The sequence below is a fragment of the Medicago sativa genome, chromosome 5 (assembly GCF_051527215.1).
Source record: "Medicago sativa cultivar Bolivia chromosome 5, Bolivia_mono, whole genome shotgun sequence".
NCBI classification, from domain to species: domain Eukaryota; kingdom Viridiplantae; phylum Streptophyta; class Magnoliopsida; order Fabales; family Fabaceae; genus Medicago; species Medicago sativa.
The window spans coordinates 30,086,503-30,158,591 of NC_140753.1; the positions used below are offsets into that span (position 1 = coordinate 30,086,503).

The following is a 72,089-nucleotide window of genomic DNA, read 5'->3' on the forward strand; positions in this document are numbered from 1 at the left end:
TAATTTAGTTAAGTTAAACCCAAAAGAATAACACTTGGGTAAATTGGATTACCGCACCGCAACTTACTAGTATAGAAAGTACACCTCGCGGAGGCGAAACCTACACATTTCGATATTAGTCTTGAAGGGTGTTAAACTTTTGGAAAGCATTAAACTTAATATTTTGAATTGAAGGATTTTTATTAAGTTTGATCTCACCTCACCAAGGCTTATATATCATATATATTCGCACTCCAATCATTCAAGCATGCATAACAATTATACAAAATAAAAGTGACATGATTATGGCCTCCTAACGTTATGACTCTCTCAAGCCAATGAGAGAATCTAAACTAATCCTAGAAACGACCTTGCTTCTCCAAGCTGGACCTCCAGGACTATCCTAACGCCTTCAGCCCTATTACCTACTTGTATTCTATTTACATTACATAATAAGAAACTCGTTTTACATACGAGGGAGTGGATGAGAAGAGAATGTACAAATAGAATATGAGAGAGAGGCACGACACGCAGGCCGTATTTCAAAATCCAAACGAAATAAAATAAAAAGGACTAAGGCCATAATCATTCACACACATAATAATAACAAACACACTTTTATTATTATTAAGGTCTTATAATTAAAATAAATTAAATTAAAATTTGACATATGATCACACTACGCAGATTAGCTGGGGGTTTAATTGAGTACCAAAATATATTATATTGAGTACAAAAATATATTATATTAAGTACAAAAATATCTCATATTATGTACCAAAATATATTTTATTGAGTACCAAAATATATTATATTATGTACCAGAATATATTTCAGATCATGTACTAAAATATATTAGATTGCATACCAAAATATCTCAGATTGTGTTCCAAAATATTCTAGATTGCGTATTTCGCATCAACACTTGACACGTTTATGAACACCCAAATCGTTTCGGCAAATATTATGATCAAATCCAAAAGATCATATATGATATTGAAACTCTTTCAAATCATGATTCTTTTAAATTATAAACAAATCAAGTTAAAGTCATGCAAATCGATTAAATAATTTCAAAAGATCATATATGACATTGAAACTATTTCAAATCATGATCTTTTAAATTAACTATCAATTTAGGATCGTTTATTACCTTTCAAACAACTTTTGAAAAACAATCCAAAAGGTAGAATATTTTATTTACTTAATTATAGTAATATTGACACTCAATAATTATTATAATTAAATTTGCTTTATTTAGGCAATCAATTTGTTTCCAAAACAAATTACAAGACTAAAATTAAGCAAATATTTTATTACCAAATTCAAAAATCATATCTGATCTTTTAAATTTACTACCTTTCTTCAATTAAATAAATTAATTAAACATAAATATTTTCAAGGATTGTTTGTTCAGCATGAACAACCGGATCTATGATGCTTCACCAGATTCGGATATTGAAGCTCACTCTCACGAATTGTTCAAATTCACAACAATCTCTTTGAAAACAATTGATCGAATGATACAACCATAATAATACAACGCTTGTATAGTTAGGTATCCTAATACAACAATCAAACATCAATAGTTTTAACAATTGTTTGTTCAGTATGGACAACCGGATCTTTGATGCTTCACCAGAATCGGTATTCGAAGCTCAATCTCACGAGCTGACTACAAATTCACAATCAATTATATAAAACCTATTGAACGAATGATATCATCAATATATCACATATAATGATGTTGTATTAAAATCATATATCACATATATGATATTGATCAATCAATTTTAATTAATATTTAAATTTAAATAATAAAATATTAACACTTAATATTCTATTTTATTAACGGATTTGCATTCCAAATTAATTCCTTATAGAATATCAAAATATTAGCAAATCAAATATTTGCGAAAATATTATTATCTCTTAAAACAATTTTAAAAGATAATCTAATTTGATTTGTTTCCAATCATGTTCCCGTCGATATGTATAATCGATATGTCGATACTTCACCAGAAACGGTTTCTGAAACATCAAACAAATCGAAAAGCCATGCACAGAAAACATGATACGATGCCAATTCTAATTCTCTTTATTATTTAATTCCGATTCAAAATGTTTAATCATATTAAAACATAAAGCAGTAACAAAGCAATCCGATTCATGGTTTCGTAATTGGCTCTGATACCACTGAAGGAAAATCAAAAGATATCATACACAGCGGAAGAAGAAGAAGAAGAAGAAGAAGAAGAAGAAGAATTTCAATTTTCTTTCCTTGGATCATTACGAAATTCAAACATGAATCAGTGATTCGATTGTTACCTCGAAGTTTGGAATCTGAACGTTGGAAACTGGAAACTGGAATCTCGATCACAGCCAAGCAAGCAGCAAGCAGCAAAGCCTCTAGCAACTCCACACGAACAGTGCTCCTCCAAAACTCGGTGCTAGCCAATGAATGGGAAGTGCAGAGAAGAAGGGTTGCTCCAAAAACGTGTAACCAAAAACTTCAGCACTAGAGTTCTATTTATAGAACTTCTAGTGTGCTCTGCAAGTCAGAAGTCACTATTGGGCTTCAGTAAGCCCAACAACGAGTTTAGTAATTTTGCTAACTAATTAGCGTTATTTACTAAACGCACCCCTTATATAAGTCATACTTATATATTTCTCTTTTGACTGTTCTTTGTGTGTGACCCTTTAGGTTCTAGTCACGTTGGCAATAATATTAAATCTAACATTTAATATTATAAACAATGAGCGGTATCTATCAACACATCATTGCTACCCAAGTGACAAGAATGTCAAGTGATCTGACGAAACCTTTCCATGATAATACTCATGTGTACAATTACTCCTTTGTCTCGATATCTTTATTGATCCCAAGGCATAGATATTGTAACCCTTGTATAGATCAATATTTATATTTCTTGATTTTGAAATATACTGAATAACGAACAAGTCCAATATCTTATATTGACTTAGTTCGGCATGGCCATGCAGTTTTACAGTCATATTTCATCAAGAGGCCTAAAGATATATCTCTCGTTTATGAGGAGGGACAAATCTCATCTAGGACACTCATGTCCCTCAGCATGCTTCATCAAGTACCCATCAACCAACGTTATGGTTATCCTTTTACAGACAACGTTAGAATGGCAACAAAGCACTTGAGTCCACATCTAGGGATCATAGTGGTTTCAGGTCTAAGAGCGATATACACTATTATCACTGTGAGAATATCTTATGACAATTGCATAACTTATTATGTAGTATTCTCACGGTGGGTCAATCCAGTATAAATATTACTCCTAATATTTATACCTATGTATAGACTTAATATCTCATATCTATGACCCATGAGATGCGGTCATCAGTCTACATACATAATAGTCTCAACGCTTTATTATTATCCTTTATTCATATTAAAGCTTTGACTACGGATACATTTAAGAATAGCGTTCTTTATGATAATGTAATCTCATGATTAAGTCACACTTAATATTCCATTACATGAACTATCTATTCTAGGGACTTTATTATTTTGAAACATAACAAAATCAATAAAGAAATGCCTTATTATTATATATATTCACAATATATATTTATATCAATATCATGATACAAAGCCAAACCCAATCAATATTGATTGGATATTAGGGCTTACTCCAACAGTTTCTTGTACATCTTCTTCTAAGCAGTAGTGTGTTTCTTTCTATCAATAGCAGCTCCTTCTTCATCTAACACCAAATCACCAACACCATCTTCAAGGATATCTCGTAGCTCTTCATCTAAACCCATAATGTGACTATACAATTTGGTTTTCCACTAAGAGAAGGTATCAGGATCTCCATTGAACATTCGAGGCTTGTTTGAACCAGATGACTTATCTTCAGTACCATAATCATATGGTATGGCAACACCAGAACTTCCTTCAACAGTTGACATGTTTTTCTCAGATCTTTTTCTGTTACACTGTTAAGTGCAAAGACAACAGAACCAGACTCTGATACAACCTGAAGGTGAGAAAAACACAATAAGGGGGTTGAATTGTGTTAGCTTTTTCTTATTTTTAAACTAAGTCCAGAGTCTGATAGAGTTCAGATTCTATAGCAATGTTCAGAGTCTAATGCAGCGGATAATGTAATGATAGAGAGAGAGAGAGAGAGAGAGAGAGAGAGAGAGAGAAAGACACAAAGCAATTATACAGGTTCCTTCCATAATCCGGAAGTAGTCATGTCCCCCTTGCACTTCCAAGGAGAGTTCACTAAAATCAATATCTGATTACAAATGCTCAAGCACACAAGCAAGAGATTTCAAAATACTCAAGCACATAAGCAAGAGATTTCCTATGCTCAAGCACAAAAGCAAGAGACTTCTAAACAAACAAAATTACACATAAAGATGTTTGGGTTGAACACTTGATATACAATCAGTTGTGTTTACAATACAAATCAGAATCAGACTCTTAAGACTCTAGAATTTCTAAGATATGAAAGTTGTTAAGAAATTCTAAGTGAACTTGATGTTCAACAATTTCAGCAGGGTTTTGACACAATTAATTTGTTGTTGAGTCTATCTTCAATCTTCAAGTCTTCACTCCTTTATATAGAGGTGTGAAAGATACGTTGAGGATTGACAGCACATCAAAAGAGTCGTTGTTGAAGCTTGATCATCACCTATGATCTGTTGCTTGATTTGGTTAATGTCATAGGAGGGAATAATTTGAAATCCATTGTGAGCCACTTATGTATCACCTTGATGCTTGAGTTGGACTTGTAGATGAATTGTAAGTTGTGAATCACTCTTAAGCTTTTAAGCAAGAGTGAATTTTGTTTCTCGGAGTGTGTCTCCATTATTATTAGTGATTGAGGGGAAGTGAGAAGGGTCTCATATCTAGGAGTGCCTTAGATAGGAATTGCACGGGTGGTGATCAGGTGTGAAGCTAGTAGACCAGAGGTTGTTTTTATCCATGCTTCAAACTAATACTATTATAGTGGATTTTCTTCCTTGCGTGGAGCCCCCAGATGTTGGTGACATTGCATCGAACTGGGTTAAGAAATACCTTGTCTTATTTCCTTCCTGCACTTTACATTAAGTTATTTATTGTGTATTTTTATTTTTAAAGGAAGTTATTTATTGTTTATTTTTATTTGTGTTGTTACGATGTCTGGACATTGCATTTGACATTTCTGATATCTTGACATCGTATACGACATTTGTCCATTATGTGCCATAATTTCAGGACACTTGACCCTTAAGTGTGATGTTAATCAACTCATTCCTTTAGTGTGTAGTTAAATGAACTTAACCTATGTTTGATATTGTGGCAGGTCCCTATTGGTCTATACGTCCACAGGGAACTACTTAGTCATTTTTATAGTCGAACTTTAGACACTATCTTTAATAGAATTTGATCAATGCATTATTGCACATTGTTTATAGCTTTGCATTCTGACCTTTATAAAGTTTTTTTATGTTTAATATCATATATTTAGTATGTTTCTATATTTTGGGTCTAACTTGATTGCTAAGGTAATTCTTAGATTAATTTTTATATTTAATGTGTTCTTACTCATATTCAGTGAGCAAACCATAAGATTCATTGTGGTTATCGGCTTGAGGCGTGCAAATAAGAATTTGAAATCTAAGGAATAGAGATACAAGTTTTATATTTGACCCATAGCCCAGTTCAGATTTCTTACTTGTCAAAAATGTACATCTCTAAAGCCCTGAAGTTGATTACGATTTTGGGCCACCTAATATTCTGGGATGATATTTATAGCCCATGTCATGCTAAATCTATCTAGACCCAAATGATATTAGGTTTTTCTGTTTAGCCATATAAATAAGAATAATTGCTAGATCTAAAAACCATCTTTCAGTCAGCCGTTTTCATAATACATATTTTGTGCAAACCTATTATGGTGGAAACATAAAACCCAAGATCGATCCATAGGTGTAGGATCACTTCGTTTATCAATTCTTCAGGTGCGGATTTTAATGCTATTCAATTACTTGTTTTTTTTTCCTTTATCAATTTCATGTATCTTTATTTGTGTGCATGAACTCGATTCTATTGATGCTTATACAATTCATTTTAGTTTTTACCATTGAGATTATTTGAATTGATCTATTTCTTGTTTAATTTTGTTCGAATAGAAATTGATGCAGACTATGGTGCTTAGTTATGGTATTGATTGAATTATTTTGACATCAATCGTGTTCTTTATCACACTTGTTCACTGTCATGGTTAATCGAACACATTCTGGCACTTAATCAAATGGAATTCACATAAAACTAATTGATGATTGTTTAGTTAATTATATGATCAATAAGGCCTTCAAATTTGAAAGAATGTTAAGCATAATCTATGATAGATGGAATAAACAAAGTATACCTAAAGTCAGTGGTTGCTTGATTTTTATTTGAATTTCTCATTTATTGCACGATGTTATGCGAAACAAACAAAAAAACCCATTTTATATTTTTGTAAACCATTTTTCTTGTTCTTGAATTGGTTATTAATGAATTAGAGATCCTTGTGAAAACCACTGATGTTAATTACCTTGAACTATATTTTTATTCATTAAATTAATTTGATCGCGCATAACAACAATCAATTATAAACATAGTCCATTGTGAATAAATTTAACAGGATCATGTTAAGTATCACCTTGATATACACGTTCATGAAAACCACATAAGAAAAAGATATTGAGAAAATACACCGATAAATTAACTATATATTTAAATCCTTTGTCAAGAAAAACTTCATATTTAAATCAAATATAAATGTACACATGGCAATGAATAATTGGGGTAACTGACGTGTGAATTTCAAATTTCATTTGGGGAATATTCTTGACACATAACATAGCTAAATGAAGTTAACAACACTTATATACAATTTTATAGTTTCACTTTGTTACAAACATTTCTTAGAGATTCACTCTGTACATTAGAATTTCTTTCACAAAATTGGAGAATGTGAAGAGGTGCTTCTTGATTTAATATTTATGCATGTCTCTCATGATTATTTGCCTATATTTTGGATCTTCTAACTATCAAAGTAACCAAATTTGATTTTGTGATTCTTGGATTGATTTGGTTCAGGATTTTGAAGATTTTCATATCAAAATGGACAACAAAGATAATGATAAATGTCTTGGTAACAGAGGTAATTTATTTGTGATCCTTCAATATATAATATTTATGCATGATTCATCAAATTTTATTTAATTTCGACTGAATTCATGAATCACATTCTTTCTATTGTTTTCGATTAAACTGTGAATAGTTGTATAAAAAAATGATATTATTTTCGTTTCATTTGGTTTTATGTTGGGAGTATAGTAAGCAAAGCAGAGATCAACATATCATAAAAAATTTGTCCAAACAAAAAGTGGAATAAATGTGTGTGTGTGTGTGAGAGAGAGAGAGAGAGATCAAAAGAGCGACAAATAGATTATTAAAAAGTAATAATTTATATTAAACTGAAATTCAAGTTGGTTTGTTTGTTTGTTTTATTTTATATAAGGTAAGAGTCCAGTGACATAAAAAAGGAATAGAAAACAATCCAAATGTTGGAATGTCTTGCAATTCCAGTCTACGTCGAGTGCTCATATATATTATTAAAAAAAGGAAAAAATAAATACAAAAAAGAACTGAGGGGGGACATAAACCTAACTCAGTCAATCCACACAAAGTTTATGTCAACCCAATCTGGTGATACAAAAAAAAAACAACACCAGTGAATGTCTAACATGCGGTGTATGGACAAACCGACAACACGGAATGGATCCAAGAACTCCTTGCGAAAGCAACAAGTATAACGTCTCTTTCGAGCCAAATAGTCCAACATCAGGTAGACTGATGACGATTTTGAAACCTTCCCCAAGTTATATAGAGCCAAACTTCATGAAGGTGAGAGATTGTACCGCCAACACGAATACAGAACCCCACGCATACAATCCACTATGCTGCGACATAAAGCTTCACGTCCATTTCTAGCCAAATCCAATAGAAAGTAGCTCAAAACCAATTGAAGGCCAAATTGTAGGATGATCAATCAACGGGTCAGAGCACCACGAACACCGCCAACACGGTAACACCCGCATCCCAATCGCAGCAACAACGGACAAAAAGTACATGACCATTTCTAGCCTAAAAGACCTGTTATGAAACACATCCATATCTTGGAGGAGCAATACAACATTGAGGGTGCCAAACCACCGAAACAAACCCTATCGGATGATACACACCATAACAATACAAAAGTCGTATGGAACGCCCTTTTGAGAACCAACACATATCCAAGCTCAGACATAAGATCAAAAGAACCCACAACCGGCAAAGATACGCCAGACAAAGACATATCACAATTGAAACAAAAACAAACACGAAATCGGTCACCACACGTCGCCGTCGTGTTTGTGTGTGTAACAAAACAAAACCGGCGGAGAGGGAAAAACCAGATTAAACCAAAGCCACCGGATAGAAGACGGAAACCACCATCACATCCGAAATCGAACAAATCGACCCACCGTTGTGAGAACCGCTGGCAGATCTGGTTTGAAGGTGGTGCGGGTGGCTATCGCCGACCGTCGCAGCACTCACTGCCACCGTTACATCAGCCAAAGGGAGTTAGAAAGAGGACGACGTGGTTGTACTGAAGGAGTCAGGAGAGAGACAGATCGGGAGAGAGATTGAATCTTCCCCAAGTTGGTTTGTCAAAAGGAAGAAACGTTTCAAAGTAAGGGAAGGTCTTGGAGTGTATAACTAGTGCAATATCACAAGCACTGAACAACGTATAAATAGTGTTTTGTTGGTATGATTCTTAGGTTGACCATGTAAATAAGAGTTTGTTTTTCTTAGGGAATGTGAACAAGAGTTTGTTGTGAATTTTAATATATTAGAGTTAATCCAATTCGAGTCATTATTTGACACTAAAATCAATTTTATATATATATATATATATATATATATATAATGATTTTACATTTTTATTATTATTAATGTTAATGTTAATTTTTCTTTTACTTTTCTACATTTTTTTCATCGAGTTTCATCTTGGTTGAATGATTTAACAATGATCAATGAGATCTTAATGATTTGTTCCCAGATTCAATTTTCAAAACATAGATACAATTATATTAATAGTATAAAGTCACTTCATTTCAACAGAAATAATTTTTCCAATAAAAAATCTAAATACAGATAACAAAATATCATCATATCCTTCAAATTGTGCTATGATCAGCTTGGGAAATTGTTGGGGTTTTAGTCTTTTTTAATGATTATATTGTATATGTATGTATGAATCTTTGTGTGTGTTTGTGTGTGAGTTTGAACTAGAATAAGCATTATTTTATTATTACAATAAAATCATCTAATTTAAAACAAGAAGCTATTATCTCCTTGAAAGTATATCTATTAATGTTATTATTAGTGCATAGGGCTGGACCAGAGCATGGATGGGAGGGATGGCCACTCAAGGCACCATTTTCTAGGGACACTAAATTATTATTTTTACTTAGTACTTTGAAGTATATACACATATTTGTTTTTAACTCGCTTTGATTAACTCTATTGAAAATATATTTTTAGAGAACCTTATTTATGAATAAATCTTTTGCAACAAAAAATATGAGAAGAAAGGCATTTAAATAATAAAAAGGGCACAATATTTTTAATTTACCCATAGCACCTAAAGTCTTAGGATCTACCTTGTTGGTGCATCATATGCGTGCTCTCAATAATAATATGTATGTACGTGTAAACAATATACATGTGTGTCTATTACATATACAGATGTATTTATATTGTGTAAAATTCACTATTCTAATCTCTAAAAAGAATCATTTGTAGTTGAAGTTGGTTCATCTTCCGCTGGAGTTGTCAACAACATTATTTTTGAAACTTGTGGAAAAAAAGAGGTTAGGCTAAACTATACACAAATTTAATGTTCTTGCATGCTTTTGATGAAAACTAAATATAAAAAGTTCTCTTATTCAATGTTTTATATTTTTTTAGGGACAATGTTTTACATTTTTATTCTCACTTTTGTGCACAGGAAGCAAATGGAGTTCAACCAAGTGACAATCCTGAAAAAGATACGAATGTGCCAGAACCTAACAAAATAAAAGGTTGTGACATCTATAAGGAATTTGAAGGGGTTAAAGCTCTTGGGACTATCACTAAATACATACCCTCAGCGAATCTATTTGAAGTATGGGTTCCTTCATTTATATATAATTGATCCATTGTGACGCATGAACTAATTATTATACATTTTCCTTTAAGTTAATTTTTATATTATTCGCATATATGTTAACATTGTCAATTTTCACATTCTTATTATGATTCAATTCATATAAAATGTAGTAGTGGTGAAAGGATTTTATACATCGACAACAATCATAATAGTTTGTTTATTAAAAATTGTTGACTTTAAAAAAATTGACATAAATTCTTGAATTTAATTATGAGCAATGATATTTGAACAACCATTTGCTAACAACTTTTATGACAACCTTCTTTTTCTCTCTTTTCCTTGGTCAAAAACAATGGAGAGAGAAAAAGGAAGAGAGAGAGAGAGAGAGAGAGAGAGAGAGAGAGAGAGAGTAATAATATAATGTGAGTATGAGAGAGAAAGTTGTCTAAAAATTGTCAAAAAAGGTTGTACAAATATCATTTCTCTTTAATTATATCTACTTGAAAATTGTCTAAAGTTTTTGGTCCACTTACTACATGGTAAAATTATAGATGTGGTTGCCGATGTGATTGTGGTCACTTCCATTGCGGGAATTGCATAGTAAAATGTGGTGCAATATGGTTATGGTACCCACTATGTTATACTCACTGGGTGAAGTTTTCATCGTGATTTGCAGTTGGAATTAATTTGTGGCTTGAACTGATTGTGGGCATTGTTGCAACCGCAACATTTTGGACCCATCATGTGACACAATCCATAGTTTGAAACACAAAATGAAATTGTGTCAAAATTAAATTATTTCTATGATACTGGCTATTATTAATGATGCTAAGAAAATCATTCTTTCAAAATTTCTATAAATTGTTGATTTTACTTTAAACTTATTGTCAATTAACTTGTATGTTAACATTAGTTATTTAAATATTTAGGTTCTGTACCAAAATGATAACCGAATGGAGTATTTGACCTTTGATGAAATTATAAATAACTTGGCAAACAAGGAAGATATATGCAGGTTCCAACAAGTATCAACACCACCACCGAGGTACAATAAAGGAATACATGCAAATACTTATCTTATTGTTTCATTTCTAACAATTTATCTCTTATACTAACAATAATTTTGACCTTGTTTTATCTTTTATCAATATTTATATTATTTTGTGATTAAATATATATGAATGTTGTAGTAGTACAGATAAAGCTATTGAAAGTAAAATGAAAAAAGTTGTTGCAGCTGGAGAGACATCCACTTCAAAAAGGAGGAGGAGAAATTTTTCAAGTAAGAAAAAATTTGATTAATTATGAACCTAAAAATATTTTATAGGACAATGGGTTTTATGCAATTTCCTAACTTTACGCATTTCTAATAAATCATACATGATTCAAAAAATGCACATATAAATAGAAAAATATTGTGTTTTTGTCTGAAAATACACATTTGGAGAAATAAAAAAAAATAGAACTATTTTTTTTATGAGTACTTCATAAATTCTTCTGGTATGGAAATAAGTTTTCCTTGTCTTAATGGCCTTTAAGTCTCGACATAGTAGTTTACTAAATCATACAATGTTTTTTTCAAATAATCAAAAGTTACTTAACTTATGATTATAACATACATGAAATTGTTATCTTCTTGAAGTTGTGCACCAATTAGCTTTAATATCACAATATTAAAGATATCATGTTTTTATAGATGTAAGGTTAATGTTTATATGCATACATGCACATTTATATATATGTGTGCATGTCTATCATGATATATACACATTCATGTTTTGAGAAAATGGAAGATGTAATGTCAATGTACACTATTTTTATAAGGGTTAATAGGTGTTTAACACCTGCTATATAGGCGGATTTTGGTTTATCCTCCTGTTAAAAAAAAACTTAGAGATTCTCCCTTGTAAAATGTAGAAACTTGATTTTGGACCCTCGGGTTATATGACTGTGCAAACTTGCTTATGTGCCGCGGTGAATGCGTAATTGAAATTCTTTTTTCATTTTTTTACGGTACACATTGGTAATGCAATGATATGTCATTATTTTTATAAATAAAAAACAAGAAACAAACTAAAAAACATCATCATCATCATCGTGTTTTCCTCTCTCTCTCTCTCTCTCTCTCTCTCTCTCTACCATCTTCATCTTCATTTTTTTTAACCACAAATTTATCTTTAATTGAAACTCATTTTCCTTCAAATTTTCCATCTTCCAAACCCCTTCCTTCGAATCAAAAGTTAATTTTTTTTATTCTTCGATTCCTCTACAAATTCGTTTTTATTGTTTGATTCCTCTGCAATTCGAAACCATAATTCAGTTTTTATTCTTCAAATTCATTTTTGTTCTTGTTCATAATTCAGTTTTCTTTCCTCTACAATTCGAACCCCATATCTATGTTTTATTATTCGGTTCATCTACAAATTCATTTTTTTGGGGCTTTTTCTGGGTTTGTGTATATTGATGAATTCTAGAGAAAAACAATTTTTTGAATCTTTAATTTTCATACTCATATAGTGTTGACTCACGATTCATTGGGTTATGAAAATTTTGAGTGTTGATTTGTTTTTCTGGAAGGGTTTTGTGGATTTGTTCTTGTTGTTGTTGGATTAACATTTATTTGTTGTTGTTGTTGGATGGTGAAGTTGTTAAATTATGTGATGCAGTAGTTGCTAGATTTTTATGTGAAGTTGTTGATTTTCTCGGTAAAAATGAAAAAAGAAATAAAAGGGAAAGAAGAATTGTTCGGTTAAAGATAACTGAAGTGAAGAATTTGAAATTGATATGTGAGATTTTGATGTAAATGTGTTTTTAAAGTGTTTAAAGTGTGAGTTGTTGTTGTTGCTTCATTGTTGTTGTTGATTGGAGAGAATGGAGAACACTATTATATTGGATGTGTTTGATGGCGTTGCAAAGGATTAGTGAAGATTAACATTGGTGATGAACACCCTTAGCCCCTTATGATGGTGTTGCTGCATTTTAATATCTTTTTAATTATAAATAATGGTATGTAGGTGAGATACAATAAAAAATAATAATTATATAGTCAGTGCTCCACTTAATCAAAAAAATATGATTCAGTACGCCGCATAAGCAAGTTTACACAGTCATATTCCATGAGGATCCAAAATAACGAATCCACATTTTATAAGGAGGACTCTCCAAGTTTTCAATTTACAGTGGGTAAACCAAAATTCACCTATATGAAAGGGGGATAAACACCTATTAACCCTTTTTATAATGATGTTCAATATGAATTGAAACAATTGCATTTATTTTAAATTAATATCACAACATAGGTTTATGTGCCTATATGATCAATTCCTATGTATACAATGTAAATTTAATTCTACTGACTACTAAAGTGGTTTCACTTTTTTTAAGGTGGTGCTTATTCAAATAGAGTTGTCAAGGACATTGGACAAATTGAAGTAACCCCACCAGAGGAGAGCAAGAAGAAAAAAAAGTCAAAATCTACTCCAACATATGTATGTGCTTGAGTCATTTTTATTGAAATTAATCACTAAAATATATGTTCAATAACGAATGTTATACATTTTTTTTAATATTTGGTTTAACATAAAAATTAATAAGTTTTAATTTTGATGATGTTTGTTATATATATTTAGACAAAAACAGAAGTGAAAACAGAGGGCAAGCCGTGGTACTCGAAGAAATTAAATGCGACTAAAACTGAACCATATGAGCCTTATCAGTTTGTGGGACTCTATATCTGCAAGAAACGTAATGGAGTTAGATGTTTGGGAACGATTGAAGCATATAGTCCTGAAAAGAATAATATGCTCAGAGTATGGTTTTCCTTACTTACTAAGTCAGTCTCGTTATAATTGTCATTCTTTCAATGTTTGTTTGCTTTAATTTAATTATGTCTACGGATCTAGATAAACTGGTAACATTGCCAGAATTTCAAGGTTGGATATCATCACTGGGGTTCGAACCTCGGATCTTCTCGTTGTGTGTGTCTCTGTTTACAATGGTTATTGTTATTTCCTTTATCCACACACACAAAAATATCTATTTTTTATTTTGTCAAAAAAACAAAAGGTCGACTAGTTATAAATATGACGATATTATTGGGAAAAAAGCTAATGAGTATATTGTCCTTATATTCTAAAGTGACAAATAAGTTTAGATAAAAAAAAAATTTCAAAAATGACAATTATAATTTCACGGATTTTTTTTAGGGATTTGTAATGACACAATGAAGTGTCAACTTTGTGCATGACCAATCAATGTGTGTATTTCTCTTTAATTTTGATAAATTGATATTCGCTAAGACACACACACACACACATATATGTATATATAGCTTATAAATCTATTTGAAATGTTGAGTATACTATCCACATATAGATACAATTAGTTAGGTAAGTAATTGACTATTGTTTGGATGTAGGTTAAGTACAAAGTTGATGGTATGATAGAATATTTGACCCAAATTGAGGCTTTGTATGCTATGGCAAAGAGTGATGACTTTTTGACAGTTCAACGAACACCAAATGCAAGGTATGCATAAACTTTTTATCACAATAGACACTATAATAAAAAGTTAAATTATCGATAAAGATCAAAGACGAATGAGTTAGTCTCTAATTTTTTTGTTTTAATGTTTAGTAGTCGAATTGAATATCAATTTTATTTGTTGTCTACACTTTTTTTGGGTAATTCAACTTTTTTTAGCAGTAATATTGACAATCTAATAGATAAAGTTCTAAGTTTATTTTGAATATATTCTCATCTATCCATTAGATTACTAACAGTCTAATTGATCTTGTTTTCCTTGTATGAACTACATACAATTAAAGAACTGGTTCAAAGAAGCAAACTGGTAAGAAAAAGGCTGACATAGAAGAAGGATCAACTGGAGCAAAGAAAAAATGAACTACATCTGCATCTTGTGGTAAGTAGAAAGATCCTTAAGTTTTTTCTTTTATCTATAAAAGTTTCCAATAGGTAGTAGAAAAATTGTTAATGTGTTAAATAGATGTCCATGATATGTTTTTAAGAAGTAAATGATACTATTTAGAGAATTGAACCGAATCTAAAGATTGCATCAGTTGAGTTGCCAATAAATATTCTATATGGTTTGACTATTGAATAGTTTGATTGCAGTTTCGTTCTAGTTCAAAATGTTTAATCAATTAAACCAAAATATCTAGTTCAATTTTAAAAATGTTGTAATTACAATTTTGTCAGAAAAAAAAAGTGTAGATACAATTAACCTAACTTCTAAATTTATGATTTATTAGTTGACATAAAAAAAATATCTTATAGACTTGCCAAAACTCTTGTTTGACAATATTTTTTGTGATGTATATTTTAGGTCAAAAAATATGAAGGAAATAGCACATCAATGGAGAATAATTAGCTTAACAAAAGCTCTTGAACCTCAAACTATTTCATGATGTTTTCAAACTATTGTGTGTCATCTTTAACCTAAGTTTATGTTACTTTCCTTCATTTTGGTACTTTTCCCAGCTTACAAGTTTGTTAAACTTGTCCATGTTTTTTAATTCCTTAAAAGTGGATATTAAACTTGGATTGCTTTAAATACTTGCTCGTGGTATTTTTTTTATTATCAGGTTTTTAAATATTTGATATATATTAATAATAAAACTAGTGGGTGAAAATAACCAAATTTGGCCTTCTTTAAGTTGGCATGGGTTCCGTGTCAACAAAATTTAAAGTTAAGAAACTTGGCACAATATGACTTTCAATGTTTCATTTTTTTTATGGCGGAACTTTCTCCACTCCCAACTAGTTTTTTCAAACTAGATATTATTCTTCAAAAATAAGTTTTGTTACTAACCTACCGTAATTATGATTTTTACCCCTAGTTGACGCCCCAACCCTCAAGGTATCCCCACTGCTTAGGTCATTTGAACCCGACATGGGACTGATCCTCATTTTTTTTACCAAGGTTGGGTTACCTCACAAATGGACGACTCCAGGAATTAAACCAGTGGTTTTGTCTTTTATAACAGAGTCATGTTGTCAACCCTCCCAATACCATGTTAATAAAATCGCATATAATTCTATAACTATATTTTTAAACTACATTTTTTTGGAAAATGTACTTTTGGACGATCTTAAATTTTCATATCCAAAAAGCATGTTGGGATGTGTTGAAATTAGTTCACACTTTGATGATGAAGATTTGTCAAAAATCATAGCGTGATTGGTAGCAATAATGGCATGATTTAGATGTTGGAGATTGGTTTGGTTTGTAATAAATCGATTCGCGATTTAATACAATTAAGGCACAAATATGGATAAGACTGGAAACATTATTGTGTACAAGCTTCATAACGTGGCGCGATCTAGGAAAATTGGGGCGCAATTTTTGTTGGGTCTGGTTAAATATATAAGTCTTTATTCATCATTTTTTAGCAAGTGAAAGCCTTGAAAAGAGAGAGAGAGAGAGAGAGAGAGAGAGAGAGAGAGAGAGAGAGAGAGAGAGAGTCTTGTCAGAGGTATTCAGAGGCTTAAAGGCACTTTTAGAGAACTTAGAGGCTTAGGGTTGAGTGTCTTTGGGTGATATTTTTGGGTTAGGAAACACTTCACAAACACCTTCAAATGTAAGACTCCATTAGATGAATGAGTAAAATGCTTTCTCTCTTGTTCTTTGTGAGATTGCGATCTAATTTCTTATAACCTCTTTATATCACTCATTTCATAGAGGATTGGAGAGTTGATTTCTCCCCCCAGATGTAGAATAAATCTTTATGCACTGAGTAAATAGATATTGGTGTGTTGTATTTTCTCTACTATCTTACCATTGTTGTTTTCGTTCTGCTTGAGGTCGTTCTTCACACTTAGATATAGATATGTTGTTGTTTTAAGCTACTTTGATTTGTTTACTACTCTCTTTTGCTCTAGTCATCTAATTTTATGGGTGTGATTTCATGTTTGAATACACAACAATTGGCACCCACCATAAGGGAAGGGATAAATTTGTTAAGTGAGTATCATGAGTTCAAAGTGGGATATATATATATATATATATATATATATATATATATATATAGCTAAATTCATCATATTCGAGAATAAAGGTATAAAGGTGTTTGGAACAAGTGAGAAAAGCGAGTATGCTCTGCAGATAAAGCAGAACATGTTCGCAAAAGGAGAAACCATTGGAAGACTATGGAATATGCACAACATTTACAAGCTTTACTTCGAAGTCTTTCTCTCTCTGTTTGTGTTTATCTTAATTTCGTTGCAAACTCTGTTTTTTAGTTTAGACTATAATCATACTCTGTTTTCTTATCAGAACATGTTCTAGCTTTGATAAACACTTACAAAAATCTTAAGAAAAACCCAACAAAATTCAACCCTCCCTTGTGTTTTTCTCACCTTCAGTTCGAAGCATCTTCAATGGTTAGTTTGGATTGTTATAACTTGAAAGCAACAAACATTTAAATTTTTAGTTTTAATCAAAATTAAAATTTCATAAAAAAACATCGTTTATAATTTTCAAATGTTAGAGCAATAAAAAGAGTGGAAAGACGGGCACGTGAGTTCCCGTATTTTCGCTAGTTATAATAATATTAACATCAAAAATTTTGCTTTTGAAAATACTTTCTTTTAGATCATAGACAATGGTTTTCTTGTACAAAAATAAATAAGTAAGCATATCTTTTTTCCCGTGTCACTATCAGAGTGGTGCTTTTCCCCTAAATAACAGATGACATAAGATAAATCTTCATGGAAGGCATGTACTTGACTCGAAGACTCATAACCATAATCATATTTCAACTAACATTCCAATATCAATAGTCATCATATACATATGGCATACCAAAAATTCAATTCAACAACTTTCAAGTATACATTACATAACATCATATTTATATCAATCATTGAATAATTAATCAATCTAAATGATTGCGGCAAATCAAGCATGAGCACACACAAAATTTATCCATGACTTCAAATACCAAATATTCACATAATTTAAATCAAGCAACACCTTAATAATGTTTCTAATTCCTCTTTTAACCTCACACATCTAAATTTACACATTAATTAATTATTCTCTCAAAGGGCTATAATCGTCGCAACGAGCTGCGAATGAACTTTGGGAAATACGGCTTTCCCGTTCTTCTTAGTTAATTTATACTCATGATCTCGAACTCTTCTCTCTCACCACATACTTGGATTGAAGCTTTCACACTACTCAAGAGAATAAAGAGAACTCAACGGTGATAGTGAACTCGAACAACCGATTGATATGCATCTCATCTTCATCAATTACAAATACAAACAAAAAATATTCAATACAAAATAATTCATTTATTTATCATTGATATTATGGTTTAAAACCTATTTTATAATACAACCATTACCTACAGACCGATATAGATTTAGTCATTGTAACTTTAATTGGTTTCATGCCTATTTCACCAATTGCATAGTCTATTATTCATCATCAAACTTTTATTTAATTCTTCTCGTAGTAATTAGTGATCCAATATAAGTGTTGTAGCTCCTATCAAATTTATGCCAAAATATCAAAAGTATTTGTATTATACTATATTCTATATCGATACAAAGTCAAAACCTAATATTCCAAATTCACCTATAATTACCAACAAGAAATTGTTTAATTTCTAAGGATTAAGAGTTCCAAAGCAATGCTAACAACTTATGTTAATTGCATGAAGAAAAAAATGAATTTAACTAATTTAAAATCCTGGTGAACTAAATCTCAGTACATAAAGAGTATAATTTAACTAATTTAACTAATTTAAGATTTTTTGTAATACTAGAAAAGTGAATTCTACTCACCTACGATTGCTAAAATAATGAAATTGCTGCTCAATTTTTCTTTATGTTCCTTGTGCGGCGCTGAATTATATGTTGGGAGGGTTATTTGGTTTTTGAGATATTAGTTTATATTCTATTTTACATATACACGGGTCGAGTAGATTTTTCTAGTTGTTTAACTTTATGCCCACGCAACTATACACACCTACTCATTTATTCTCTTCATCAACTAACTATTAATATAAACTAGTTTTATTTTACTCACTCATAATACTTATAGTAAACTAGTGCCATTTTTCTATAATGATTAAAATAATAAACAATTAAAATAAAAAATGCACTCAATTCTTATTAATTTACACGATGTCACAATAAATGCCACATACATGTACAAATAAAAATACTTACAATATTAACCGGAGATTTATACCATGCACATATATTTAGAAATACAGAAAATATAATATGAAAAATTTGGGGTGTTACAATGCCCGTGTGATTTTTGGATTTTAGAATCCGAACTGAATTTTTCATTTGTTATAGGGTGAAAAAAATGATTTTTTCATCAATTCAAATTTTATAATCCTAAAACTCAAAAAAATATGGCGTGTTTAGGGATGGCAAAGCGGGCCGACCCGCCCCATTTAGGCCCGCCCCGTCTAAGCCCGCTAAAAACGAGACGAGACGAGCCGAGTCAAATTTTGTGACCGAGTCCAAAATCTCACCCCGCCCCGTTTAGTGGCGGGCTTGCGAGTTGGCGGGCCGGCCCGCCAAACAAAAACTTTTTTTTTTACAACTTAATTGTTACAAAAAAAAACTATGTTGCTATCGTAAAAAAATATAAAAGAATAGGTAGCAAGTAAATTTGTGAAAAACAAGATAATCATCAAATTGTCGAATTCAACGTCATGACTAATAGCAAAATAAGGCAAATGCGCAACATAAAACAAATCATAAAATAAATCCAACAACCAAATTATAAAATAAGTCTCAAAATAAATAAACTCAACAACCAAGATAAATCCAAAAGCATAAAATAAAACTCAAAATAACAAATTGAAACACGAGTTAAGCGGGCTGCCCCGCCACGCCCTGTGCCTGTCCCATTTCTAACGAGTTAAGCGGGCCGGCCCGCCCCGCCCCGTGCTCGCCCCGTATTTTAACGAGACGAGACGAGCCGAGCCAATTATAGAAAACGAGTTCAAAACTTCGACTCAGCCCGTCAAAAATAGCGGGCCAAACGGGCCGGCCCGGCGGGTCAGACCCATTTTGCCACCCCTAGGCGTGTTCCTTGTTTTTTTGGACTATAGAATCTGAACACCCTAATCACTATTTTTCAGGGAAAAATAGTTCGGATTATATAATCTGAATTGTATCAACACAAATTCTGAGTTTGTTTGTAACATAGCTAATTAGTTTAAAGACCAATCTTTCTAACTTTCATCCTTCTATTTTAGGTCATTGTTGGTTGTTCTTAGTCAAAAATCTAGTTTTTGGGCTACTTAATCAAATTGTTTCGAAACTTCTTCAGAAAACAAAAAAAAAATAAAATCAAGGAACAAGACTCTTCTTAGGAGACTTCACCCCTCAAAATCCAAAATTATATCGTTTAAACCCATTTTTTTTTTATTTTTCATATTCTCAAATAAATCCAAATTTTTTTGCATTAGTTTTATTTTATTTTTAGAATTTTTTTGTGGTATTTTTATATTTTTACGCTTTTATATGACAAATTTTTATCATTTTTTTACTTTATCTTTTGGTTGTTTTTAACATCAAAAATGGTGAAATTTGAGAGATTCTGGCCGGTTACATATAATCATATTTTGGATTATAAAATCCGAACACTTTTTGGATGTGTTTGGATTTTATAATCTGAAATCTTCCGTGCATTTTTGTAAAATTCATAGGATGTGTGAGAAGTAGAAATGTGAGAAAAGTAAATCCCAAATAGGTTAGGTTAGAAGTTACCTGCATTATGTCCACGTGAGCTTAGCTGAGACATTGCATAATTTATGCAGAGGCTGATGTTCAAACCCCAAACACCCACTTCTCTATTGTGTGAGCTCTAGTCACTAGACTACTAAATCAAAAATAAAAAATAAAAAAGTAGAAGTTACGTGCATTATTGGAATTGGAATCCTATATTGCTTGACCGTGAACCTCACCTTATCCTTATCTATAAAATCTTATGTTCCCTTTACAGGGTTACTATATATATGCTTCTAATCTTAAGGCAAACACACACATTAGGGTTAGAGTTCATCCATCTATAGTTAGTCAAACTGATATGCGAAAATTTTGCTATTGCAATTGTTGTTTTACCCGCTCCTCCCATCCCATGGATCCCTACCATGTGGACTCCATCATCATCGGATCCAATCATGTGATAATAGAGTCACATGGTCGGTATCCCTGGAATGGAGGATCAGGTAAAACAACTTTTGCTTTAGAAATGATTCATTTCTTGTCACCTTCAATCAGGTTTGCGATTTCTACCTGTCCTTTTTACTTACCTTTTATATATGTTTGTAAGAACTGCTTTGGTATTGTTCAGATTTGTATGTTCTGTTTTTGTTTATTACAGCTTATATCCTTTTTTTTTTTAATGTTGTCTAATTGATAACTGAAAGAACAGATTGAGCTTATGGGAAAGTTGATATCAAACTAGATCTGCAAAAAGCTTGGGATTTATCATATATCGATGGATCTTGTTTGTTTACTATCATGGTTTACTATTGTGCATTTGTTAAATATGTATTTATTAAGTAATTATTTGGTGACATGATAAACAAAATTTAGGAAGTTAACTTGTTGTATTAGGTAGTTAACTGTTTTTGATGCTGTCTTGGTGGCTTCTTGTTATTGATGGTGTGTAGGTGTGGGGCAAAAGAAATTGGACAGAACAATTGCATTGTTAAGATTATGATGTGTTCATGTGATGTCATGTTCTGTTCTGTATGTGGGATGATTTGATGATTATGTGTACTTCAAAATTCAAATGAAGCTTGTGTTTACACAAAGTATATCAATGTGTAAAATTGTGTTTGTACCTTGCCAAATGAAGCAACACAAAGTCAACTAATATGGTGCTTTCATGGAGAATGAGTACCAAGTTTCGGGGACTTCTCAAGCAACTTATTTGTTCTTTTTCAATGTGTTTTCACTTGCAATAATGCTAACTAGCTGACCATGTGCCAGTTTCATAGTAAAAAAGTTTTCTACCTTAAAAACTCATTTTTGAGGAAAAAAAAATGAATTCATTAAGCAACCAATGGAACATAGTCAATACAAGAGGGCACTCCTAATGGAGTCAATACAAGAAAGTACTCCACAATCCAAATAGTATCATTGTAATGTAAGGTAAAGCAAATTTAGATAAATGATCAACAAGATTTGCAATTCTTTTCACATGAGATTTTTTCTCCGTAGCAGCAAAACTAACTAATGAATAAAAATAGCACATTCAAGTACAAAGTGTTAAGTGTGCAAGAGTAGGAAAACAAAATCAAAATGTATTTAGTCTTGAGTATACTTGTACAAGGTGTGCACCAACAACAGCTACCCAAGAAACAAATACAACTCAAATCATCAACAACTCACTAAACGAAAGATTTAAATTCTCCAACATAATCATAACCAATTGATCCATAATTTACCACCACGAAAAATCCCTTCCCTCCAATCTGACCATTTTGAATGAAGCCAATTCCAAGCGCACAGTTTTATTGTTCTGCCAATGCTTCTTACGAAAACGATTTATTCAAAGTTAAAAGGTTTCTTGTCTTCTGTTAGGAGTCCCACCTCGAGTAGATCAAAGTGCTTGATGTGGGATGTGGTACTTAAGTCATGAGGTTCTCCCATCTATTGGACTAGTCTTTTGGGTTGAACTCTCCTCATGAGCGTAAGTCCTAACAATCTCCCACCTATTGGACTAGGTGGACTAGGCCAGAAAATTAAGTTTCGACAGTTATTATCATCATCCGGACATTCATACATATGCTTGAGGGTTAGACAATGCCTAATGATTTTTTTTTTTTTTAATCTAGGAGGACAATGCGTAATGTTATACATCATCCAGTCAGTGGCGGAGCCACTCTTATGTGAGGGGGTTCAAGTGAATCCCCTGGATTTAAATCTTTACACCTACAAATCTACTTTTTCACAAGTTGAACCCCCTCAATATTTTCCTTTGAACCAGTATTTTTACTCTGTACCGTCAAAACGTGGTGCAATGTTGTTACTTTGTTTTTGTTTTTTGTGATATCATCATATCATATTATTGCTATTATTATTAGAACAGAAATGAAAGGGATCTCATGTTAATTTGTTGCTTGTTAAATGTAATATATCCAATTGACACATCATTTGATTGTATCTTTGAAAAGTTATTACATGTATGCATGATTTTCGTTAAAGATTTTATATTATTTGGTAAGCATGCTTTAAAATTTAAATAATAATTTGCCATTGCTTATACTTAACATTATTTATTTTTACTAATAAAATTAAATTGATATGATTCTAGACGACAAAAAAAATTGTCGATGTTGATTGGTCTAAAAGTTGAATCACATCTCGTAAGAATGTAAGTTTAACTTCTATTGCCAATGTAAGAACCTTGTCGATGGATAATTTGTAAGTACATTGGTCAACATTCTCTTTATCACGATGAGCTTCTGATACTCAACTCACTTAAAGTGTCTAACATTTTATATTCATTTATTAAATGGTATATGCGGTCTATAATAAAGACCATATACATCATTAATTAAACGAATCTAAGATGTAAATTCCTACTTATAATAGTGATCAGATGTTATAGACATTATTCATAAAGTTCTAGTACTAAAAAAAGAAGAGAGCGGGACTAATAAGGACACATATTTGCTGAGTAGAATTATATCATAGTTACACAAGCAGCACTTGGGTGCCATTAATGGCGCCGTGTCATTAAATCCTAGTCATTAATAGCACCCGCACACACATCACACACACATTTGGACAATGTGTGACCCAAATCTAATGGTATGGTACCATTAATGGCACCAAAATATTTCCCACAGCCAAGAATAAAAATGTGGGGAAAAGTTGTTTCCAACAAAGAAAATTAAGCCTAGCGACTAGCGAGGGCATCTTTCTTTATCCAATAATGAATACTCACTTTTTAACAATTCCCAATAAAGAAATAATCTTTAAATATATTTTCTGACAATTTTCTAACAACTTTCACTTTAATACTCACTAATACTCACATTATTTTTACTTTATTTTTGTTTTAATATTCGTACAAATACATGTTTTTTTCTTTGTTTGTAAATTATGGTCTTCCTATAAATTATACTACCTCCGTCCCTAATTATAAGATTCTTTTGTTAAAAGGGTTTGTCTAATATGTGTAATATTGCACATGTTAAGGTAACCAAGAGTAGTAACTTTTTATTGAAAATCAACCATCTTTATGCAAAAGCTACATATTTATTACTCCCTCCGTTTCAAAATGAGTGTCGCTTTAGGCTTTGGCACACAGATTAAGAAATGGAATGAAATAATCATTGGATATAATGCTTTTACTAAACTGTCCTTACTTTATTAGAAAAAGACAAACTTAAAGTTGCATTGAAAATTGTGTGAGAGAAAAGTTTGAGAGGGTAAAGTTGGAAGAAAAAAATTAAAGTTGCATTGGAAATGTAAAGCGACATTCATTTTGAAACAATTTTTTTTAGCTAAAGCGACACTCATTTTGAAACGGAGGGAGTATAAAAAACACAAGTTTCAAGTCAAAGTTACTACTTTAAACTTCTTAACATATGTAAATTTGCACATGATAGAAAAACCCTTACTAAAATCATGGGAATTAAGAAAGTGAATATTTGTATTAAAGTTGTTTGTAATCACTATTATTTTTACAATTTTATCCTTAAGAGATAGAGTTAGTTTATGTTTTCCATATGCTATTTATTGCTAATTGAAGAAAAAGATGTATAATAAATAGGGGCATGTATGTAAAGAAATAATTAATGTAGTTGGAAATAGTAAAAGGGTCTTATAAGAAAGGACAAAAAAATTCTCAAAAAGGTCTTATAATTAAGGACGGAGATAGTAAATCAAATATTTGTTCAAATAACATTCATCTTTTCAATACAATTTTTTTAATTTGATTTTGTTAACGAATGCTCGAGAAACACCCGTTAACATTTTCCCTACATTATTTCCACACAAAAAAATTGTTTATAAGAGAGTAGTGCCGACTCAATAAAACGGGTTAGGTGAGATGCCGCTGGCATTCTTTATTGGGTATCCAATGTTGCTTCACCGTCACTCTCACTCACCCCTATCCGTATCCTATGCTTCCTTTGCACTTGCAGCCCCTATATATGCACTGTTACAATCCTAAGGCCAACACACACTCGTTAGGGTTGGGGGTTCTTACATCCATCTAGTTTTGAAGAAAGTTGCTATTGCAATTGTTGTCTTACCCATTCCTCCCATCCCATAGATCTTATCATCTGTACTCCATCATATCATATGGATCCATTCTTGTCTAATGATAATAGAGTCGCATGGTATGTATCTTTGGATAGGAGGATTAGGTAAAACAACTATTGCTTTAGGCTTTATAAATATATCAATGTTTTATTTGATTTCTCATCACCTTCATCAGGTTTGCTTCTTACAACTTGGACTCTTGAAGTAGGTAGAAAGAGTTTTGGTCACTCTTGAGTGAAAAATATATACCTAGTTAGTTTAAATTAGCTCTTCCAAAAAGCCTAATTATGAATAGATTTAGTATTGTTGAGATTTGTATGTTCTGATTATGCTTATTACACCTTACATGTTTCTATTTTTAATGTTGTTTATTAATATTTGAAAGAACAGGTTAAGCTTTTGGAGAAGTTGGTCTCAAACTAGATCTACAAAAAGCACGTCTTCTACTGTGCGTGTGTTGAATTATATGAGTTTAATAACTATATAGTGACATGTTAAACATAATTTTAGTAGCTAATTAGTTGTATTATGATGTGGTATTGTGGTAAGACAATGATAATATGGTTGAATATCCATTAAAAACCTTTTTACACTGTCACATATATAAGCCTATTAGTATTACTCAGTCCTTGTTTTTTGTGGGTTTTCATGATCGTCTCTGTTTTTGTGGATCTGTAAACTTTTGGTTCGTTATCTGGAGCAAAAATATACGACTACATGTTTTGGATCTATTTTATAGAGGCCAATACTGTGGTTTGTATTTTGTTGAGATTATGCGGTGTTCATGTGCTATCATGTCCTGTCTCTGGATGGTTTGATGATTATGTGTGCTAGGAATGAAGCTTCTGTTTACATAGAGTCTTGTGAATCAACAATGGAGGAATATCAATGTGTATAATTGTTTAGCGTGTTGTATCTTTATGTAATGAAGCAACACAAAGTCAACTAATATAGTGTTGTCATGGAGAAATTTATGGACTTATCAATGTGTATAATTGTTTAGTGTGTTTGATTGTTTTATAGTAGAATTGATTCTACTTCAAGCTAAAATTTGTAGCTTTTGAATTTATAACAAAAATGTAACAGGTTTGCTAAGGAGATCTGCCAACAACTTATTTGTTCCTTTTTAATGCAGTTACAGTAATGTTTACTAGGCTAAGCATGTACCAATCTAAAAACTCATTTTTTGAGGGACAATTGAATTCATATTTGAGCGATAAATTAATTCATTAAGCAACTGATGAAACAAACGAGTCAATACAAGGACATTCCTCCATCTAAATAGTATTCATTGGAAGATGAAGTTAATTTAGCTAAATGATGAAAAATACATTTGCAAAATATTTTTTGCAACAGCAAAACAAGCTAATGAATAAAAATAGCCACATTCAAGCACAAGCAAGGTGTTCAAGAGTGGGAAAAAAGAACAAGCACAAACACAGCTGTCCAACCAAGGCGGAACTGGGGGGGGGGGGGGGGGGGGGACCAAAGGTGTTCACACTTAGGCATCAATTTTTTCAGTGAATCAGAAGGGGAAAGGGAACGCGCTTTCTCTTCTCTCCCAACCAAGCTTACAAATCTGATCCACCACCACCAGGCAGCCACCACACGTCCACACCAAATCTGTATGCTTTCTCTTCTCTTCTCTTTCATCTAGTATGCTTACAAATCTGTTGTGTTGTGTTGTTCGGATTGTGTTTGTGTACGAAGAAGCTGGAATGGGTTTTTTTGAGAAAATTATAATTGGTTCTTAATCTCATGATAAAATATGTGGTTATTGTCTTGTCTTGTTGCTTTATTGTAATTCGTAGGAAAGTTTAAGGAAAGTTTGTGTACTGAGAATTTATTTGAGCGGTGGAATTTAAGGCTTTATTCGTAGGAAAGTTTAAGGCAAATCTGTTGTTGCTTTATTGTAATTCGTAGGAAAGTTTGTGTACTGAGACTTTATTTGAGCGGTGGAAAGTTTGGAATTGTTAATTTAATGAGCGGTGGAAAGTTTGTGTACTGAGAATTGTTCTGTTGTTGCTATGTTGGGTTTGATGCTAATCTAGTAGGAAAGTTTGGAAAATTGACATTAATAAAAAAAAAAACGTAGTATATGTTGTTGGGTTTTGGACTATCTCAGTATGACTTTATGAACACTAGAAAGCTGAACTTAATAATAACTCAAAAGGATTGTTCTGTTCCTGATCAGTGGCGGAGCCAGACAAAAAAGTTTGGGGTGGCCGCCATCTCGCCATCAAAATAAACTAAAATATATAAATCATATTAAACACAACACATTTAAGTCGTAATAAACCAAAAATTGATCATTCAATATTGAAACTACATAATATAATAAAGTTGTTCATTACATACCTAAAGATGCACTTTACGCTTTCCGAGTGCCTTGAAATCATCAATAATTGATTCGGAACTAATACATGCGCTAATTTCCCTTTCAATATAAACTGACATACTATCTGCTAGATACTCAGGTCCCATCTTGTTTCTCAACTTAGACTTGATAATTTTCATTGCCGAAAAAGATCTTTCAGCTGTGGCTGTAGAAACCGAAAGAGTCATAATAAGACGCAACAACCTATCAAGCAACAAGTAATTTTGGGGTTGTCCACTGACAGGAATGATGGCAGCCAAACATGAGCATAATTCTTGAATAGTTGATAAATTTTTGAAAGTTGATGATTGGCGAGCCTCAAAAAGGAAATGTCGAAGATGAAATGGCAAATTAATCTTCTCTTGATAACTAAAATCCACGGGATAATACTTTTCAACAAGAGTGCATATAGTGTCAATGTCAAAAGCTTTATATCCATCCTCAGGAGACAAAGCACAACTTAGAGTCAACAAATCCATTGCTTGCTCACTAAATCTACTATTCAACTCTTGTAATTGTTTGTCAATGGTAGTAAAAAAAATTTCAACTCTAAAATAATGCTCTATTGTTACCTGATTCTCTTCAAGGCGAGAACGCCCAAATCTTGTTGTTGAATGACAATCATTGAGGTCGGGAATCTCAATATCATGCTTTTCACAAAAAGACACCACATTGGCAAACAACTTATCCCAACCATTTTCTCTCAAATCTTGAATAAGAGCTTTTGTTGAACGAACCAAAAGCATAGCATTAACAACATTCTGAGATTGTTTTTGCAAGGCTTGACAAAGCAAATCTGTTGTCCCCATAATTTCTTTCATCAAATGCAAGATAAATATAAAATCAAAAGACTTTAAGTAATTGTAAGAACTATCGGCATCCGCACGTTGGGCAAATTTCTTTGCATCTTTTGCAATGATTTTCAAAACTGTACAAGTTGCTTTATACATACTTATCAAGCTACAAATAGAGTTGAAATGTGAACTCCAACGAGTATCTCCAGCTCTTTTCACAGTACCAACTTGGTTTTTACCTTTACCAGATACAATCTCCCCAGTCTCTAACAAATTTGTGATTTCTTTTGATTGGGCAGCTTGTAACTCATCATGGCGTTTAGTAGAAGAACCAACAACATTGACAACAAAAGCCAGCTTCTCAAAGAATTGATGAATTGAGGCAACTTCTCTTGATGCAGTAACTAAGGCAAGTTGCAACCGATGAGCACATTTTAGATACCGGACATGGGATAGTTTTCTAATTTTGATTGAAACCGCCTTTGTGCTTTCCCGATACCGGACATGGGATAGTTTTCTAATTTTGATTGATAAGGACCCCATTTTAGATACGCTCTTCGGATTGCATCCTTTTGATTTGGTGGATATTGCCAAATTGGAATACGTTTTCCTGGGTCCCTTTCTAAAGAATTCTCAATGTCATCTGGATCAACTCTATTAACCTTTAAAGGATGAGACTCATTTTCTTCAATTATTGGATTCTCATGAACTTGTTCAGGTTCGGATGAAGAAATTATAACTTCTTCTCTTTGAATATCAACGGCCTTCCTCTTGAAAATAGTATCGATTCTTTGATACTTCATCTTAACTTTTCCAACCTGTTAATTGCAAGAATCAAACCAACAAGATCAGGACAGAGGCGGAACTGGGGGGGGGGGGGGGGCAAGGGGTTGCCACCGCCACCCCATTCTTTCTATAAAATTACTATTTTACCCTTCATTATAATTATTATTTTCCTGCATAATTTCACACTTAGGCATCAATTTTTTCAGTGAATCAGAAGGGGAAAGGGAACGCGCTTTCTCTTCTCTCCCAACCAAGCTTACAAATCTGATCCACCACCACCAGACAGCCACCACACGTCCACACCAAATCTGTATGCTTTCTCTTCTCTTCTCTTTCATCTAGTATGCTTACAAATCTGTTGTGTTGTGTTGTTCGGATTGTGTTTGTGTACGAAGAAGCTGGAATGGGTTTTTTTGAGAAAATTATAATTGGTTCTTAATCTCATGATAAAATATGTGGTTATTGTCTTGTCTTGTTGCTTTATTGTAATTCGTAGGAAAGTTTAAGGCAAGTTTGTGTACTGAGAATTTATTTAAGCGGTGGAATTTAAGGCTTTATTCGTAGGAAAGTTTAAGGCAAATCTGTTGTTGCTTTATTGTAATTCGTAGGAAAGTTTGTGTACTGAGAATTTATTTGAGCGGTGGAAAGTTTGGAATTGTTAATTTAATGAGCGGTGGAAAGTTTGTGTACTGAGAATTGTTCTGTTGTTGCTATGTTGGGTTTGATGCTAATCTAGTAGGAAAGTTTGGAAAATTGACATTAATAAAAAAAAACGTAGTATATGTTGTTGGGTTTTGGACTATCTCAGTATGACTTTATGAACACTAGAAAGCTGAACTTAATAATAACTCAAAAGGATTGTTCTGTTCCTGATCTTGTTGGTTTGATTCTTGCAATTAACAGGTTGGAAAAGTTAAGATGAAGTATCAAAGAATCGATACTATTTTCAAGAGGAAGGTCGTTGATATTCAAAGAGAAGAAGTTATAATTTCTTCATCCGAACCTGAACAAGTTCATGAGAATCCAATAATTGAAGAAAATGAGTCTCGTCCTTTAAAGGTTAATAGAGTTGATCCAGATGACATTGAGAATTCTTTAGAAAGGGATCCAGGAAAACGTATTCCAATTTGGCAATATCCACCAAATCAAAAGGATGCCATCCGAAGAGCGTATCTAAAATGGGGTCCTTATCAATCAAAATTAGAAAACTATCCGATGTCCGGTATCGGGAAAGCACAAAGGCGGTTTCAATCAAAATTAGAAAACTATCCCATGTCCGGTATCTAAAATGTGCTCATCGGTTGCAACTTGCCTTAGTTACTGCAGCAAGAGAAGTTGCCTCAATTCATCAATTCTTTGAGAAGCTGGCTTTTGTTGTCAATGTTGTTGGTTCTTCTACTAAACGCCATGATGAGTTACAAGCTGCCCAATCAAAAGAAATCACAAATTTGTTAGAGACTGGGGAGATTGTATCTGGTAAAGGTAAAAACCAAGTTGGTACTGTGAAAAGAGCTGGAGATACTCGTTGGAGTTCACATTTCAACTCTATTTGTAGCTTGATAAGTATGTATAAAGCAACTTGTACAGTTTTGAAAATCATTGCAAAAGATGCAAAGAAATTTGCCCAACGTGCGGATGCCGATAGTTCTTACAATTACTTAAAGTCTTTTGATTTTATATTTATCTTGCATTTGATGAAAGAAATTATGGGGACAACAGATTTGCTTTGTCAAGCCTTGCAAAAACAATCTCAGAATGTTGTTAATGCTATGCTTTTGGTTCGTTCAACAAAAGCTCTTATTCAAGATTTGAGAGAAAATGGTTGGGATAAGTTGTTTGCCAATGTGGTGTCTTTTTGTGAAAAGCATGATATTGAGATTCCCGACCTCAATGATTGTCATTCAACAACAAGATTTGGGCGTTCTCGCCTTGAAGAGAATCAGGTAACAATAGAGCATTATTTTAGAGTTGAAATTTTTTTTACTACCATTGACAAACAATTACAAGAGTTGAATAGTAGATTTAGTGAGCAAGCAATGGATTTGTTGACTCTAAGTTGTGCTTTGTCTCCTGAGGATGGATATAAAGCTTTTGACATTGACACTATATGCACTCTTGTTGAAAAGTATTATCCCATGGATTTTAGTTATCAAGAGAAGATTAATTTGCCATTTCATCTTCGACATTTCCTTTTTGAGGCTCGCCAATCATCAACTTTCAAAAATTTATCAACTATTCAAGAATTATGCTCATGTTTGGCTGCCATCATTCCTGTCAGTGGACAACCCCAAAATTACTTGTTGCTTGATAGGTTGTTGCGTCTTATTATGACTCTTCCGGTTTCTACAGCCACAACTGAAAGATCTTTTTCGGCAATGAAAATTATCAAGTCTAAGTTGAGAAACAAGATGGGACCTGAGTATCTAGCAGATAGTATGTCAGTTTATATTGAAAGGGGATTTCAAGGCACTCGGAAAGCGTAAAGTGCATCTTTAGGTATGTAATGAACAACTTTATTATATTATGTAGTTTCAATATTGAATGATCGATTTTTGGTTTATTACGACTTAAATATGTTGTGTTTAATATGATTTATATATTTTAGTTTATTTTGATGGTGAGATGGCGGCCACCCCAAACTTTTTTGTCTGGCTCCGCCAGTGAATGCAACTCAAATCACCAACACAAGATTCACAAAACTCAAAATAGAAAATGCAAATTTTCTCTGGCTATGCTTCAGCACCACTAGGCATCACACATAGCCACTTGCTGAACAACCAAAGCACATGTCTAATACAATTAGAGGCCTCACAACACCACTAGCTATACCTCAACTGATTCCTCAAGAGAAAAAGTAAACCCAGTACCTTAAATCCAAAATTTAACCTGCATAATTATGCAGAACAGTTACGTCAGGCATCTGCAGCAGGAGCACCTGTCACCACCACAACTGCAAGACTACCAAACTGATGAAATATCCTCGTGGGACAGCATCTCCAGCACTGAAAATATGCCTAGACAGTCGCTACTATCTCCCCTGAATAACTTGCAGCCAAAGTAAAAACAATGCGGATTTAAATTCACCAACAGAATAATAACCACTTTTTTTGAAGAAGCTAAATTAATCCACTTAAATTAACACCGGAGAAAATCGAACTTGAGACCCCGAGGAGGAGCACACTCCCAGGTTTCAGGCCAATACCACTAGGCCAACCCAAATGGGTTAAATAATAACCACTTGATTACATAATTTACCACCACTTTGAGTAGGGGTGGAAAAACGGACCTGATCCTCCAGACTCGCCCGTTTAACCTATCATTTTAGGCGGACTGATTGAGGTTTTAAGTCCCACCCCTCTAGTTGGTCCGCCTGCTTTATCTTGTTGAAAAAGCGGGTTGTGGCGGGATAGGGGTGTGTTTGACCCTACCACCTCAAGTTGGCCTATACCACTCTGCCCCGTTTTTTACCGTCTAATAGTGGGTTGGGCGGGAGTATGTGACCACCTATACAAACTTCAAATCACAAATCAAAACTACGACCTACACCAACATCAACAAGTGACAAGGGGAAAAAACGCCATCAGGAAAAAAGCTTTCAATCCACCACACTCGCCCAAATTCGATAACCAAGCAGATTCATCAAATTCTACCTACTAACCCCAAGTACTCCAAAAGATAACAAGGTTTGACAATTTTGAATGAAGGCAATTCAAGTGCACATTTTAATATGTTCTACCAATGCTTCCAATGGAAACTCTATAAGGTTTCTTGCCTTCCATGCATGCAAACCAAATTGTGTTAAATTTATTTTATCTCCACGTCACTCTCCGTTCCTATTAGGCCGCAAAATGAAGAAGATTTTGACAACCATCATTATGAAATATTGAAGCCACCCCAACCACTTTTGAACCGCATGATAAATTATCAATCTTACTAAACCGAACCAGTATGTTTCATTTCCATTCCAGTACTGCTAGTCTAGTCACAATTCGTGTTTTTTTTTTCATTTGGTTAGGTTCAGTTTATTTTTAAAGGGTACTTTGACAACCGAAAAAAAAAACTAGCAAAAACAAAAAGATAAATGGAATATTACTCAAAGATTTTGTACTTTAAGCATTAAGCTTTTCGTCAAGCTTGGTCACCTTCTCTGAATGGTTGTGAGAGAGGTGAAGATTTAGATGAGATGAAAAAAAGGGTATTTTGAAAAATTTGTATGAAAAGGAAATTTTTATTATTAAGATTAAATTTAAAATTTGGGTGTGACATGATATTTTTGGTGTGTTACTAGAAAAAAATCTTAATATTTTAGTTTGCATTAAGCACTTCAAATTTTAAAGACAGCCTTGGATACTTCAGATTTTGTTAATATCAAACCATCCTTTCAAAAAGATTAACATCAAACAAAATCGTAATTAAATATGTCGAGAAATGACTCAAATTTTGTGTTTTGGGTGAAGTTGAAATTGTGACATGATTTTTAGATAGGATTGAGAGGAAGCTGATGGAAGTCAAATCGTAATACAATTTAGAAAATTGTTACACAATTTTGGTATAAAGGTGCAGTACAATACTATGTATGAGCTTTATCGTAGCACGATTCTGACAAATCGTGATACGATTTTGTCTGAATTTGAACAGTATATAAGCACTCTTTGACCCATTTGGTGGGTAAGCTTGGTGGATCTCATGAGAACCAAATGAGGGAAGTTTTAGGGCATTTAGGTTTTGATGGTCTTTGAGTCATGAGGTTCAAAGCTTCAAGATGTACGTCTTGGAGAACCCAAAGAGGGACTCTTGGAATAAGGTTGGTGCCTTTTAAGAAGAGATTCATGGGGTTGGGAAACACATCAAAGGAGAGTCTTTTGTGAGCAACTTGGGTGAGTCTTAGAAAACTAAAAGAGAAGATCCTTAGGAAATCAAAGGCTAATGGTTGATTCTCTTTTGAGGGTTGAATTCTAAAGTTGGGAAACAATTGAAAAACATTTTGGGTGAGTGAAAGTTCATGGGAAGAGATTGAGAAATGGCTAGAAATTAGGCTTGTTCTTAGAGAGTTTGTTGAAACTATTTTTTTGTAACCTTTCGTATCTCTTTGTAAAGAACTCATTGATAATGGATTATAGAGATCAATCTCTCCTTCAGAGTAGGTCATTGTTGGATCGAATTGAGTAAACATTTATTGGTGTTGTTCTTTTGGTCTACTCTCTTTATTTTGTTTATTCTTTAGCTTGATTGTGGTTTTGCTTTACACTTGATTTCTAGATTAGATCTAAATTGTTGCTCTTGCTTATAGTTATTTTAGTTATTGGTTGTCGATGATACTTGTCCCACAAATCTAAATTTAATTGATGTGAGATATGGAGTTACCGAATTCACAACAAAATATCACTAAAAACCATAATTAAATAATTTTTTTAATCCATAAAAATATGTGTAAAAATATAATGAAAATTCACTAAATCAATTAAAAGAATTTAAAAAAAAAATGGTAAGTAAATGTGGGTATGGATGGATGGACTGTAAAAAGCTTGTGAAGGCGCGCTTTTGAAACTTTTTAAGTACCATGGTGTTGTCTCTTTTAAGTTGGTGACACGTATAAGAGAAAAAATGCTTATTTGTCACCACTACAACCACAAACACATGTATAACACCCCAGCTTCTTCCAGAACAAGCCACACACACGCTCACACACTTACAACCATAAGTAAATAAATACACTTTCACTCAACACTTACCTTCCACATTGCTCATACATCAATTATTATATACAAATATATTGTTACACGCACGAGTATTATATATTAGTATTTCACATTTGAAGTAAGGAACAATAAGAAGACAAGATGAGCGGTGGAGGGTTTGAAGCTGAAGAAGAGATGAACAATGGTTGTTCAACCCCTACGAGGTGGGAGTGCCAGATACATACAGCGTTGGTGCCACCTCCACCACCAAAGAAGAAGCCATTTTCATTTGGAAGAAGGAAAAAAGAAGCTCCCAAAAATGGCTATTTTCAACCACCTGAAGATGATCTTGAGCATCTCTTCTATATTTTGCCTCCAACATCTACTCGTACATATTACAACTAATTAACCACTATTTTCCTAGGGTATAACGTATAGATTATAAGCAAGCTAGGTTTACTTACCAGCTAGCTATCTTAACCACTTTTATGTTTTTCTTTTTGGATAACCGTAGGTCGGCTTATTAAAAAATTTGCTAGGTCGGTGTAGGATATTTTTATGTAAATATATGTGCACTAGTTTTGATATATTTCATAGTGCGTTTGAATGTAGGATATAATTGTATGTTTTTATGGCTTGGGCTTGTGTAAAGTTGTTACTAATTAACTACTGGTGTAATGTAATATGTGTAGTTTCTTCTCGCTTCAATTCTTCTGTTACTTTTCTCGGGTCAAGAGTGTAATTCAATATCAAATTATCCCTAAATTATTTAATTTATCTATCAAATTGGTCTATGATACTGTGAAATAAATGTTATAAACTAAAAAAAATGTGTTTCAAAATTATTTATTAATTTTGTCTATTTGAAATGAAGTTTCATCCATGTTGAACGTAATCTTTAAGGTTTTTATACAAAAGTGTTAAAAATCATTTCAAATTCTTTAAGGTGTAGTGATTAAATGATGGTGTTGTTGTTGTTGTTTTGCTTTTTTTTTTTTTTTTTTCTCTTCCGGGTTTTTATGAATGTTGATGAAGGTGGTGTAAAGATGATGAAGAAGAAATAGAAGGAAGAAGATGAAGAATTTTCTAGATTTTTTTTCTTCTGGAGTTGTTGTCTTCTCGTTTTTTGGTTTTGGTCCTTTTACGAATTTTGTTTTAAGGTTTTGGTCCCTCTAACTTTCCAACTCAGCATCGAGGAACGACACATATGCATCATTTGTCATGTCACACGTTGTCACGTTAGCTGTCGTTAGAAACATATGCGTTTATGTAATAGATGGTGACGACAAGAACCAAAAAGCAAAACATTTATATCTTAAAGAGGTTGTTTTAGAACAAAAAAAAATACATAGACGAAAACTAAAAATACACGAATTTACAAGGTCGGTTTTCATATTTAAACCTATAAAAATGCAAAATATTTATACCTATAATCTCAATTAAAAAATTATTAAAAAAAATTAATCAAAATTAAATTTTTATAAATTTATTATTCATAAGCCTATCTAAATCTTAGTTTTATCATATAAAACAAGTACATGTAAAACGCAAATGATTTTTATACGCTCACAATCAAAATTTCAAACTCATTTAAGGACACTTAAAAAATCATATTAGCCAATGTTTCCAATAATAGTAACATATTTCATTTTTTGTAAAATAAAAAAAGTAACATTTTTCATTTCTACGATTCTTCATTTGTAAATGTGTGTCTAAGTCATTTAAATTAAGTAGGGATGCAGTATAGTCTTAACTAATCTGGAGAGTGTGTCATACCCCAATTTTTGACCTAAAGATCGTACATTCATACACCGACACGCGCCCTTTGACCTAGATCAATCTCTGTCTTTTCGCTAAAAATTTGGCAGAGAGGTATTTTAAAATACCTCATGTTAGATTCCGAGTCGGCCCCTTTTCTCTCTATATCTTTTTATTGGTCGTTATCTCCATCTTTTATCTTGTTTAAAATTAATTTGTTTTTCTTGTTTAAAATTAATTTGTTTTTTATTAATTTGTTTTTTAAGTCATTCTTTGTTAATTTTTTTTTAGATAAATCCAAAAGTCTGCATAATTTTTTTTTTTTGTTTATTTTATTTTATTTTTATTTTGTCCATAAAATCCAAAAAAAAAGTGTCCTCATCCATCCAAGAAAGCTGTCACGCGCCCCAGTTCCAATCGAAACAGCCTGTCACGCTATTCATCATCCAAAACTGATGGGCATTCTGTTTCTTCTGGATCCCAATTCAAGTCCAGGTTCGTTCATGTTCCGCAAACCTCATCCTAATCCAGCACCGGATTCCCTGCATTCCTCTCCAAGCCACGAAACTTGTGGCTTCTTCGTAACAAACCCTAAGTTCACATCCAGTATTATAAATACAACCTGCACACACAGAATGAAGGGGACCAACAGAACACGCAAGAAGGAACCTGAAGACGTACAAACCAGCAGAGACGAAAATCCCAATCGCACAACACAACATAACAGAACAGACGCAACACAACGCTGCAACGGTCACGGACACGAAGCCAACGCAACAAATCTAGTCCGGCACAACACAAACCGAATCGGCCAAAACTCAAGAGGGACAGGACCGAACTAGAACCGATTTCCATTAACTAAAAGGTAGTCTTTTTTTCATCCCTTTGTAGGTTTAGGGTTTGTTGATTTGGTTTAGAGGTTTGTTAAGGTGAAATTCAGGGTTAGGGAGTAGGAATAAGCATAACAAAAATCAATCAAAAAAAAGAAGAGGGTAGAAGCAGTTAAAACGAAAAAATTAAAAAAAAGAGTTTACGACGGCGGCCCCGACACCTGCGACGGCCGGCCGCCGCGCTACCACCTTCCATCACCCTACCTGTCGTCGGAACCTGGGTTCTTGCTTGAACCCCGCCGGAATTTTGTTATGCTCTTGAGCAAAGATGAACAATAGAGAGAGAACAGAGCGATAGGAGAAAAGAGGAAGATAGAGAGAGAAATCTGTGTGGAAGTGAATGAAAAATCAGCATACAGCCTATATATAGTACCCACGACCCAAACCCATTGAACCGACCCATCTGCAATACAAACCGACCCGGTTCATTTTTCCTTAAGCCCGATCCTTTTTTTTTTATTTCTACACCCCCATTTACTGCATGCACCCCCCTTTTGCATCATTTTTAATTTTATTCATGCATTTTAATTTCTCTTGCATTTTTTTCTTTTGCATTTCATTATTCTTATATTTATTAGACTAGGCTGCATACCTATCATTTGTTTATCTATTGCATACATATTTATTTTGTGTCATTTATTTCTTAACGTATGGAACTCGGAATGTACATATAGGTTTGATGTAAATAATTCAAGTGCATATCTTAGAATGTATGTTTAGGTTTTAATGTAATTCATTCATGCATCTTTATCGCTTTTGCAAGTTGTTCTCGTCGGATTTTAGACTGTAAATATAGGCTTAATGTAATTTACTTATTTTCTCGCAGACCATAGAATGTATTAATAGGGTTTTTGTAATAGCCTAGGTGCATGTGTGCGTGCGTGTGTGTATGTCTCTATCTTTCATGCTTGCTAGCTTAGGTTAAAGGTCCTAGTGGTGGTCCAACGCCACCATAAGGTACCTACGCGTTTATTTTATGCTCCGTTAGTTTATTTCTTATTCCAATTATTTGAAAACAACAAAAACATGCAAATAGTTCAAAAAAAAAATCACAAAAAATATTTTTTTTTTTAAATAAACCTTGATCCTAAATCAAGTGACGTTTTTTTTATTTTATTTTCTTAATCAAACTTCAATCAATTTAATCATATTTCAAGTCATTTTTTTTTATATTAAAAAACACAAACAAATATTTATTTTGCCACTTGGCTTTTCATTTTTAAAACCATTTTCAAACTAATAAAAAACACACAACCAATCAAACGTCAGTTTTCTAACCCCGAACTACGAGGTTTTGATCCCTCACGGGTACGTAGGCAGAGGACTTTGTCCTTCCAAATCAATAAAATGTAGATAATTAGGTCCTCTTTTTTTTAATCACTTAAAATTCCTTTTTTCCAAAATAAGCAAGTTATAGCACATTATTTAAATAAAACTAAAAGGTTCCCGTAGAGTACTACGGACATAAAGGGTGCTAATACCTTCCCTTTATGTAACCAACCCCCGGACCCCCAATTTAAATAATTTTTTTTCAAAAGTCGTGAAATAGTTAGTGAGTCAATAAGCTAATCAAATAGCCTTGATCTCCGAAAAATGACGCGACAGAAATGGCGACTCCGCTGGGGACCCCCCTAAGTGGGTTGAGCCTAACTTGGTCTTATTTAATATTTGTGCTATAACTTGCTTAAAAATAAAATCGAAAACAAAAAAAATAAAAGATGGAAATACTTGTATATGTTCTCTCTTCTTCTTCCTTCTTTCTTAACGTGAGTGGTGAGATAAGTCCTACACCCGGACTTGAGGGAACTTAAGATAGGATCGGGTATAATCATAGTTTCCATGCCAAGAGTACTCTTCGGTATTGGTACATGTGATAACCCACTCAATGGAGGGATCTTGGAGGTATACTTTTGTCGTCGTGAGTACTCGCGTATGGCATGTTACTTTCAAGTGACCGTCGAAGTTGAGAACCTTTAGTCACCTTTAACCCATCTTGGCCTTTTAGGACGTAGTGCGGTGGCTAGTCGAGAGTACTCTCGTATTGGTTGACACGCGATACTACACCCAAACGAGACTAACCGATGAATATTGTTGGAACGAGAGTACTCTCGTCGCCTAACAAATATTCGGACGTGGTTGAAAACTTTGGGAACCTTGATAGAACCCTTGTTACATGTGCAAATGGAAACCTTAGTCCTTACCAAATGGCGTTGTTATCCCTAAGCTCCAACATTGTATATCTTGAACCTCATCATGTTTCCTTGCATAATCATACATCCATGCATTCATTCATGAAAACTTTTTCCATTCATCAAAATATTGAAGGACTTATATTAGTTTTATTGTAAACATTGTAGATATGACTTTTAAAACAAGGAAGCTTAAGCAGTATAGCTTCAGGAAGCTTGATCTTGTAAGGTTAAGGGATCTAGGGAATAAGGTGAAATGCTCGGACCGTTTCCATCAGGACCATGGGAATCTCCTCGGTATTGTCAGGATGAAGGTTGACGAAGGACTCCTTGGCACATTTGTTCAGTTCTATGACCCAGAGTATCATTGCTTTGGTTTCCCAGAGTTTCAATTGGTTCCCACTCTAGAAGAATATTCTTTTTGGATTGATCGACCAGTGCTCAACCAAGTACCTTTCAGTGGTCTTGAAAATCCTCCCAAATTCTCAACCATCGCCGAAGCTCTCCATTTACCAACTACAGAAGTGAAAGACCATATTACCACTAATAGCAAACTCTTAGGTCTCCCTACCAAGTTCCTTTACGAAAAAGCCGACTATTTCTACAGAATGTCCAGTGCTGACGCCTTTGATGCCATCCTTGCCTTACTCATTTACGGCCTAGTGCTCTTTCCCAACCTTAACAACTTTGTCGACATCCATGCCATTTCAATATTCCTTTCAAAAAACCCTGCTCCCACTTTGTTAGCCGATACCTATCACTCCATCCATGAACGTACTCTAGCGGGTCGTGGACTTATCAAGTGTTGTGCACCATTGCTCTATAGATGGATTACCTCTCATTTACCCCGAACTCCTCGTTTCACCACCAACCCAGATGGCCTCCGTTGGTCAGAGAGACTCATGGCCCTTACTCCAAATGAGGTGGTGTGGTATGAACCAGCTTACGACAAGGGAACCATCATTGATAGCTGCGGGTTGTTCAACAATGTACCGCTCATGGGCATGTATGGAGGAATTAGTTATAATCCGGTCCTTGCTAGACGCCAGTTTAGACTCCCCATGGAAGGAAAGCCTCTCAGCATTCATCTGGAGAACATATATTACCACAATGAGAGTGACATTGCGGGAATGAGGCGTCAAATTGCACGAGCTTGGCACGCCGTCCGGAGGAGAGACAGAGGCCAGTTAGGAAAGCGGACGGGGGCCGTCCATGCAGACTATACGCAATGGGTTATTGATCGATCCACTGACTTTGGAATGCCTTATAAGCTCACCAGGTTCTTGTCCGCAACTACTCCAGCGCCACCCATGCCGATGACCCTTGAGACTGAAAGGGAATATCAGAAAAAGATAGCTGAGTTGATGGAAGAGAATGCAAGAGTGACAAATGAGTATAAAGAAGTAGTACGCGAGAATGAATGTGTAATGGGCCTACTGGAACAGAAGGATTGGGATATCAGCGAGTTGAAGAAGGAAATTGTTAGATTGAATGAAGAGAAGGAGGCCATAATTGGCCAAATCCCGGGACATAAGAAGAAACGAAGTGCTTTCTTTGCCAACACATGTTCTTATCCGTCTCCCTAGAATGATCAAAGTTTCCTCCAGAGTTGTTTACTGTCTTATGTCTTATATTTTATATTTGTAAGTCTATCCCTTGGCTTAGTTGTTAGAAAGGGAATTATCTTGTAAAGTTTTATATTTGTAAGTCTATCCCTTGGCTTGGTTGTTAGAAAGGGAATTATCTTGTAAAAACTTTATTTATTAATGTTTAAGTTGTTTGTTTACAAATTTGCTTTATATAAGTCCTTCGGTAAATAAAAATGTGTCTATTTTTGCATAAAATCATGCATCATTTTGCATTCCATAGTTTCAAAGCCAGAGTCTCACACAAATTTTCTTTTCCAGAAGGAAAAAAGTCAGCTCGTTTCAAAAGGTGGCCCCACGTATCATCTACAAGCCCACCCGCACTATCTACACTCGAGCAAACGTTAAGAAGAAGATGGATTATCTCGAACAAGAAAATCGAGTGCTCCGCGAAGAGGTGTCAACCATGCAAACTAAGATGGACGAGATGGCTGAAGTGATGAAGACAATGGCAGAAGCACAGGCTCGAGCTCAAGCACAAGCTGAAGCACAAGCTCAAGCACTCGTTCAAGCACAAGCTCAAGCACAAGCTCAAGCTCAAGCACTGGCTCAGGCTCAAGTACAAGCTCAAGCACAATCTCAGGCACAAGCACCACCGCCTCCTCCTCCAGTCAGAACTCAGGCCGAAACCTCCGCCTCTGCAGCTGCCTCTGCTACCCCTGGATGGACAATATGTGCAGATACTCCGATGCACTCTGCTTCGCAACGTTCTGCACCTCGGTTCTCGCCTTTCACTGCCGGCGAAATACTCCGTCCCATTGTGTGTGAAGCTTCAAGTTCTATGCCAGAAGGTCGTTCTTGGGGCGTGCCAGTTTGCCTCAGTGAAGTATTCCGCCCTATCATGACCGAAGTTCCGATGCCTACTCGTCAAAATGCAACTCATGTTCCTCCATCTCTGGTAGGAGCTCCTCCAGCCGCTATGACCTATTCGGCTCCGGTGATGCATACCATTCCACAAGAAGAAGAGCCCATCTACCATTCAGGGAATATGGAAGCCTATGATAGAATGAATGACTTGCAGCAAAAATATGATGAAATTCAGCGAGATGTGAAAGCCCTCCACAAGAAGAAAGTATTTGGGAAGACTGCTTATGATCTCTGTCTGGTGCCAAATGTTCAAATACCCCACAAGTTCAAAGTACCAGACTTCGAGAAGTATAAGGGAAAATCCTGTCCTGAGGAACATCTAACAATGTATGTGAGAAGAATGTCTGCCTATTCCAAGGATGATTCAGTCCTTATCTATTTCTTCCATGAAAGTTTGGCTAATCCTGCCTCAAAATGGTACATGAATCTAGATAAAACAAATATCCAAACTTTCCAAGATCTGTGTGATGCTTTTGTGGAACAATACAGTTACAATGTGGATATGGCCCCAGATCGAAGTGACCTACAAGCTATGACTCAGGGAGACAAAGAAACATTCAAAGAGTATGCCCAGCGGTGGAGGGATGCCGCTGCCCAAGTCAGCCCGCGCATAGAAGAGAAGGAGATGACCAAGCTCTTCTTAAAAACTCTCAATCAGTTTTATTATGTGAATATGGTCGGAGGTACTCCCAAGGACTTTGCTGAGATGGTTGCTACGGGTGTACGGCTGGAAGAAGGAGTCCGAGAAGGACGTTTAGTAAAAGAAGGGACATCTGCAAGTGGAACCAAGAAGTCTGGGAATCACCTCCCGAAAAAGAAAGAACAAGAGGTCGGTATGGTGACCCATGGGAGACCTCAACAAAATTACTCAGCCTATCAACACGTTGCTGCCATCACACCTGCTGCCAATACCATCCAACCACCAAATGGCCAACCTCAATTCCCACTATATCCACAACAACCTCAATTCCCACAATATCCACAACAATCACAATACCCTCAACAATATCCTCCACAACAATATCATCATCCACAACAATATCCTCCACAACAATACCCTCAACAATATCCCCAACAACGTCCATATCAACAACAACCCTATCAACCACAACATTCTCAACCACGAAAAATGCAAATTGACCCGATTCCCGTGTCACCTATGCAGAATTACTCCCAGGGTTACTCAAAAAGAATTTGGTCCAGACCAGAGCACCTTCTCCAGTGCCAGAAAAATTGCCAGCATGGTATAGACTTGACCAGACTTGTGATTTTCATCAGGGAGGCCGAGGTCATAATATCGAAAATTGCTATAACTTTAAGTATGCAGTTCAGAAGCTAATCAATGACAAGAAGATAACCTTCACAGACTCAGCACCGAATGTTCAAACCAATCCGTTGCCAAACCATGGTACCACAACTGTCAACATGATCGAAGATTGCCAGAAGACTCATCTCATCCTGAACGTCCAACACATCCGGACACCTTTGGTCCCTATACATACCAAGATGTGTCAAGCGTCTCTCTTTGAACATGATCATGCCGCCTGTGAAGTGTGTCTTCTAGATCCTCAAGGTTGTCAGAAAGTAAAAGATGATATTCAAGGACTTTTAGACCAAGGAGAACTTGTTGTTGAAAGAAAGTGCGATGATGTATGTGTTATAACTTCAGAGGAGCCTTTGGAGATATTCTACGACAGTCGAAAGTCAGTTGCTGCTCCTCTAGTGATCTGTTTGCCTGGTCCGATGCCTTATGCTTCTGAGAAAGCCATTCCTTATAAGTACAATGCCACTATGATAGAGGACGGTCGTGAAGTTCCAATACCACCTTTGCCGTCTGTAGGGAATGTCGCTGAAGTCAGTAGAGTGCTAAGAAATGGGCGTATTGTTCCTGTGGTGCTCCCAAAGAAAGCTAGTGCTCCGATAGTCGAGGAGACCCAAGCTAAAGATCCCAGTGCAGTCAAAGATATCGGTCAGTCTAGTGGGACCAATGCAAATTCTGAGATTGATGAGGTTCTAAAGCTAATCAAGAAGAGTGAGTACAAGGTGGTTGATCAACTGATGCAGACTCCATCAAAGATATCCATAATGTCGCTACTGCTGAATTCTGATGCTCACAAGGAGGCTTTAATGAAGGTCCTGGAACAAGCTTTTGTGGACTACGATGTGACTGTTGGTCAATTCGGAGGAATAGTGGGGAACATCACTGCATGCAACAACCTGAGTTTCAGTGATGAAGAGCTTCCGAAAGAAGGAAGGAACCATAATCTGGCTTTGCACATATCTGTGAATTGTAAAACCGACACTTTGTCAAATGTGCTGATAGACACCGGTTCGTCTCTAAATGTGATGGCCAAAACAACTTATGACCAGCTCTCTTACAAGGGTACACCTTTGAGACGAAGTGAGGTAATGGTAAAAGCTTTTGATGGTTCGAGGAAGGATGTCCATGGGGAGGTGGATCTGCCTATTACAGTTGGGCCGCAGATCTTCCAGATTACATTTCAAGTGATAGACATTCGGGCATCATACAGTTGCTTGCTAGGTCGCCCTTGGATTCATAAAGCTGGCGCAGTAACCTCTACATTGCACCAGAAGCTGAAGTTTGTGCATAATGGGAAGCTGATAACTGTGAATGGGGAGGAAGCCCTGTTAGTAAGCCATTTGTCGTCTTTCTCTTTTATCAAGGCCGACAGTGTTGAGGGGACGTCATTCCAGGGACTTGCCGTAGAAAAAGAGAATACCAAGAAGAGTGAAGCATCTATTTCCTCTCTAAAAGATGCTCAGAGCATAGTGCAAGCTGGAGGATCTGCAAGCTGGGGGAAGTTGATAGAATTGCCAGAGAACAAGCGTCGAGAAGGTCTGGGTTTCTCTCCGTCAACTGATTTGCCTTGGAATATCGTCGTGCCAGCAAGAGATACTTTCCACAGTGCGGGCTTTATTAATGCCCTGTCAGAAGCCAATGATATCATTGAAGACAATCCTGAGGGGATACCACGAAGCTTCGTAACTCATGGAGGGTCTAGCCACAATTGGGTCGCTGTAGATGTTCCTTTTGTTGCTCACTTGTCCAAGTAATGCATTTGTTTTTTATGCTTTTTCAAAAAAATCCTTTCGCCCCGCCCCAAGCGAAAGTGAATTTATCTAGGGCCATTTGCTTCAAAAAATTATCATCAATTAAATAAAAATGTCGTTTTGTTCCCGACTTTTGTTTTATTTTTTTTCTTTTGTGCTTTTTTCTGAAAAATGGTAATACAAAAAAACCAAAAAAATATAATCACCTTCGAAAAATCTGCATTTACTTATTTTCTAAAATCATCAATCATATGTGCAGATTAAACATCAATGAACCCTTTGAACAACATACCCCCATGATCTCTCCCAACTTTGAATCCCCTGTTTATGAGGCGGAAGAGGAAGAGAATGAAGAGATTCCCGACGAAATCTCTCGGCTACTTGAACAAGAAAGAAAAGTCATTCAGCCTTATGGGGAAGCAATAGAGGTGATCAACTTGGGTACTGAAGAGGACAGGAAAGAGGTCAAGATTGGGGCATCACTTGAAGCAAGTGTCAAGAAGCGAGTGATAGAACTTCTCAGAGAATATGTTGATATATTTGCTTGGTCGTACAAAGATATGCCAGGCCTGGATACTGATATTGTGGTGCACCGTCTGCCGTTGAAGCCTGAATGTCCACCAGTCAAGCAGAAGTTGAGAAGAGCCCGTCCTGATATGGCCCTCAAGATTAAAGAAGAAGTACAGAAACAGATTGATGCAGGTTTCCTTGTCACATCAGAATACCCGCAGTGGCTCGCCAACATTGTGCCTGTTCCGAAGAAGGATGGTAAAGTCAGAATGTGTGTTGATTACCGTGATTTGAACAAATCTAGTCCCAAAGATGATTTTCCATTACCTCACATTGATGTATTAGTTGACAACACTGCAAAGTCCAAAGTTTTCTCCTTCATGGATGGTTTCTCCGGTTACAATCAGATCAAAATGGCACCAGAAGATAGAGAGAAGACATCTTTCATTACCCCTTGGGGCACTTTTTGTTACAGAGTAATGCCGTTTGGGTTAATAAATGCAGGTGCTACTTATCAGAGAGGTATGACTACTCTTTTCCACGACATGATGCACAAAGAGATTGAGGTTTATGTAGATGATATGATTGTCAAATCGGGTACTGAAGATGAGCATGTCGAGTATTTGCTGAAGATGTTCCAACGACTGAGAAAGTATCAACTCCGTTTGAATCCTAACAAGTGCACCTTTGGCGTCAGATCCGGAAAGCTTTTGGGTTTCATTGTCAGCCAGAAAGGTATTGAAGTAGATCCCGACAAGGTCAGGGCTATCAGAGAGATGCCCGCTCCACAAATAGAAAAACAGGTAAGAGGGTTTCTCGGACGACTGAACTACATCTCCCGTTTTATTTCTCATATGACTGCAACATGTGGGCCGATATTCAAGCTACTCCGCAAAGAGCGAGGTATTGTGTGGACAGAAGAGTGCCAGAAAGCCTTTGACAGCATCAAAGAGTATTTGCTAGAACCTCCAATCCTTATCCCTCCAGTTGAAGGAAGACCTCTGATCATGTACCTGACTGTGTTAGAAGATTCTATGGGTTGTGTACTCGGGCAACAAGATGAAACTGGAAGAAAGGAGCACGCTATTTATTACTTAAGCAAGAAGTTTACTGATTGTGAGTCTCGATATTCCATGCTCGAAAAGACATGTTGTGCTCTAGCTTGGGCTGCCAAACGCCTTCGTCACTATATGATTAATCATACTACTTGGTTGATTTCTAAAATGGATCCGATCAAGTACATCTTCGAGAAGGCTGCAGTAACAGGAAGAATCGCCCGGTGGCAGATGTTGTTATCTGAATATGACATCGAGTACCGTACCCAGAAAGCAATCAAAGGGAGTGTCATGGCAGATCATTTGGCTCACCAACCAGTTGAGGATTATCAGCCTATCAAGTTCGACTTTCCTGATGAAGAGATTATGTATTTGAAGATGAAAGATTGTGACGAGCCGTTATTTGGAGAAGGTCCAGATCCTGAGTCAAGATGGGGTCTGATCTTCGACGGAGCTGTTAACGTTTATGGGAGCGGAATTGGGGCCATCATTATCACTCCTGAGGGTGCACATATCCCCTTCACTGCTAGGCTGACGTTTGACTGTACAAACAACATGGCAGAGTACGAAGCATGTATTATGGGTCTTGAGGAAGCCATCGATCTGAGAATCAAGATCCTTGACATTTATGGTGACTCAGCCCTTGTAATCAATCAAATCACGGGAGAATGGGAGACTCGTCACCCCAGCCTGATTCCTTACAAAGACTATGCAAGACGATTACTGACCTTCTTCAACAAAGTCGAGCTACACCACATTCCTCGTGATGAGAACCAGATGGCAGACGCCCTAGCTACCTTGTCTTCAATGTACCAAGTAAATCGTTGGAATGAAGTGCCATTGATCCGCATCAGACGTCTTGAAAGACCTGCTCATGTATTCGCTGCTGAAGAAGTTGCTGATGACAAGCCATGGTTCCATGATATCAAGTGTTTCCTTCGGAGTCAAGAGTATCCACTCGGGGCATCCAATAAAGACAAGAAGACTCTAAGAAGACTGTCTGGCAATTTCTTCCTGAACGGGGACGTTTTGTATAAAAGAAACTTTGACATGGTATTGCTTAGATGTGTGGACAAGCACGAGGCTGATTTATTGATGCATGAAATACATGAAGGCTCCTTCGGAACTCATTCAAGCGGGCATGCAATGACTAAGAAGCTATTGAGAGCGGGTTATTATTGGATGACGATGGAAGCTGATTGTTACAAACACGCCAGAAAATGTCATAAGTGTCAGATCTATGCCGATAAGATTCATGTGCCGCCGACTGCACTCAATGTTCTTTCGTCTCCCTGGCCTTTCTCTATGTGGGGCATTGACATGATTGGAAGGATTGAACCAAAAGCGTCAAACGGGCACCGCTTCATTCTAGTGGCTATTGACTATTTCACCAAGTGGGTTGAAGCAACATCATATGCTAATGTGACCAAGCAAGTGGTGGTCAAGTTTATCAAGAATCATATTATCTGTCGCTACGGTGTCCCTAACCGGATCATTACAGACAATGGGACAAATCTAAACAACAAGATGATGAAAGAGTTATGTGATGATTTCAAGATTGAGCATCATAATTCTTCGCCTTACAGACCTCAGATGAATGGTGCTGTCGAAGCTGCAAATAAGAACATAAAGAAGATCGTCCAGAAGATGGTGGTGACATATAAAGATTGGCATGAGATGCTTCCCTTTGCATTACACGGATATCGTACTTCCATACGCACGTCAACAGGGGCAACTCCTTTCTCTTTGGTATATGGTATGGAGGCTGTACTTCCCGTAGAAGTTGAGATTCCTTCAATGAGAGTTCTGATGGAAGCTGAGTTATCAGAGGCTGAATGGGTCCAAAGTAGGTATGATCAATTGAATCTGATTGAGGAAAAGCGCATGACTGCCCTGTGTCATGGTCAACTATATCAAAAGAGGATGAAGCAGGCTTTTGACAAGAAAGTTCGTCCCCGTGAATTCAAAGAAGGTGATCTTGTGCTCAAAAAGATTTTTACTTTCCAACCAGACTCCAGGGGCAAGTGGGCGCCTAACTATGAAGGTCCATATGTTGTCAAAAGAGCCTTCTCCGGTGGTGCCATGACTCTTCAAACCATGGATGGTGAAGAACTTCCACGTACTGTAAACGCGGATGCAGTCAAGAAATACTTTGTCTAAAAATTATAAGAACAGCTCGGTAAGTCGAAAACCTGAAAGGGCGGCTTAGGCAAGAATGAGCGTCTCGGTGGACTGAAAACCCGAAAGGGCGGTCCAGGCAAAAGTTAGAGACATTAAACAGAAAATCATCCTGATAGGCTGAAAACCCGAAAGGGCGGTCTATGCAAAAATTAAGGATAAAAAGAAAAGACAAAGTAACTGCATCCAGTTTGGCACAATCCACTTGGGACATACCTGCTATCAAAGAATCTCCAATCTGAAGTATCAAAAGCAGCGGAATTCAAAGTTGTTTGAAATTTAGGGTTATGAAGTTCAAAGTACCTCTCCATTTTAAATTACCATTTTTTCAAAATTTTGTAAAGGATCTATGGAGTCTCGCCCTTGGCTGGCCACCATTCAATCAATAAAATTTGAGCCTGTGCCCTTTTACTTGGAATTCTCATTTATTTCGTTTTCCCAAATTTTCTTCTATTTTCTTTGATGATAATATTTTGAAGCAAAATTCTTAAAACTTTTTCACATCTCTAAAAGGCATAAACGAATAAGTGCATTATAAAGCTCGAGAGTAAAAGAAGTGTGCATCGACACTCCCCTCAAGGGTGGTTAAATCCTACTAAAACGGGCATATGGCTAGACACTGTGGGAAGCCTTCAAAAAAAAAAAAAATCGAGCTCGCTAAGTCGAAAACCTGAAAAGGCGACTTAGGCAATAGAGAGCGTCCCGGTGGACTGAAAACCCGAAAGGGCGGTCCAGGCAAAAATTAGGGGCACAAAAAAGAGAATATATTCCCGGTGGATTGAAAACCCGAAAGGGCGATCCAGGCAAAAGTTAGGGATTCAAAAAAAAACAAAACAAAAGAAACGAACAAATCAAGAAAGGGCACGACGACTAAGGTGGGTCATTGGAAGAGCATTCTGTGTTGGTTTACAAATGGCGACTTCTCCCAGATTTTTGGTCAACAATGAGCTTTATCCCCAGGGGCATCAATTGCTACCTTGTGCCAGACTCCACCCTGTCAACGGCTCGATTTTGTTCGCAATAATATCATCTCCAATGAAGTTTGCCGAGTGTATGTACTGTGATGTTAATCCGCTTCCCATCTTACCTGCCTTGTTTCGTTTCATCAAATTCATCTAGCACAATCTAGTCTATACACTCATTATATTCATTCATCCATTCACACATTCACGCATTATTACTTTCATTCATACACATCATACGCAACATCATTCATGCATGGTCGTATTTATCACGACGTCACTAATCAATTTCAAATTTCAATTTCAAGTTCAAAAGTGTCATCCCCAGCGTTAGCTGTTCTAGTGATGTCGCTAATCAATTTCAATTTCAATTTCAATCAATTTCAATTTCAAATTTCAAGTTCAAAAGTGTCATCCCCAGCGTTAGCTGTTCTAGTGATGTCACTAATCAACTTCCATTTCAATTTCAATTTCAATTTCAATTTCAATCAATTTCAATTTCAAATTTCAAATTTCAATAGTGTCATCCCCAGCGTTGGCTGTTCTAGTGATGTCATTAATCAATTTCCATTTCAATTTCAATTTCAATCAATTTCAATTTCAATTTCAATGGTGTCATCCCCAGCGTTAGCTGTTCTAGTGATGTCACTAATCAATTTCAATATCAATTTCAATTTCAATCAATTTCAATTTCAATTTCAATTTCAATGGTGTCATCCCCAGCGTGAGCTGTTCCAGTGATGTCACTAATCAATTTCAATATCAATTTCAATTCTAGCAGTGTCCTCCACAGCGTTAGCTGTTCAAGTGATATCGCTAAAAAGTTTTGTCTTCATTAAGCTATCGTTCCAAACCAATACGGTAGTAGACAATCTTTTCCCCAGTGAAACTACATTTCCCCTAGCGGAGTCGGATCCCATTCTTCAACAGATTTGGGTATCCCGTCGTTGTTTCTCGTCTCAGTCAAGTCAACTTTGTCGTCCTGCATTCATACAAGCATTTCACGAAGCATTCATAGCATCTTAGGTCAAAAATTGGAGTACTTTGTATTTAAGTCTCTTCGCTCCGATCGAATTAAGGATTCCATCTTCAAATCTCCGGACGAAGAAACTTAAATAGGGGCATCTGTCATACCCCAATTTTTGACCTAAAGATCGTACATTCATACACCGACACGCGCCCTTTGACCTAGATCAATCTCTGTCTTTTCGCTAAAAATTTGGCAGAGAGGTATTTTAAAATACCTCATGTTAGATTCCGAGTCGGCCCCTTTTCTCTCTATATCTTTTTATTGGTCGTTATCTCCATCTTTTATCTTGTTTAAAATTAATTTGTTTTTCTTGTTTAAAATTAATTTGTTTTTTATTAATTTGTTTTTTAAGTCATTCTTTGTTAATTTTTTTTTAGATAAATCCAAAAGTCTGCATAATTTTTCTTTTTTTGTTTATTTTATTTTATTTTTATTTTGTCCATAAAATCCAAAAAAAAAGTGTCCTCATCCATCCAAGAAAGCTGTCACGCGCCCCAGTTCCAATCGAAACAGCCTGTCACGCTATTCATCATCCAAAACTGATGGGCATTCTGTTTCTTCTGGATCCCAATTCAAGTCCAGGTTCGTTCATGTTCCGCAAACCTCATCCTAATCCAGCACCGGATTCCCTGCATTCCTCTCCAAGCCACGAAACTTGTGGCTTCTTCGTAACAAACCCTAAGTTCACATCCAGTATTATAAATACAACCTGCACACACAGAATGAAGGGGACCAACAGAACACGCAAGAAGGAACCTGAAGACGTACAAACCAGCAGAGACGAAAATCCCAATCGCACAACACAACATAACAGAACAGACGCAACACAACGCTGCAACGGTCACGGACACGAAGCCAACGCAACAAATCCAGTCCGGCACAACACAAACCGAATCGGCCAAAACTCAAGAGGGACAGGACCGAACTAGAACCGATTTCCAATAACTAAAAGGTAGTCTTTTTTCATCCCTTTGTAGGTTTAGGGTCTGTTGATTTGGTTTAGAGGTTTGTTAAGGTGAAATTCAGGGTTAGGGAGTAGGAATAAGCATAACAAAAATCAATCAAAAAAAAGAAGAGGGTAGAAGCAGTTAAAACGAAAAATTAAAAAAAAGAGTTTACGACGGCGGCCCCGACACCTGCGACGGCCGGCCGCCGCGCTACCACCTTCCATCACCCTACCTGTCGCCGGAACCTGGGTTCTTGCTTGAACCCCGCCGGAATTTTGTTATGCTCTTGAGCAAAGATGAACAATAGAGAGAGAACAGAGCGATAGGAGAAAAGAGGAAGATAGAGAGAGAAATCTGTGTGGAAGTGAATGAAAAATCAGCATACAGCCTATATATAGTACCCACGACCCAAACCCATTGAACCGACCCATCTGCAATACAAACCGACCCGGTTCATTTTTCCTTAAGCCCGATCCTTTTTTTTTTATTTCTACACCCCCATTTACTGCATGCACCCCCCTTTTGCATCATTTTTAATTTTATTCATGCATTTTAATTTCTCTTGCATTTTTTTCTTTTGCATTTCATTATTCTTATGTTTATTAGACTAGGCTGCATACCTATCATTTGTTTATCTATTGCATACATATTTATTTTGTGTCATTTATTTCTTAACGTATGGAACTCGGAATGTACATATAGGTTTGATGTAAATAATTCAAGTGCATATCTTAGAATGTATGTTTAGGTTTTAATGTAATTCATTCATGCATCTTTATCGCTTTTGCAAGTTGTTCTCGTCGGATTTTAGACTGTAAATATAGGCTTAATGTAATTTACTTATTTTCTCGCAGACCATAGAATGTATTAATAGGGTTTTTGTAATAGCCTAGGTGCATGTGTGCGTGCGTGTGTGTATGTCTCTATCTTTCATGCTTGCTAGCTTAGGTTAAAGGTCCTAGTGGTGGTCCAACGCCACCATAAGGTACCTACGCGTTTATTTTATGCTCCGTTAGTTTATTTCTTATTCCAATTATTTGAAAACAACAAAAACATGCAAATAGTTCAAAAAAAAATCACAAAAAATATTTTTTTTTTAAATAAACCTTGATCCTAAATCAAGTGACGTTTTTTTTATTTTATTTTCTTAATCAAACTTCAATCAATTTAATCATATTTCAAGTCATTTTTTTTTATATTAAAAAACACAAACAAATATTTATTTTGCCACTTGGCTTTTCATTTTTAAAACCATTTTCAAACTAATAAAAAACACACAACCAATCAAACGTCAGTTTTCTAACCCCGAACTACGAGGTTTTGATCCCTCACGGGTACGTAGGCAGAGGACTTTGTCCTTCCAAATCAATAAAATGTAGATAATTAGGTCCTCTTTTTTTTAATCACTTAAAATTCCTTTTTTCCAAAATAAGCAAGTTATAGCACATTATTTAAATAAAACTAAAAGGTTCCCGTAGAGTACTACGGACATAAAGGGTGCTAATACCTTCCCTTTATGTAACCAACCCCCGGACCCCCAATTTAAATAAATTTTTTTCAAAAGTCGTGAAATAGTTAGTGAGTCAATAAGCTAATCAAATAGCCTTGATCTCCGAAAAATGACGCGACAGAGTGAATTTAACTTTTTGTTCTTGAATTTACAGGAATATATCAGTTTTATCCATAGATTAATCGAAATAGTTATAATGTCTTTGAATTTTATAACGTTCAATCAATTTAGTTCATTTATTAAGTCTAGTTGTTAATAGTGTTAAATGTTAGATAATAAAGTAATGGACTATGATATTGAACCTGTTAGTTTAGAGTCTATTAGAGTCTGTTAGATTTTACTTCCTCCGTTCCTTAATGTAACCTCTCTTTGCTTTTTTCACATTTCTTAAGAAAGACTGACAGTGTAATTATTATGTCTGTTTTGTGTGTTAATATTACCATATTGTCCTTTGTTTGTATATGTATTAAATTTGACTTTTTAAATTTCAAAACAAGTTAGTATTATTAATTAGGGGTATGTTTAGGAAAAAATAATAAATGCATCTAGTCATTTGAAAAAGGGTTTAGATTTAGGGACAAAAATAAAGTCAAATGAGTGGTTAGATATAGGGACGGAGTGAGTATATATATTCTCTAGTAATTTTTTATAACATTAAGCTATTGGTATTTTGTAACACCCTAGCCTCTATTGTTGTTCTCATCCTCTTTCTTTCTTTATTATGTATATGTATTGTTAACATGGTATCAAAGCATGCTTTGATCCTCCTCGAATCACTTGTAGCTTCCATTTTTGAATTCCTAAAAGTTTGGGAATCTATTTGGTTTGGTCTTTGATGATTGACTAGATTAATATTTGGTTTGCACTTCTTATTGATTTTTCCGAATTTTTATGAATGTTGTTGAAGCTCGTGTTAAATATGATGAAGAAGAAATAGAAAGATGATGATGAAGAATTTTCTGGATTATTTTTTCTGGATTTTTTTCTTTCTGGATTTGTTGTCTTCTCATTTTTTGGTTTTGGTCCCTCTAACTTTCTAACTAGCATTGAGGAACAACACATAAGCATCATTTATCATGTCACACGTCGCCACGTCAGCCACCGTAAGACACATGCATTTTTGTAACATATGATGATAACAGGGACCAAAAGTAAAACGTTAATAACTTACAGGGGTTGTTTTAGAACAAAAAAAGATACAGGTACGAAAACAAAAAACACGCGAACTTACAAAGACGATTTACATATTGAAGCCACTTTTATATTGTAACAAATTATAATTTTCTTCCTTTGAAAAAACTATACTTACATTTTCAATGACACAACCAATATATCAAATAGAATATAAATCCTTATCTTTTTAAATGACACCAAATTCAGTATTCTTGTAGACAAATTTATTTAAGAGTATAATTGAAAGAGAAAAATTCATCTCAAAATCATGTATTCTCTGTAGAATAGACATAGATTTATATTAATCGATCGATTTGTTATCTTGAAACAAATTATATTAATTGATCGGTTTGTTATCTTGAGACAAATAATGAAGAGATGCTCGAATCATTTAGACAAGGGTAGTCAATCATTAGGGTGGACGGAAGGGACGACAATCTTGAACATTATTTTTTAGAGGCATCAAAATTGTTATTTTTATTTAGTAAATATATATTTTTAAAGAAATTTGATAATGAATAAATCCTTTGCAACAAAAAATACAAGAAGAAAGATATACAGTCGAAACTCTTTAATTTAATACTTGGTAAATTAATAAACTCTCTAAAATAATAAATTTGTCCGGTCCTGACTTGGGCCAATGTAAAAAATTGAAAAACTCGATAAAATAATAAGATAATAATTTTTCGGGAGATCCCTTTATAATTTTCGGTCCCAAGAAAATCATAAATTAATAATTCATAGAAACTGAAGAAAAAAAATATATTAAGAATACATTGAACACATTTGTTCCTCTTGTTTCCAATGCATATGAACACAGTAGTTACTAATTTACGTTGAGTCTCAAGGTTCGCTGCAACGTAATTCTAAGAGGCATAGACTAATTTGCCTTTTTGTTTGGTATGTACAGTATAATTACTTTTTTTTTAAGGAACAATATAATTACTTAAAAACTCTTTAAATTAATAATTATTAATTTATCGATAAATTAATAACTCTCTAAATTAATAAATTTCTCCGGTCCTGACATTATTAATTTATAGAGTTTTAACTGTATAATCTATCTCTCTTCAAAAAAAAAAAACTGTATAATCTATCTAAATAATTAAAAGACATAACTTTATTGATTTATGAAAGACACTAAAATCCTTAAGACCTTCCTTAAAAAAAAAAAAAAAAATTCTTAAGACCATGCATCTTGATTATTTGCAATCCAAATTATTTATGGTTTAAACGTGTCTTTAGTCCCTGCACTTTTACTCAATTCTAGCTTTGGTCCCTGCACTTTATAAAACTTTTGACATTAGTCCTTCTGTTAAGTATCTGTTAAAAAAAACAAAACTAACGGTGTGCCACGTGGACCAATCATGACACGCCACGTGGCACACTAAAAGACAAAAAAAATCAACTTTTTAACTTAAAAATATCATTAGTCCCTGCACTTTAAACATTTTTTTATATTAGTCCCTGCACTTGGTATTGGTCTCTGATTTTTTTATTTTTAAAAAAAAAAACATTCAATGAAATTATTATGTTTTATTATTGTTTTGTTCATTATTTTTATTGAGAATAATCATAAAAAAAATCAAAAAAATCTTTTTAAAAAAATAAGAAAGTCTAATAAAACTTAACTTGAAAAATAACAATTGTGTAACATTATATTTTGCTTACCAGTCACGATTTTACTTGTAATAAGTACGTTTAATAAATATAAATGTTTTTTTTTTGAAAGATTAAATATAAATGTTGTTAACACACTTTGCACTCCAATAATATATTTTACTTAAAAAAATAGAATTTCTATGACATGAACCAACATAAACAAATGAGAGAGGTGCGTAAGACATTGACAACCATCGTATTTTTTTTGTGATGGCCGGGATTTAAATAGAAATTTCTATGACATGAACCAACATAAACAAATGAGAGAGGTGCGTAAGACATGGACAACCATCGTATTTTTTTTGTGATGGCCGGGATTTAAATAGAATTTCTATGACATGAACCAACATAAACAAATGAGAGAGGTGCGTAAGACATTGACAACCATCATATTTTTTTGTGATGGCCGGGATTTGAACCGCAGACCTTGCATATTTTATGCATTGTCCAAACCAACTGAGTTAAGCTCACGAGGACAGACAACCATCGTATAATTTATGATCGAAGATTATAATATAATTTGATTTTTTTTTTTAAAAAAAAGTTGGTAGCAAAGCGCTAACCAACCCAAAATATATTAATAAAGATGTGAACCAGATACAAAATAAGTAAGCAAACACCAAAACAAGAGCTAGCAAAACCTAAAGCTAGGCATGCCTTGTTTGTTCTTGAAATAACTATCACTAATACAAAAAAAGGAGGCTCATGCCAAATGGTGTAAGATGGTAAAGACAAAGCATGATTTGCTAAAGAGTCAGCAACTTGATTCCCTTCCCTATAAATGTGAGTGACCATACAGTTTCGAAAACTGATCAGCAACATTGCATTTTTCCATCTATTCCTAACTTCCCAAGGGACATTGTTTGGATTTTTAGCGGCAAGAATCAATAAAGATGAGTCAGTTTCAAACCAAACATTCCTCCAATCCATTTGATCAGCAATTCCACAGCTATCATCAGCCCGTATAGTTCAGCAAGGTATGAAGATTTGATTCCCAGAGGCTTAGCAAAACACAACATTGCATCAGCTGCAGCATTTCGAAAGATTCCCCCACAACCTGATAAGCCAGGGTTCCCTTTTGAAGCCCCATCCGTATTGCATTTCAGCCAAGGATGACTAGGAGGGTGCCATATCACCTCTTTTATTTGGGGGACTTTTGGATGATGGATTGTAACTCTATAATTCTTGAGAATGATGAAATCTCTGATAGAATTATTAGAAGCCTTAGCAGTTAAGTTACCAGACAAAGAGGAGCTAGATATGAGCATATTTATAGCTGATTTCCATGTGATGCAGGTGTTATTAAATCTAGCTTGATTCCTAGCATACCAGATGATATTCAGAAGATTAATTAGGGCAGCTTTAATCACTATCTTGCACTGTGGGGACCAAGAATGGTCACAGATTTTCCAAATGTCCTCCATTGATTGAAACTGAAGGGCTTTATCAATAGAGGTTGCAAACCAAGACCAAATTTTCACCGCAAATGAACATTGAAAGAACAAGTGGAAAGAGGTCTCAGAATTCATGAAACAAAGAGAACACATTGAAGGAATGCAACAACCTCTCTGCATGAGATTTTCATCTGTTGGAATCTTTTCATGCATTAATCTCCACGCAAACATGGACTTAGAGGGAGGAATGTCAAAACACCAAATAGTTTTGGCCCAGTGTAAGTCTTGGTACTGCTGCATTTTGAAATTGTAATTTGATTTAGTTAGCGATAAAACTTGATCATTTTTGGTATATAAAAAAAATCATTAGAATGATCATTTTTGGTATAAAACTTGATTTTTTTTGTCTTTTAGTGTGCCACGTGGCGTGCCATGATTGGTCCACGTGGCACACTGTTAGTTTTATTTTTTTAACAAATACTTAACATAAGGATCAATGCCAAAAGTTTTATAAAGTGCAGGGACCAATGCTAAACAAAAAAAAGTGCAGGGACCAAAACCAAAATTGAATGAAAGTGCAGGGATTAAACACACATTTAAACCATTATTTATTTATGTTTAAGTTCCGGGAAAACTAGGTCCTCTAAAAAAAAAAACTCACGAGAACTATTTTTATATTAACTAGCGAAAAGATGGGCACTCACGTGCCCGTCTTTCGGCTCTTTTTATTGCGCTAACATTTGAAAATTATGAACAGTGTTTTTTTATGAAATTTTGATTTTGATTAAAATTAAAAATATATATGTTTGTTGGTTTCAAGTTAAAACAAACAAAATTAATCATGATTATTTATTTCAATGACACAAACAATATAAAAAAAATAATTTAAATTCTTTTTTAATGACACCAACAACAATCTTTCTCTAACTATGAAATTTAATGTCTACCAAAAATACAATTTTACCCTTCTTAAAATTTTGATACGTCGTCAAAATTATATCTTTTTGTGTCTTTTGCTTCATTCTCCCTCAATTTTTCTTTCTTAAAAACAAATTAAAACAAACTCGATAAAACACAGTAACTTAATATTTTTTTTAAATAAACAAAATTAATCTTAATCTCAATCAAAATAAATAAAAGAATAAACAAACTTAATCTATAATTCAACTTCTAAATATCTAAAGAGTTCAAAACAGTTTATTCTCTATATAATAACTATGAAAGTTATTGACCAATAAAAATACAATTTTGCCCCATCTAAATCTTTTAACACACATATATTTAGAGCCTTGTTATAGTTTTTTTAAGAAAAAAATTACTTTTTAAAAAAAAAATAATCACTTTTAAGAGTTTTGCATCCGTTTGTTACAGATTTTAACACAACATATATTTAGAGCCTGTTTTGTATCTGGCACTCCTAAAGAGGTGGGAGTGCCAGATACATACAACGCTGGTGCCACCACCACCACCAAAGAAGAAGCCATTTTCATTTGGAAGAAGGAAAAAAGAAGCTCCAAAAAATGGCTATTTTCAACCACCTGAAGATGATCTTGAGCACCTCTTTTATATTTTGCCTCCAATATCTACTCGTAAATATTACAACTAATTAACCACTATTTTCCTAGGGTATAACGTATAGATTATAAGCAAGCTAGGTTTACTTACTAGCTAGCTATCTTAACCACTTCTATGTTTTTCTTTTTGGATAACTGTAGGTCGGTTTATTAAAAAATTTACTAGGTCGGTGTAAAATATTTATATGTAGATATATGCACTAGTTTTGTTATATTTCATAGTGTGTTTGAATGTAGGATATGATTGTATGTTTATTATGGCTTGTGCTTATGTAAAAGTTAGTGTTGTTACTAATTTTTTTTTGGATCCAAGTGTTGTTACTAATTAACTACTGGTGTAATGTAACATGTGTAGTTTCTTCTCGCTTCAATTTCAATTCTTGAGTTAATTCTTTTATGTTAGTAGTCTCGGGTCAAAGAGTGGGACTTTTTTGTCCTCGACTTTGCACAAATCGATTTTTTTTTTAGAGAAGCACAAATCGATTAATAGTTACATCGTCAAAATTGTTTGATTTTATGTTTAATCAATTTAGTTCATCCGTCAAGTCTTGTGTTTAATAGTGTGTTGAAAGTCCACGTTTACAGAGATGAATTCGATTGAACATTTTAAATGTTTTACTTTTTTTTTTTTACTTTTTTCTAAATGAATTTTATTACAAATAATAACACTTTCAAATCAATTCCTGAACTTTTTATTAAAAATCAAGTTGATTTCTGGATTGTGTAATTCAATATCAAATCATCCCTAAATTATTTAATTTATCTATCAAACTGGTCTATGATACTTAGAAATAAATGTTATAAACTAAAAAAACATGTTTCACAATTATTTATTAATTTTGTCTATTTGTTGTCTATTTGAAATGAAGTTTCATCCACGTAAAACGTAGTCTTTAAGGTTTTCATACAAAAGTGTTAAAAATTACTTCAAATTCTCTTTGCTTTCTACATCCACATGCATACACTGTTACAAATATGAGGTTGTTTCCTGTTAACCTACATCAGAAGTAAGTTGTCCACCGAAATTTTTCTTCAAGGAACATCTATTTAACCCTGCCTTTAAAATCTATTTTATATGCATCCAAACATGTATAAAAAGTCTTTCTACATATTATTGAAAAGATAGAGTGAAATATTCAAATTTCAATAGCATTTCTAATTGATCTGATAAATATTGAAAAAAATCATCTGAAAAATCATGTTGCTTTCCAACTACTAGACAAGTTTTACAGCAACAACTTATTTCCTAATGAAAATATCAATCCAGACGTTACATTTATTTGTGCCATTCATGTCATCCAATGATTACAATTTTCAAGCTAATTAAAACATAAAGAACAAGCTTTGGAAAACAAGTAATGTATTAGGCTTAAATATGATTTTCGTCCCTGTAATATAGGCGCGTTTTGATTTTCGTCCCTGTCAAAAAAAATGTTTGAATTACATCCCTATAAAATTTTTTTTGTTTGAAAATGGTCCATGGGCCCACTGTTCAGCTGAGTTGGCAAGGGTTTGGCCACGTGGCAGTTGCTGACTGTGCAACTTTTGCCACGTGGCGCTGACGTAGCGTGCCACATAATTAAAAAATAAAAATAAAATTCTGAAAATTATTTATTTAAATTTAAAAATCATAAAAAATTTCCAAAAAAATCTGAAAATAATAAAAAATTTCTAAAAAATCCGAAAATAAATTTAAAAATCATAAAAAAAAATTCAAAAAAAATCTGAAAATTATAAAAAATTTCCGAAAAATCTGAAAAAAAAATTAAAAATCATAAAAAAAATTCGAAAAATAGATTTTTTAATTTGAAAATTATATATTAAATTTTTTTTCGAAAAACATAATTTCAGAAAAATATAATATATATTCTGAAATTAATATATTATATTCATTTTTTTCGAAAAATTTCAGAATATATATATTAATTTCAGAAAAAATCAGAAAATATATATCATAATTTCAGAAAAAATTTCCGAAAAAAAATTTATTTTAATATTTCGGAAAAAATTTATAATTTATATTTTTTTTTGAAAATTTAAAAAAATTTCGAAAATTTATAATTTATTTTTTCGGAATTATTAATTTTTAAATTTTTGAAATTTAAGTTTTCGAAATTAAAAGTTATAAATTTTAAAATTTTTGAAATCTTTTTATGAATTTTAAATTTATTTTCAGATTTTTCGGAAATTTTTTATGATTTTTAAATTTATTTTCAGATTTTTCGGAAATTTTTTATAATTTTCAGATTTTTTTCAGAAATTTTTTATAATTTTCAGAATTTTTTCGGTAATTTTTTATGATTTTTAAAATTATTTTCATATTTTTTAATTTTAAAAACAATTTTCAGAATTTTTAAAATATTTTTTTAAATTTAATATTATGTGGCACGCCACGTCAGTGCCACGTGGCAAAAGTTGCACAGTCAGCAACTGCCACATGGCGAATGCCATGCCACATCAACGCTACAGTGGGCCCAGGGACCATTTTCAAACAATTTTTTTTTTACAGGGACGTAATTCAAACTTTTTTTTTGACAGGGACGAAAATCAAAACACGCTTATATTACAGGGACGAAATTCATATTTAAGCCATGATATTATATAGTCTTATTGCTGAAAATGAGATTCAACCACCATCCTTTACAAGGAATGGCAATGAATGGAGAGTAAGAGGATTACTTCTATTCAAATTTCATTAGGATCAATGTTTAGGGCATGAAAAAAAATCAATAATAGTCATGTAATATAATGAATGAATCAAAAAATATGATAGTTCCCACCAAAGTTCTCATAGTTAGAGGATTACTTAGAATATTTCACTTTATCTATTCCAAGATTTGTACAAATGTATTTCACAGTTTTCACCACAGTTCAAATTTTCTTATGCATGCTTGGATGCATATAAAGTAGGGTTTAAAGCAAGTTAGAGTCCCTTGATTAGGTTAGGTTGTATGGATGTTTTTTGAAGGAATATTTCGGTGGACAACTTCTTTACGATGTGGGATAAAATGGAAACAACTACATATTTGTAATAACATATGCTCGTGGATGTAAAAAACAAAGAGAATTTAAAGTGGATTTTAAAACTTTTGCACGAAGATCATGTTAAACATGGATGAAATTTTATTTCAAACATGCAAAAAAGGTATAAACAACTATTAAACACACTCTTTTAGTTTTTAACATTTATTTGATATATAAAATAAATAATTCAAGGATCGATTTGATAATGAATGACATAATTTAAGGACCAACTTGTTTTTTAACGAATAATTTAAGGATTCATTAGACAATGTAACAATATGCAACGACTTTCATTTTTAAAAAAAGCCCAAAAAAAATTAAAATTTTCGATCAAATTGCTCACTGTACACGTGGAAGATGACTTAGAACTCCACGTCAACGCTAAACATGACACGCTGGTGTTAACAATCCATAGCCAAAGTGAGATATCAACGTAGTGGGAGCATTAGTAGGAACCATCAACCAGGAAAAGAGAGCAACCATCCAAGCAAAAGAACTACTTCAAACTGTACCAAACAAAGTAGAAAAGTGCAATCAATCAGAAGAACTAATTGAGAGAAGTGCAATCAAGCAGCGGAATCAAAAGGGAGAAGTGCAGTTAATAAGAAGAATTAAAAGGAAGAAATGCAATCAATTAGAAGAATCAAAAAAGAGAAGTGCAATCAATCTAAAGAATCAATAAGAAGAAGTGCAATCAACAAGAAGAATAAAAAAAAAAGTGTAGTTAATCGGACGAAACAATGAAGAGAAATGCAATTGATCAGACGAATTAAAAGGAAAAAGTGCAATCAATTAGAAGAACCAACAAAGAAAAATTCAATCCATAAAAAGAATCATTATACCAACAAAGAGAATGCAACCAAAGAAATGACTCCAACCAAATACGCTTCAAAAGTTCTTATCCCATTCAGTGAGTATATGTACTCGCCATATTGCACAATTTAGTAGAACCTTAATAATCAAATAATCAAGTATAGGCATGGCAATGGGGCGGGGTGGGGACGGGTTTTACATTCCCCGTCCCCATACCCGATTCTCATATATTTACCCGTTACCCTACCCATACCCAACGGGGATGAGAAATTGAACCCCGTCCCCATCCCCAACGGTTTCGGGTATCCCCGCCCCATCCCCGTCCCCGCTTTGAATAATTTTGTCAATAAAAAATAGAATTTTTTTTGCAACTCCTTAAGAAATGTTGTAATGCATTATCCAAAAATATGCTCATTTTAACATTTGTTAGACCGATTGATTTAGTTGCTCCTTTAAATATCAATAGTAGTTTTTATAACACAACAATTATCAAATAAAATAACATGAAATATCAATATAAATTAATTTTATGCATTCGGGACGGGTTTGGGTATGGGTTCAGGGTGGATACCTATATACCCATTACCCGTCCCATACCCGTGTTTTGAAATGGGTACTTGGAAATACGGGGTCTTATAAAAAGGGACAAATTTTCTTTTCAAAAGGGTCTTATAATTAGGGACGGAGGTAGTAAGAAACAAACCGTGGAGGAGAACAAACCAAATATTAATTGAGTCAATCATCAAAGACCAAACCAAATAGATTCCCAAACTTTTAGGAATTCGAAAATGAAAGCCACAAGTGATTCGAGGATGATCAAACCATGCTTTGATATCTTGTTAACAATACATATACATAATAAAGAAAGAGAGGATGAGAACAGCAATAGAGGCTCTGGTGTTACAAAATACCAATAACTTAACAATTACGAAGATTACTGGAGAATATATATAGAAAATTGTTGTTCACACACTAAAGAAGACTGAAAAACACTTGTAAAAGTCGCAAACACCCCTTCAACAGTTAACTGTCGTCGACTGTTTTTTCCTCGAAAGTTAGTTGTCGCCGATTTTGTAATTCCTCGATAATTAACTGCTGATACGCGCTGATGCCATTGCATTGGCAGAAGCTTCATTTTTCTGAACTTGTTATGTGTTTAAAACACAAAACACAACATATTGAAATGTTTTTTTTACACATAATTAAGCCTAAACATAAGATATCCCAACGGAAGTAACAAGTGTCATGAAATTAACAATAAACCAACAAATGTCACTAATACTAAAAACAACTCCTAAACATCAGTACTAAAAACTCCTAAAAATCATTCATGGTCCTGCTAATGTTGCTGCCACCTCGTCCTTCTACGCCTCCTGGTCAATACAGGTGCTGACTGCTCCCTAACATTGCGCAATGCCAAATACAACTGGTCACTGCGCATCCCCTCAGGACCCAAGTAATTATCAGTCTGGAAAACAGTGTCGCTAACCATATCATAGGTATCAGTCGAGCCTCTCTCTTGGTGTGCAATGATCTGCTCCTCATTTGCTGCCCCCAAAGGAGATCCCGGAATAGGTGGCAAAATCTGAGGGTAAGACACTCGTCCGTACCATAACATATATCCGTCCTCGAACCGCCATGGCATAACTCCTGTCGGCTGACCCCAACTATCATCCTTAATGGTGTGAGGGCGAAAGTTGATGAAAGCATGCAGAGGTTTAGGGATGTCCTGCACGTATCCGTACTGCCGTTTAACTCGCTCAGGCAAGTTACGGTACTCCTTCTTAACACAACACATGATCCAACCTGAATACCAAAATATCTCCTCAAACTCCTGGATCTCCCTATGTTCCTCGTACGACATTCAACATACGTCAGCCATTTCCAAACAATCAAGCAATGTATGGTCGGTCTTCTCCTCTCCATGACCCCTCTGTATCTCCCATTTGGCCGCGATCGGATAGTTTGAGATATACTTTGCACTTTCATCAACACTGTAAAGATCAGGAAAATGCGCCAAAAACCATGCATGCACAAACCAAACAAATCACATTTATAAGTTATTACCATGAAAAAAAACAAAAAAAAATGTTAAGATTCAAAAGTGTTACACAATTGATTACCATGAGAAGTGTAACACTTCCCCCAAGAGCTTTGCCATCAAGCAAAGAGACCTCAGATAGACAGTGGTAAAGGTATTCCAATGTCATCCCTCCCCACGAATAATCACCCATCGCCGCATAGTCCTCCAGGTCGTCAGATATATCAACTCGATGTGTTTGTTGCTTTTATCACCAAACAACAAACATCCAACCAAATATAAGAGGAAACACTTCACACAAGCATCCCTACGCCCTCTTATGTATCTGCTCCATCATCTGTGCATCTATCAATCTGGTTGCAACAGAGAGGTGGTCCTCATAAAGATTCTTCAACGTCTTATAACTAATGTAAGCACCATATTCATCCTTGTAATTTTTCACAGCAACAGTATGTGGCACACCTAAGTGTGACACCATCAGTTCCGCTCCAGTAACCCGAGACACCTTCTTTGGATCGTCCAGCATCCACCCTTCAATGGGAATATGCAGCAGACACACAACATCATCCAAAGTAATGCTCATCTACCCTACAGGCAGGTGAAAATTGTTGGTCTCGGTATGCCACCTCTCGCACAGAGCCATAAGTAAAGCATGGGAGACATTGGCGTAGCCTGTATAAATCAAATCATGTAGACCGCTTGCCCTCACCGGATCCCAAAACCATCGCTGTTTACAGACCTTACGAATCTAAAATAATAAAGACACAACATAAACATTTTATGCAACACATATTTAAAACATTGTAAACATTTAAATAAAAAAGTTAAGACATAAAAATGTAAATTGGCGCGCGTAATTTAAAATTTAAATTACGCGCACCAATTTAAATGTTTTAGGTATCACATGTAAACATTTACGCACACAATAATCTAAGACAATTAAAAATAACACTTACATTATCACCTTAAATAATCTAAGAAAATTTCCTGCTCATTCAATCTATATTATATATAAATAAAATAACATGTTTCGGCTCTTTTAGGTTGTTTTTTTTTTGTTATTCCAATTATACACTTAAACATATTTTCCTACAATAATGTTATATTGTTGGTATTATTAAAAAAATAAGAATTTTTATTATATTTTGTTATATTTTGTTGTAAATATGAAAAGATAAATATTGTTTGTTGAGCTGTTATAATTGAAAGTCACAAATATTTATACTTATAATTTTAATCTATATCAAAAAAATTATATAAATTGTTGATTGTAATTTACACACAAATTTTGATAAAATATCATCGATAATATACACGCGTTAGCACAATAAAAAAATCGAAAAAACGGACGCGTGAGTTCCCGTCTTTTCGGTATATGATAAGTAAAAGAAGTGGGTTGATCCACAAATAGCCCAATCTATAAAACGGGTTGTATTAAACAAAAATTTATTAAACAACAACACACACATTGTTGTTTGACTTGTTTCTCTTCATTTTCACAAACTGACTAGCAGGCAACCAAGCATTCAAGATCTAGAGCAAGATTTATTTTACCTATTCCACCAATTCCATTGATCCTGGTTTCAAGATCTGAAAGTGAGTCTGGGATGTATAGGATTGGTGTAATAGGTAAAACAACACTTGCACTAGAAGCAAAATATATACTTGTTTACACTTTGTAGAGGGTAACCTTTTTAATTTCATTATCTCTTCCTGAGTTTTCAATCTTGAACTTATTATTATTAAATTTCAGTTTTGAATTGGTTTTGAAGTTGTCAATTATAAGTTTTTGTGTATATTATGTATATACAGTAGTATAATTTTCATTTTAGTCGATCTTACCGTTCTTGATAACATTTAGTAATTAACACAAGATCATATTAGTACTTATATACATCAATTAATTATCTTATTCCTTGTTATAATATTATGAGTGAGTTTATGACTGTTGTTTCTTAGGTACTTATGATTTTCTTGGGTGGTGAAAATATCAAATTAGGAGTATGGAACAACTAAACAAGTTAAGGTTGCATTTACAGTTTGTAATTTTAATCTGTGTATGGGTGTGGGGATAAGTTTTTACTTCTGGTGCCTCTAAGGCATGTTCTGGTTTGTTGACTTGTGTCTAAGTGTGATTAACTATGAAGCACCGACACAGTCACAACATCGAGTCACCGATACATCGAGAACGGTGATGATTTGAAAAAAAAAAATGAATTAATTAAATGTAATCACATGTATATGTGTCATTTTTAGTATAGGCGATTTCTTTTTCTGTTTTTTGTTTCTATTGAAGAACTACAATTGCATAAACCATTGGCTTTTGAAGTCCAGCATTATAATGATTCATTGGTCTGCCCTGATTCTGTTACCAGCTATTTTTTTTTTTCCTTCTGTGTATCAAGCAATTTGAACTAAATTTGTAGGTGATTATTTTCTTCCTGAGTGACCAATCAAGGGTTTAATCCCATATTAACTACACCTCACCGAATGGTTCCACTGCTACCGAGTCTCATGCGAGCCGGCGAGCAGGTCACCAGACCTCCCAAGAGAGAAGTTGTAGAGCTTAAGGGGATAAATCAAGAGGGTTCTGAAGGTTATGTTAATGTAAGAATTCCATTGAACAAATGTGGTGTTATTTTAAAGTAACCTTTTCTATTTCTATTTCATGATTTTACTAATCCTGACATGCTGTTTTGATTTTAGTAAAATTTCTTCCATTGACAATTTGTTACTTGTACTTGTTCTTATTTTATTTTTTTTTGGTTGGAAAATGCAAAATATATTTATATTAAGAACTCTATACCAAGCTCAAGGCGTGCAAGGACTAGACGAAGATTACAAAGATACATTCCAAGTGAACTTAGCACTTGATTACACCAGAGATATACACATTGAGATTCGCAAGAAAACAATCAAATGCTAACATGTTAAACCAACCTTCAATAATTGATTCGATACCAACACCCTTTAACTACTCTCACCACCGCAGAAACATCAGAACATAAGAGCTGAATAGCCGAAAAAGACAAGACAGAAACAGCCGAGAAAACCATAAATCACATTTGTCCAGAAATTTCACTCTACACAAATCTATACAGGTTCAGATCACTTGATAAATGCTGCAACTCAACCTCACTTAACAAAGTCAAAAACACAGACTAGAAACTCCCTCGACAAGAAACCAGAGAAATAACTCAACACGAACACCAAATTATGACTCGTACTCGATCCAAAGCAGTGTCTTCGGAAATTAAAATTCAGATACCATACATGACATTTGAATCTATATAAATTATGTCTATCAACTGATCGGACATCAATAGACAATATTCATCAATCCGGATTCGTGGACCAATCTCCAAAACTCCTAAAAGCTAAGAAAACCCGACAAAGAAAATCACATCAGAAAAGATTATCAGACCAATACACCACACGGCTCAAAGAAAATCAGAGGCTGAAACTGACAGCAGATACGTGGATATGCTTTGCTAGTGACTAGAATTGACCCCTCTTCCAACTGAATTTTCCTTTACTAACAATGACTTGTTGAGCTCTGAATCAAGCCCCTAAACGTTCCATTGGAAATAAAATCATTAGCTAAGAGAGTAATTAAATCCAAAGTCCAAACTTTTTTTGGTTCATATGCCCCGTACGTTTTAGTGGATCTTACCGTTCTTGCTAACATTCAGTGATTAGCACAAGATCATATTGGTACTTATATACATCAATTAATTATTTTATTTCCATATTAAATTACATAAACTGTTTGTTGTTTCTCAGGTACTTATGATTTGCTTGGAACACCTAAACAAGTTAAGGTTGCACTTACGGCTTGTAAGTTTAATCTGTGTATGGGTGTGGCCGTGTGGGGATTTGTTTTTACTTTTGGTGCATGTTCTGGTTTTTTCACTTGTGTGAGCGTGTTATTAACTATGTGTCATGTCGGTGTCATGTCGGTGTCTGTCTTTGATGTCGATGGACAGGTGATTAATCCACACCTTTGTTGTGTACTTTTGGTTATGTCTCTTCTTTGTACATCTCGTGCTAGAGTAGACCTTTGAATACAATTTGTTTATGAAAAAAAAGTTGCATTTTTGTTTCCACCCGTTTCGATGTCCAACAAATGTGTCATTGTCCAATCATATATAAATCCTCACAATGGGTTCATGACTTCCGATGTCGGACTCCAAGTTAGGTTCATGAAGTACTCCCCTTGCACATGAAAATCAGTAACAAGTCTGCCCCCTAAACAACCAGTGTTTCGATAGTTTATTCTTCCCCTTTATTTTTTATAGGGTTCAATCTTCCCGTTCGGACCCGACGCCCAAAGACCGAACCAGACTCTTATATCATTTGATACAGATTGAACCTAACTCCACCTCAAAACCATGGCTCCAAGGGGAGGATTGTCCAATGATATACAAATCCTCACACCGATTTCATGACATCCGATGTGGGACTTCAAGTTGGGTTCATGAATTCCTCCTTGCACATGGAAATTGGTAACATCATGCAACAATTTAAAAGAACCAATGAACAACCATTACAATGATACCAAATTGCCTCATGTTAGATCTGTAGACATGTGTTGGCTACATTTTGTTAAAACAATAGTTCTAGCAAGAAGTAAGACAAGATGTCTTAACATGTTGGTGCAACATCATATCTTACCTTATTTCACTTTCTGGGAGATCAATCTAAATCGTGAAGATTCCTGAATATTCTCTGAAGATTTGTTCCATGTAAAGAGTTGACCAAGAAGCGTGTTTCTAGAAGCAGAGATAGACGGTTTATACTTAGCGTGTTCCTTAAGAATGTTCTTGCAATATTTAAGGAAACATTTGATCTGCTTCAGAATATTTGTGCTGGAATCTCGTGATTCAGCCGGATGTCTAGCCCGATTTGTGCATCAAGCCCATTCTGCAATCAGGCTATATAAAGGAAGACTCAAGACCTAATTGATTACTGAAGCCGTCATTTACAAAAGTGTCTATTAGGGTTTTTAGTTTGTTCTTTGTTATTTGTGAGCCACTCGTATCTTTTGATGTTGGAGTTGGACTTTGTAGTTGAGTTGTAAAACTTAGAAATCACTCAAAGCTTTTAAGAACGAGTTGATTCTTAGTTTAGGAGAGTGTCTCCATTTGTCATTATTATAAGGACGATCACTGGGATTATGATTAAGAGGAAGTGAGTAGGGAATCTCATATCTAGGACATGGAGAGTCTTAGGTAGAAATTGCACGGATAGTGATTAAGTGAGAAGCTAGTAGACCGAGGGTTTTTATGTATGCTTTGAATTGATACTACTATAGTGAATTTCCTTCCTGGCTTGGTGATGACAGGTCATCTTACGTTATTATTAGCATGTTTTTTAGTCATTTTTAGTAGGTTTTAGCAGCAAAAAGGAGGAGTATTAGAACGATTGCCTATGATTTCAGGACTTTTGTAATGTTCTCCATATTTGAGTCTGTAATTCTAGTTTTCCCGAAACATAGCAATTTTTGGGGGGTTTTGAAGTAATTGACGAAGAAATCATGCAAATCGGCAAATTAAGAATATCTAAATGATTGTCAAGATTTTGGAAAGACCAAGAATGAAAATTCAAGAGGCCGCAGAAGACTTTACATAGGGAGGAATTCTGTTTCCAAGTTCCGAGGCAAGTTATTTGAAGACGAAGACCTAAAAACGATGAAGATCGAAGAAATTGGGCCCTTAAGCACACAAGAATGCGCCTAGAGCATGCAAATGCATTACCATGCGTCTAGGGCATGGAAAAGGTGCAATATGCGCCTAGGGCATGGCATATGTGCCCCAAGCATCTTAAATGCAAGGGGCGCAAGCATAATTTTATTCGTTTTAATGGGTTTAACCCGCATTTTTAGCGCAAACCCACTTAGAAATATCCACTATAAATACTAGTTTTCCTCATTCAGGATTTCTCGTTCAGAACCGTGGCAGTTCAAGAGGAAGTCTACTTTGGAGTTTCGGGAGAGAATCTATCTTCTCCTTGATTTTCTAGGGTATGTTTTAATCTTTAGTATTTTGTTTTTAGTTATTATGTGTAACTAATTCTTTTCAGGTTAGAGGTCTAAGATGAACCTCTGTTTATTTTTGTTTGATATTTATTTAATTTAATGTCATTTATATTCTATTTATTCTTTTGTATATTTATTTAATTTAAGATGAAACTCAGGTTAGAGTTCTAGATTAGGTACTTAGGTTGTGACATGGCCTAACATTGATATTACTAAATGGATGCTTATATCTTGATATTTATATCTTTTTACTTATAACTATCTATCTAGGAAGTAAGTGATTATTAATTAGCCAAAGATACCATAAGAATTGTTGACCCTAGATGCAAGTGCTTAGTGGCTAAAAACTATTAAGATTGAGTGGTGCCCCACCGAACCTAAGAATTAACTGGATAATAACTAGGGAAACAAGTGCCTAGCTGAAGGAAATAAGTTGTAACCTAATAGAACCATTCTTTTGAAACCCTTAGTAAGGTAGCGTAGATTAGGGCTGCCCGTTTGTAGAACTACTAAGCAAGTGTAGAGAGAGTGTGGTTTGAGTGTCCTAAGATTCATAGATGGTCAGACCTAAGGGAACCTTTGCCTTCATTGCCTTGGGAAACAATGGAAAGACAATTTAAGTTTATGTTTCAATTACCTTTGAATCA

At 34.4% G+C, this 72,089-nt stretch overlaps 6 protein-coding genes, 2 long non-coding RNA genes and 1 pseudogene across 10 annotated transcripts; 7 read left to right on the forward strand and 2 right to left on the reverse strand.

Moving 5' to 3' along the window:
• Positions 1-5,870: 5,870 nt before the first annotated feature.
• On the forward strand, positions 5,871-11,311 carry LOC146921661 (uncharacterized). The gene is made up of 5 exons (XM_085711359.1): positions 5,871-5,970; positions 7,097-7,160; positions 9,851-9,918; positions 10,056-10,211; positions 11,126-11,311. Exons 2-5 carry the CDS (start codon positions 7,121-7,123, stop codon positions 11,309-11,311), a joined length of 450 nt encoding a protein of 149 aa, XP_085567485.1. The 5' UTR covers positions 5,871-5,970; positions 7,097-7,120.
• Positions 11,312-11,390: 79 nt separating this feature from the next.
• On the forward strand, positions 11,391-15,768 carry LOC146921662 (uncharacterized). Its single transcript, XM_085710785.1, has 6 exons — positions 11,391-11,478; positions 13,581-13,684; positions 13,826-14,005; positions 14,614-14,723; positions 15,023-15,117; positions 15,541-15,768. The coding sequence occupies exons 1-5, from the start codon at positions 11,415-11,417 to the stop codon at positions 15,096-15,098; spliced, it is 534 nt and encodes a 177-aa protein (XP_085566911.1). The 5' UTR covers positions 11,391-11,414; the 3' UTR covers positions 15,099-15,117; positions 15,541-15,768.
• A 5,462-nt stretch (positions 15,769-21,230) lies between these two features.
• Positions 21,231-22,142, forward strand: LOC146921663 (uncharacterized). Its single transcript, XR_015012204.1, has 2 exons — positions 21,231-21,470; positions 21,625-22,142. It is a non-coding gene; the product is annotated as an uncharacterized LOC146921663 (long non-coding RNA).
• A 2,696-nt stretch (positions 22,143-24,838) lies between these two features.
• On the forward strand, positions 24,839-26,553 carry LOC146921664 (uncharacterized). The gene is made up of 2 exons (XR_015012205.1): positions 24,839-25,650; positions 25,866-26,553. It is a non-coding gene; the product is annotated as an uncharacterized LOC146921664 (long non-coding RNA).
• A 415-nt stretch (positions 26,554-26,968) lies between these two features.
• Positions 26,969-29,486, reverse strand: LOC146921665 (uncharacterized). Of its 3 annotated transcripts, none has more exons than XM_085714992.1 (3): positions 28,805-29,486; positions 27,834-28,648; positions 26,969-27,724 (listed from the first exon to the last, which is right to left on the reverse strand). In XM_085714992.1, exons 1-2 carry the CDS (start codon positions 29,187-29,189, stop codon positions 27,834-27,836), a joined length of 1,200 nt encoding a protein of 399 aa, XP_085571118.1. In that variant the 5' UTR covers positions 29,190-29,486; the 3' UTR covers positions 26,969-27,724. The 3 variants fall into 3 exon arrangements, with proteins under 3 accessions (XP_085571118.1, XP_085571117.1, XP_085571119.1); XM_085714993.1 differs by lacking the exon at positions 26,969-27,724 and having other exon boundaries at positions 27,831-28,056; positions 28,425-28,648; XM_085714991.1 differs by having other exon boundaries at positions 27,834-29,486.
• Positions 29,487-29,586: 100 nt separating this feature from the next.
• On the forward strand, positions 29,587-31,874 carry LOC146921666 (uncharacterized). Its single transcript, XM_085714994.1, has 4 exons — positions 29,587-29,742; positions 30,336-30,995; positions 31,152-31,375; positions 31,744-31,874. The coding sequence occupies exons 2-4, from the start codon at positions 30,611-30,613 to the stop codon at positions 31,789-31,791; spliced, it is 657 nt and encodes a 218-aa protein (XP_085571120.1). The 5' UTR covers positions 29,587-29,742; positions 30,336-30,610; the 3' UTR covers positions 31,792-31,874.
• Positions 31,875-38,887: 7,013 nt separating this feature from the next.
• On the forward strand, positions 38,888-41,731 carry LOC146921667 (uncharacterized). The gene has a single exon (XM_085714990.1). The coding sequence runs from the start codon at positions 40,118-40,120 to the stop codon at positions 41,531-41,533; it is 1,416 nt and encodes a 471-aa protein (XP_085571116.1). The 5' UTR covers positions 38,888-40,117; the 3' UTR covers positions 41,534-41,731.
• Positions 41,732-42,689: 958 nt separating this feature from the next.
• On the forward strand, positions 42,690-45,660 carry LOC146921668 (uncharacterized; annotated as a pseudogene).
• Positions 45,661-64,703: 19,043 nt separating this feature from the next.
• Positions 64,704-65,598, reverse strand: LOC146921669 (uncharacterized). The gene is made up of 2 exons (XM_085711360.1): positions 65,488-65,598; positions 64,704-65,216 (listed from the first exon to the last, which is right to left on the reverse strand). Exons 1-2 carry the CDS (start codon positions 65,596-65,598, stop codon positions 64,704-64,706), a joined length of 624 nt encoding a protein of 207 aa, XP_085567486.1.
• Positions 65,599-72,089: the final 6,491 nt, after the last annotated feature.

Coding starts and splice junctions, on each gene's coding strand:
- LOC146921661 (XM_085711359.1), top strand. CDS start 7,121: ATGGACAACAAAGATAATGATAAATGTCTTGGTAACAGAG. Junction 7,161..9,850: donor TAAATGTCTTGGTAACAGAG/GTAATTTATTTG, acceptor AATCATTTGTAG/TTGAAGTTGGTTCATCTTCC. Junction 9,919..10,055: donor AAACTTGTGGAAAAAAAGAG/GTTAGGCTAAAC, acceptor TTTTGTGCACAG/GAAGCAAATGGAGTTCAACC.
- LOC146921662 (XM_085710785.1), top strand. CDS start 11,415: ATGAAAAAAGTTGTTGCAGCTGGAGAGACATCCACTTCAAAAAGGAGG. Junction 11,479..13,580: donor GAGGAGGAGAAATTTTTCAA/GTAAGAAAAAAT, acceptor ACTTTTTTTAAG/GTGGTGCTTATTCAAATAGA. Junction 13,685..13,825: donor CAAAATCTACTCCAACATAT/GTATGTGCTTGA, acceptor ATATATATTTAG/ACAAAAACAGAAGTGAAAAC.
- LOC146921665 (XM_085714991.1), bottom strand. CDS start 29,189: ATGGGGTCCTTATCAATCAAAATTAGAAAACTATCCCATGTCCGGTAT.
- LOC146921666 (XM_085714994.1), top strand. CDS start 30,611: ATGGGGTCCTTATCAATCAAAATTAGAAAACTATCCGATGTCCGGTAT. Junction 30,996..31,151: donor CTCTATTTGTAGCTTGATAA/GTATGTATAAAG, acceptor TGGGGACAACAG/ATTTGCTTTGTCAAGCCTTG. Junction 31,376..31,743: donor CTCGCCTTGAAGAGAATCAG/GTAACAATAGAG, acceptor GTTGCTTGATAG/GTTGTTGCGTCTTATTATGA.
- LOC146921667 (XM_085714990.1), top strand. CDS start 40,118: ATGACTTTTAAAACAAGGAAGCTTAAGCAGTATAGCTTCAGGAAGCTT.
- LOC146921669 (XM_085711360.1), bottom strand. CDS start 65,598: ATGGGTGATTATTCGTGGGGAGGGATGACATTGGAATACCTTTACCAC. Junction 65,217..65,487: donor GAAGTGTTACACTTCTCATG/GTAATCAATTGT, acceptor ATGTCGTACGAG/GAACATAGGGAGATCCAGGA.